The sequence below is a fragment of the Sabethes cyaneus genome, chromosome 3, assembly GCF_943734655.1.
Source record: "Sabethes cyaneus chromosome 3, idSabCyanKW18_F2, whole genome shotgun sequence".
NCBI classification, from domain to species: Eukaryota; Metazoa; Arthropoda; class Insecta; order Diptera; family Culicidae; genus Sabethes; species Sabethes cyaneus.
Genome location: NC_071355.1, coordinates 11,687,774 through 11,759,862, shown reverse-complemented (window position 1 = coordinate 11,759,862; position 72,089 = coordinate 11,687,774).

The window sequence follows — 72,089 nt, the reverse complement described above, 5'->3', positions numbered from 1 at the left end:
TTGAGTAAATTTTTTTTCACCTTTTTGGTTTCAAAATATTAAAGATAAACCAATTTTAAGTATTTTTTCTGAAGATATCAAACTTCTACTTTCTACTCATTTTCAGCAATAGACCTTTGTTTATAAACGACCCCTCAAATCACATGTCTTCTTGTAACATGTTTATTTCAACAGACAGCTCAATGTGATGTTCCAGAAAATATTTTGCACATGAAAGAGGAATATTTTTGCTGAAGACTGTTTTGCTTTTTCTGCATTAATTAATAGGATATAGCTGATTTTAGGTTAAAATCCGTCTGATGAAAAATGTGTATTTTTTCAAGGGTGGTGTCTTCGGAGAAGTAAAATAATAAATAATAGCGCATCTTCCTGCACCATTAGGGTGACCATGAATTCACCTATTAGGGCGATACAAACTTTTGTTTTCTTAAATAAGGCCATTACAAATATTTTATAAAGTTCCGGTGTTCGGCCACTGGAGGGGGGGGGGGGCGAAAAAAAAACAAAGTAAATTTTTTAATCGAGCAAAACAAAAAACTTGGTGTTTAAGCATTTTTATTTAAAGTTTAAACGTGAAAACCGAATCTATTCTTGCTTTTAATATATACGTTATTGTTTTATATGCAAAAATCTACGAAAAAAGACAAAAAAGAAGGAAAATTTTTTTGGACGATTTTCGGAAATTCCATTGAATTTCCATTTCTGTTTCGTGCTAGAAGCGTTAACTCAACTTGTACACATCAAATTGATGTCTTATCTCTCTCGTAGTAATATATTAACAATGCTAACTATTGAATTTCAGCAGTAAACGGGTTTTGAAGATGGGGTAGGGTATAATTGGTTAAGGCGGCTTGAGATTTAGTCAGAAACAGACGAAGCTGGTCCAAACTGATCCAATGAAACTGACGAGGGCCCAACTCAAGCATTAGAATAGCGGATGAGATTTAAGTTGATCTCGTGACGACGGATATGTCAAAGCGAAAGGATTGCCGCATTATTATTGCAGTAGAAGGACAGCAGTCCGTAGCTATCCACACTAAAGAAGATTACAAATACCTTTTTTTTTGGAAATGACGTTTGACTACATACACCATTTCCAAAAAAACAAACAAGTACTAGTAGTTATTAAAACGCATGTTTTTTGTAAAAATTGATATATTTATTGTTTTAGTATAGTGATTATGATTTATGGTTACTGAGTTGAAATTGACTATCTTAAACTTAAACCTTTGATACATCGACATATTTCTTATATTAGAGCTATCGAACATTCTATTGCGATGCGAGTTGCGTAGATTGAAATTTTCGTTTAGAAGTTATTTTTACTGTTAGTTGCTTTTAATTTATTCAAAAGTTTTTAAATTGGTAGAAATATTTTGCCTTATAACAAAGGCTGGGCACAATAACTAACATTACTTATTTCAGTTTTCTTCTCTTGTTCTGTGTCGGCCCTGAATTTGTTAAACGGCAATACTCCAACTTGTTTCGAAAATTGTTAATAATATTGTTACGAAAACGTTGAGCTGTCCAAAATGATCTGAATTCTGACGCTGGAGAGTTTACGTACTGATCGATCAGCAATTGCTTTAGCCGCGGACAACACTTTCTAAACATAGCCGATAACGCTTGTGGAATTTCACGCGACGAATTGCGGAGTGAAATCCGTTCAAGCTTAGCCAGCCAGGAAGGATTACCGATATCATGTGGTGTGGGATTTTTTTCCGGTGGTGCATCGTCCAACACCAATGTTCGGATGTTGTTGGGTTCGACAAAGGTCAAAGTACGCAAAGCAGGGTACGACACTTCTAGAGATTGTAACTGAGGGACGCACAGTTTCAAATCAGATGACAATTGAAGTTCTGTCAATACAGTGAGATGCTTTAATTTTGGCAGATGTAACATCTCTCCATCATTTGTGTCATCTTCACTATCATCATACAGTTCGTCTATTAAAAGAACTTCTAGTTCTGGAAAGTTCAGAATGTTCTGCAGAGGTGCGAGGTAATTAAAGTTTAAAAGATGCAACATGTTGAGCTTTCGACAGTGTTTCTGCGCCGATCGGACAACGTCTTCGTTACCGTTCCATATCGTAAGCGTGATTAGGTTCGGGAAAAATTTAATGATTTTTTGCCAACAGTCCTCGCAACTCGGTTGCGAGTCGTCAATGTTTACCTCCAAATACTGCAGGTGCGACAGGTAGCGCCCGATCCACATATTAGAAAAGCTGAACTGTCTTATCACGGCTGACTGAAAGTGAAATTGATCGTCAAGCTTCCTGATTGTGCTGCGTAACTGCTTTGAATCCAGGTTCTCCCGATTCGGATGTCTAAGAAAATAAATACCCTGATAACGTCGTTTACTGTTCCCTATTGTTTTGCTGTCCACCATACGCACATGGTCGTGCTCATCGAAGTGATACGCTAGTACGAATACATCAGCGAGAAGCATTCGTGATTGGGATATGGCCGCTCCCCAACTTTTGCACACCAATGAAGCATCCAATAGATCTTGCTTATTGAGATGCTTGAAAATATTTTCGCAGATGTGCAGGGGTATATTCTGCTCGTTCCACAATGACACCATGATGGATAGATTTACTTTACTTTCGATAACCACTCACTTGAAATGACTACAATTCAGCAGAACGCTCTCCGTTTTATAGGCTTTACAGAGTGATACCTCCAGTGATTACCTAATACGACGAAGTCGGTAGCGAATGCAGGTAAATTTGGATTGTACGCACTTTAGTTAGTAGGTAATGACCGATAACACTTCACATGGGAACATCTTTCGTCTTCTCATTCGGTTCCATGCAGTTACTATTCGAAAAAAAGCCGACTTATTATATTTCGACAACGTTCATTGGCTTCATTTGAAGCTAGGGATTTTTAGCCCGGGAGAAAATATACCAGAAAAGCTATTGCTCCACGCGAACATTCATTTAAAGTAGCAAGCACATTTTTATTCAATGCCTTCGCGTGTGGCCAAATGAAATGGAAGTTGGAACGTTATTTTTACTCACGTAAAAACCAATCTGTTTTTGTACACAAGTTTCACAAAGTTTCGAAGTTTAGAATTTAGTTTAGAACCACGTTTCTCAATAACAGTTAACAAGTTGTTTTTTATTTTGTATGGAAAGTAACTTAAAAAGTCCGTACAGGACTGGTGGCTGTTGGCACGCAAAACGCATATTTTTAGTCTGTGCAGCACAATACTTTTTCTGTTTTTTTGCGACCAATTTAAACACTTCTATGGTTCGAAAACCAGTATTCACGGAAGTTGACTTTTAGTAAAATCTCAACATTTAAAACCAGGAAATTTTGTATCTAGATAATTCCAAACTTCCAAAATCGGAACCGAAATCGGACTTTAACCGAAACGAGAACGAAGCAAACTGAACCAAAATCAGCCTTTGCGAATTCGCTACGACATTTAACCAATTTGTGTCCGAACTTAAATTTTTATTCTGATGTCGATCACTAGTGAAAATCTACGGTTAATTCGTTTTCAGAGGATAGACCATTTCAGTCTCAAAACCTTGATTTAGTCAAACAAATCAGTCATGTGTATGGAACTCGACTGGAAGCACAGAGGCGATAGAATCGCAAACCCGAAGTTGTCCTGAATATTGAAAGGTAGCTGCAAGTGAACTGTTCCGAATTATAGTGGTCTATTGACCATTTAGTAATTTTACAAGAGACGTAATTGTCTAAAAAACTCTATACTAAATTCTATACAATTATTTTATCCAAACCAAGTTCTAATGTGTAGTGTATTAAGTGATTCAACATCAGAATACATAAAAATCCCAACTTGTGTCAAAATATACGATTTATTCACACCAATGTACATAGACCACTATGATTTCATATATATTTTTACTGTAATCTCCAAAACGTTCCGCAGCATGATTTTAATACTAAATACGGCAAAATCACATCACTTGACTGTGACATGCTGAAAGCTGTGTATTTAGATGTTTGTTAAATTAACGTAGAAGCCAGAAATGTTAAAGAAAAATAAAATACAACAGTGTAGTTTCTTTTAAAGCACATCCTAGAAATGTGATCGAAGGGAGTTCTGGCAGCAAAAATGTACAGTTAAGAATTGTTGTTTTTATTTTATCGCTCCGTTGCTTTCGAAATTTTCAGTGTTAAAACTCAGTATTTATTTCCGCAGTTTGCGCGAGCGTGTTGTTTAGTGCTGATGGATTCCTAATCCCGCTGATTTACAACGGATTAGCACGGATAAGTACATTTTCAAACGTTAAGTAGTTTCCGATGACATGTCAAAGAAACCCCATAAAAAATAATTCGAGATGCCAATTGTTTTCGATGTTTATTGACGAATATGGGTTTCGTTTGACATGTAGTTGGCGCTACGGTACAGATGATGCTGTGATGCATCAAAATTAAAATAGTTAAGCAGAGTTTTGAAATGTGTAGCTGAGCAACTGAAATGTTCTCTTCGGCTGTATTTTAATTAAAATTATAAAAGCGGATAATTTGAATGAATGAAATTTCGTGTTTAATGCAATATCTCCAAAATAGAACTTAGACGGTATATATATGGAAGAGAACTATTTCAAATCAGCTTCGCATGCCGCTTGTTTCAAATTACAGCTATGATTTTGTCAAATTAAACACGCGCCAGAATAATGAAAATTATTCTGGAAGTGTGGATATGTAAAAGTATCCATGCGGGGCTTATTGTTTATGAAGGCGACTTCGGAATGTGCATGTATATTCAGGCATTCTAGAAATGGGTCGTTGGAGGAACAATAGAGCTATCACCTTCCATCTCCAGGACTAAAATTATTTGCATTTAGAAAGACAAACTCTCTAACTAAAAGATGCAAGTATTTTTTTTACATAAAGGCGCTGTCGGTCAGCGGGCGATGGATTGTATCACACACACACACAATCCCCAAGACGTTCCGCAACATAGTGGTCTATATCCATGGGATTTGTAAATGGCTGTATCTTGCACTGCTGACTGTCTAGAAAGTTGCGGTTTTCGAGAAGGTTATTCAAATGACTACCAGCTATAAGATAATATATCAAAATAGTACAGAATTGTCTCACTACTAGAAGGCTATGAGAAATAGTTAACTTTAACACTCAAATTTTTTTTCTGGCTACGTTAACTGCCTGTAAAAAATCAAACTATCATCTATTAATGCTAATTAATATTAATGATATTTCTTGAAAGGCCAGCAAAATCCCACCAACTCACTTAATCTATTGGTCTCAGTCACGTGAACACATTCCCAGTTACTTTCTAAACATTTTGCACGATTCATGAAAAATTGTATAATCAAAGAAAATTCGGTACCAACTTTTCAAAAGGGCCAATCTGCAAAATGTAGGGATTGTCCTCTTTTGTGAAACGGCTCCGGTTGTGAAAAACCCACCGTTTTTGACGTGTTTATTAAACTAGCACTACTAAATTACTACCAACGGCCGGTCTCATTGTACTCTACCTTTTGAGCAAACAACAATCAAAATACAGCTTGTAGAATGTTTTGTAGCAAATGTGTTCGAAAAACATGCCCCAAATAGTTTTTTAGAATATTTTGGGATTGATTTTTTTTGTCTATCAAATAAAATAGAAAAAGGCCGTAAAATGCACATAACCTTAGTTTTGGACCTCTATTTCATTACACAGACAAATTTTAAGTGAAATTATTTACTCAAAAAATATTACATAAATTTGTACAAACTCGTCGTTCGCCCCGGTTGTGAAACAGTGAAGTTCTCCGATTATGAAAAATCCAGAAAAACGATTATTCAATACTTTAATGATCACAAACATTTTCAACACACTTTTCAGGCACATGAGAGCCAAATCCGCATATTTGAGATCTCGGAACTTCCTGTTTTTACATACATTGATAACAATTTAGATTTAGACGACTAAATTGAGAAACTGATAAATTACTTTGCATTTAAGGTGTTTTCCGTTAATAAATGAATGTAATAGTTTTGTTTTCATTTCATATTTCTTTATTTTAATTTTCTTTTATGGATTTTTCAAAGTGTTTCACAACCAGGGACACTTTGTTTTTGGTTAAAAAATTCTATGTCTCCCAATTTCGCTATAACTTTTTTGTTTCAAGCAAAAAAATATATGCTGTCTTTAGCAAAAACATATGTAAGACTTCAATCTTTCAAATGCTTCAAAAAGATTTGGAATTAAATAATCCGTTCAAAAGCTATGACCAAAAAACAAAACCTGTTTCATAACCGGGGACATTCTCCTAAACAAACCGAGAGAGGGTTTTCCCAAATACCGGTGTTAGTTTTATTGCACTCTTATTATAATAATAAAATTATTATGTTGTAACCCGAGGGGGTACCGAGTCTGGGAAATCTACCAAGAGTTCCGAATGAACTCTTGAAAACAGAAGATTGACCGACCGTCTCCGATTTACCAACGATTGGCTTATGCGCCACCTCAATTGAGGACCAATCGTCACGTTTGATTGCCCAGCTTGAGACTAACGGAGTTAGGTCAAAATTGTGTCCCTTTAAAAAGGTTCAAAGAACGGTTGGCCTTCTTCTCGATTCTCCCGGGCAAGTCTTATTTGCGAAACCTACCAACGACCATCATCACCAACTTCACCCTAGATCAGCTAGTCAACATCACAACCGCCTACATCAAAAAGCTTATCATCACGGGCGAGTTTCCGCCACTCGACACCAGAGGACCTGACCGCATGGGAAGATTCAAACTTATCAGCTTGCTTCACTGAATTTTTCTAACCATCGAAACGCGACAACATACTCGTGCGACACATAAGAACCTCAGAAACATTTCAGGAATAGGGCGATCAAACCGGGCATTGAACAATTCACTAAATTTGATTTTACATTCGCTACATTTATTTCTCACTGCGCGCTACAGTTTTCCTACGGTTCAATTGTCTAACTCTGCCCTAATTGTGTGCGTGTTCTTCTAATCTACCGGTATCGATACGGCCTCTACCTACTTCGTTCAATTCATATTCTATGGCTCCATTGAGCCAGCTCGTCACATGTGCACGGGGTAACAAAAGGATCGGTCGGTACTTACAGCCTGCTGCTGCTACGGGGACTTACGGCGATATCTCTGCGATCGTCTGCGATGTGGGTGCTGTTCGATTCTACAGCGGACGACTGCGGGCTCTGCTGGCGACGGCCGCAGCGTCTATCCACCCAGCAGGGCGAACTCTCCGTCGACTTCTGCTCGATGTCCAACGGAAATAACGTTCGGTAAAAACGGATGATTTGGTCGCGATGTTGACGGCGCGACTCCTCCTGGCCACGTTCCTAGCTGAACAGGCAATATGACCCTCGGAAACGTAGATAGCGTCGGTGTAGTGATTCCTGCCCCTATTTAAATTAAAATGATTTTCAAAGAAAGAAACACGCACTCGCACACAATACCCTTACCTTATCCTACGCTTTTTTGAATTTATAAATTTGTTTTCGTAGGGCGGTAATCACTTAAGCACTATTTTATCTTAGCACTGAAATATTTACTTGGACTTAGTATCGACACGTGTATATTTAAATGAGATCACACCTCTTTGCGACGCGGGAAAACTAAACCTTCCTATTCGTTCGACGGATCCGGGTCAAATGAACGGTAAACTTCGAATGCCCTCAGATCAGAGTTCAAGGCAGGTCAGTGACATTGAACACTACGGCCGAACTAACCGGATACCCATAATTCTAGTAGTTCTAGCCGAAGTTAACTCAGATGGTCATTGGTCGAACTCGTCTTGCTTTCCCGATCCTTTCTTGAATCTAGCTTTCCCGTTCTGATCCCCGATTCGCAGTTCGCAATTTCAACCGAACCCAGTACTGTCTAGCAAACGAGATTATTTCAATCTCACTTCTAGCGAGATGCTCTCAAAATTTGAATCGGTGCTGGGTAAGCCAGATTGTATACCCGTCGGGCGTTCTATCTCACGTTTTTGATTTCTTAAATTCTAACCCATCGTTCTATAATGAAAGTTCTATACAAGCGATATCGAACTTTACTAATTAATATATTATGACAAACTAGGCAACCGTTACAATGTATTTAAGTTTTGTTTTCTCAAAACCTTGCTTGGTATAGTCCAAAAAGGATAAAAATATGTTAAAAATAGGGGAAAATGACCGTAATGGGGCATTTTCCGATGACATACAGGAAAGGGGTTGGCTCCACGCGGTTCACCGGAAAATTTTACATAAGATCATTTATATTTTATAGGACTGTGAATGTATTCAAATTGATCACGATCGGTGAAATATCAAAACTCATTTGATTACGTTTCGGCCTACTGTCTTTTATTCAGCCATCATCAGATACTATTGTCAACAGAAATAAAACAAATTTTAATTTACCTATTTTAACAAACAAAATGACAAAACTTACAAGGAAATAATCTTATCGCTAACTAAAACAAAACTTTTGTCGTCCACTGTAGTTTCATCTACGACGCTAAGTCGTAGGAGTTGTTTGATCTGCCACCAGTTGCCACCTTGGGAAATATTTAAGCTCAAAAAGGTACCATTTTTCTCCAAAAAAGCTCAAAATCTCCGAAACTTTTTGAAAATAACACATATTAATGTTCTACAGAAACATTGATTTTAGCAAGATAAACAACTTTCTAGAACACTATGAACACGTAAAAATTGTGCAGAATAAGTCAGGGTTTAAAAACTGTTTTAAAGGGTTTGTCCACGAATAACGCTTCATAGATAATTTCCATGGAGAGATACAAGTATGGTGTCTTTGACAAAGTTGTTTGTATTAATATTTCCTACAACTTTTCCGAAAGTACCAAACCTGTCTCTCGAATATACGAGAAAATAAATTTCGTATCCCACTTTTAAGGGAATTAATCACCCAAAGATTTCTCTCACAAGAAGGGGCTTGTTATACCAAGAAATATTCCTAAAGACACATCAATATCACACGATCACGTATTTCGCAGGTTGGACCACTGTGATGTGCTGTGAACAGTGCTGCAATTTTTCGACTGAAAATTCAAACGCCGAAAATTTTTTAATCTCAATGTAAAGGATTACGTTTGACAGAAAGCTTTTTCGCACTCAATTCTATTTTTTCCCTCTCGTCTGCTTGCATCTGTTTCACTTACACACAAAGCCGTATGAGCATAGCTATCATTCCTATATATTGAGCAGCGATTGACATACAATATCAATATCACTAAGATCCTGTTGATGTTGAAATAGCAATATCATTGAGATGCTGTAAATATCATGAATGTTTAATATTAAGTGCTGAAAAATTATTGTATGATTCAATTGAGTTAGATAATATCAATGAAAATGATAATATTTGACTTTTTAATTTTAGGCATTCAATATCATCAGCGATATTGATATTGACAGCACCATTCAATACGTGATAGAAGCTAGTGAATGAACTCGTCACTACCAAAATAATTTTGACGGATTGAACTGAAATACACCCTCCCTCGGGTTCAGCGCGTTGTTTTCTTTTTCGATTAGTGTGCTATGATGCTGATTTTGACTAATAGTTGCATTCATTTTCATCGGAATTTTGATATTGAAATTGAAAATTCGCAGCCCTGGCTGTGAAAAGGTGACAAATATCCACAGAGAGGTAGAAGGAAGTGCGAAATGTCCTAAAAGTGATCAGAATGAAATATTCGTTCGTACACGGGTACAAATTTAATCTCCATAATGCGAAAAATGACTCATGATTTCCAGAATTTAGTGTATTTTCATGTTATGAATATACACCATGAATAATGTTCATGATTTCATACCTTTCTTTATCGTAACGCAGCCTAAGCGTTACTATTTTGTAGGCGAAATACTGAAACCATGAATCTTTCAACTTAGAACCATGAATTAGATTCCTGATTTTTCGACTAAAATCATGAAATCATGATCTGTAAACCATTATATGGGAGCTCCTAACCTCACTCTTTTGACAGCAATTGGTAGTTTGTTTACATGGTGTTAGATTTTGAATTGAAATTTCTCCCGACAGATAAAGATCAAATTGTTTGTTTTAATTGAGGGAAAAGTGATTTACGTACGTTTTAAAGTAATTGATACAGTCATCTTCCACGAAAATTTATAACGAAACCGCGAGATTTGACAAACTGTTGGTGGTGCGAGTTGCAGTAGCAGCAGTGGAACTCCAGTGGTAACAACATCACCACTAGCAGGAGCAGCAATAGCATGACCGGGGGTGCTTGGTACGCGCGGAGTAGGATTAGGTGACGCTGGCAGTAGAAATGCTCACAGTTCCGGGCGAGAAAATGCTACAGAAGCTAGCTAAACTTTTTACTTAGGTAAGTAAGTGATATTTGCTACCAGTTCCAATACATCACTGCAAATTCCACTTTTCAGATGCTGATTGTAGGCAATTTGTCCCATCCAAGTGCATCAGCACGTGACCAATGTTATCCAGTGTTCAGGAGGGTTGGTAGTAATGTAAAACATTTTGATAGTTAATGTAAGATTTACTGCTTTTATTTCTCTTTTAGAAAATCAAACTAAGGTATACCGATGGACACCATCAATATACGTGGAAGGTGGAGACGAACAAATGTTCAATATCTACTATTCAGTAAACGAAGGCATGTCCGAGTGTGTAGGTGGAATTTATCCCTCTTTGAACGAGTCACTGGAGACATTCAACTCTTGGGATGGTTCTGTGGTTGCCGCCGATGATTTACGAAAAACCATTTACAACTTTAAACGGGGTGAATGCAACGACAAAATTAATCACGCGTTGAACGGCTGCGTCGACATTCCGGTGGTCCTGCAGATAATACATATCCGGCTAATTATACAATATACAAAAAACTGGCCATTTTATCTTTTCTTACTTTGAAAACACGAAATTGCTACGAAATATAGCTGTCAAGATCAGGGATGGGAAATAAGCGATTTTGATCAAAGCTGTGAGTTATCGCTACACGCACAGATCACGATCCGTATAGTACAGGATAAACAGCAAATCTGTAGCATTGATCATAAAATTTTGTTCTCTAAACAAACTCATCTTACCTAGCTGCGGGAAAAAAGGTTACTCAAGTTGTTTTTATTGCGAATCATACGCTGCACAAAGTTGGCCTCGGGGTATTATGCTGGCCTAATAAGCCAGTCGTCGTAGGTTCGAATCTCGGCTGGGGGAGGCTGTTGGAATGAATAGGATCGTAGCAACTGGCCCTGCAATTGTCCTGTGGCTGCGAAGTCTGTCGTATAAAACAGAAGGTCAAGTTTCGATAACGAAATGTAGTACCAGGCTTTGCTTTGCTTTTACGCTGCACACAACCAATCATCGGTATCTGTTATAGGTATTTCGCAACGCAATCATGCAATGAGCATAAATTAACATGAGGTTTATCAATAGTTAGTACAGATCGCGACAAAGTTTTTGTCGTTTACAAGTAGTGATGAAGTAGTCAATGAGTTTGAATCTGAAAGAAGCGATTTTTTTCCATTCCTGGTCAAGAATTGCATGACCCAGCCCAGCCCAAATATCGTCAATCGCAGCTCTGTGATTTTAGCTCAACAGCAACGGAAACAATGAGTCCAACAGCTTCAGCAATTGCATACCCAGGTAATTTAATAAAATGTCAGCTGAATTTTATTATTTTAGTTTTTTCAATTAATAAAACTACTACTGTCAAGAAAATAATTCAACCATTTCATTAAATTATAGCTAGTATGGTATTGTAATGATTGGACGTTACGAATAAAATTAAAATAATGGAACCTAACATAGTTATAATGGCATGATAATATTCAAACAGTACGCGGATCAACCATCGCCATTATATTGAACATATCCTACGCTTCAAAAATATGTATGGAAAATCACTTGTTTTTGCATGGTGAACGTTTTTAACGACTCATTGATTTTATCATTGCTTGACGAAAAATCATGACTGATATAGTTGATATTATTGGCCCTATTTTGTAAATCCCGCCGGGCAGCTCGACTCGACTGTAGAGTGTCGAGTGTGGCAAGAACGGCCGGCATAGCAGTTGAATGCACCGCCAAAATAGAACAAACTCTGTCGTCATTTGCTCACGGTCACTAACTTTTTAGCGGTCGACTCAGTCGAGTTACGCGACAAAATCGTGTCGCATGTTACTTAGAGGGATGTCCTGTATGACCGGACAGCCTCTATGCCCGAACACTAGCCATTTCTCAAGAACAAAAAGTAGTAAAAATATTTGGTGCTTTAATGGTACTATTGTTCTAATCTTTCCAAATAATTTTATCATTCTTAGTTTCGCTAATGTCCGTGTATGAAGGCTGGGCCCCTCCTAATACCATAAGTAGACCAGTCGAGCAAAGTGACACTCGATGTGACTTATAAAATAGGGCCCTATATCAGGAAACAGTTTGGATACGGTAACCAGAACCATTTCAAAAGTGGTTCTAGATAAGAGGACAGGTGATAATATTTACAGTTAGAGTATGGTTCAAATTAATGCGGAATGTTACCAGAGTTGCCTGAATCGATCGACGGATGGATTGGCAATTGCTTGAAAGGTGCTCGGAGTCGGATCAATCCTCGTAGGCTCGGTAGGAGTCGGAATACTATCTACTGCACAGATGTGGTCATTTCGCCATTTCGCCTATTGCTACGCCAATGAAGGCGTATCGGTTTCTGCCTTCTCGGCTGCGTCGGTGATGTATGACGCAGGTTCTTCTTTCGGCACAATACTTGTTGGGTCGAGTAAAACGGCTATCATTGTTGCCTCAACGGAACTGCCGTCATTAAAACGGATCGATGGTTTGATTTCTATATCCAGAATATAGGATATCATAACTTTTCGACTTTTATCGTCTTCCCCCACTTTCACGGTAGCGGATTTTTCTATTTCGCTATTTTTCATTATAATAACACTTTTAACACACAACTCACGTCAACGAAACTGAAAATTACTAATCTAACTACTTTTTTGCTTATCAGCGACGGAAACCATCACAAAAACTGTACTTCTTCATTTAATAGAATCATCACATGCTACTAAATCACTAACATTGATTTCAAAGACGCGATTTGACAGTTCGTGTAACGCTTGAAGCAATTATGAAGAATATTCACAAAAATGCTTGTTATAGTTCATGATATTGGTCGGTACAGTCATGAAATCATGGGTCATGGTAATGATTTCATGAAATTTCAAGCTTTTTGTTTTCATGATTTTTTATTCATGGAAACAGAAACAGATTTCTTTCCGTGTAGTTCGTTCTAAGTTAGGCCATTACAAATATTTTATTATAATATAATATTTATAATATTATAATATTTTAAGTTTTTGTCCTACCGGTGTTCGGTCACGGAAGGGGGGGGGGGGGGAGGGGGTGGGGAAACAAAGTGAATTTTATTACGTTATTATTTTCTATGTAAAAATCTACGAAAAAAAGACAAATACGAAGGAAAATTTTTTTGGACGATTTTCGGAAATTCCATTATTTAAATTTCCATTTCTGTTTCGTGCTAGAAGCGTTAACTCAACTTGTACACTCATTTTTTGAGTTTTTCAGACTGTAGAGCCCACAGACAATTGATTTTATAAAAAAATCAGAGGGGTTGTGTACAAGACACGACCGCATAAATAGGTGACGCAGGACTACATAAGTCTCTTTGTAGTGATAGGAGCATGTATTCATGCTTGTAATCATTCGATTCTTCATATATACGTGCTAAATGCAACATATATACATGCTACATGCGTTGTATGTAACATTTATCAAAGTAGTAACATTGCATACGTTCAATTCTCAAAAGATTGTGCATTTGAAAACAATTTAACAACATGAAGAACACAAACTATTGCTTTCCTGCTACCTTACTGAAATTAAAGACTGTTTTTATTACCCATGGTTCCCCACGTTGAAGGGATTTCACCAATTCAATCCTATTTTATTAACAGCACAGCTTTTCACTACACTTCTAATGAAACGGCAAGCATGCGTATTCATACAGAGTCGTATTATAACCGAACACTACAGTTGTAGCACATTTTTCCAACACAGATATCAAATTCGCCGAGGTTTATTCGTCTCGCAGTAAAGAATTTACGATCTGTTGGGGCAACGAACTTCTGTCATTTTTTCTGGCACACTTCCCTAACACAGACATCAAATTGGACTAGGTTTAATCGCGTTCGTAATAAATCTGTTGGCACGAGGGGGCTTTTTCACTCTTTCTGGCGTACTTCCCAAGCAAGGACATCAAAATGGTCTAGGCTTAATCGCGGTGTTAAGAAATCTTGTTAAAATGAGGAAACTTTGTTACTTGTTTTGGCTTACTTCCCAAGCACAGATATCAAATTGGTATAGGTTTAGACATCGTAAAGAATCTTCCAACCAATCACGAAGCGAGAATTCTGGTAAAACATAGATTCATTATTTTCAATTTTTCAATAGTTCAACATCAAGAATCCATACTTTTCTTTATTTGGGTCAATTCTTAGAAGATTTTCCGATCGGTTGGTGTAAGAATATTGAATATCGATCGGAAAACCGCTGAGCTATTAGCGCTCAAAACCTTTCATTTTTCGTGACGCTCGCATTTTTCGATTTTTTGGAATGGCACCCTATCTCAAAACTTGCCGTAAGACGTAGTCCTACGTCAAAATTGACTCATATCCTTCAAATTATTTTTTTCCCTCCGATTTTTCAAGCCAATTTTCAAGGGGGGGGGTGACAAAAACTTCAAAAATCATTTGCAATGGCCTTATCACAACTTTGCACTGTTGAAAATACAGATGAAATTACAAAAACTGACAGATAATCACACACACACACACACACACACACACACACACACACACACACACACACACACACACACACACACACACACACACACACACACACACACACACACACACACACACACACACACACACACACACACACACACACACACACACACACACACACACACACACACACACACACACACACACACACACACACACACACACACACACACACACACACACACACACACACACACACACACACACACACACACACACACACACACACACACACACACACACACACACACACACACACACACACACACACACACACACACACACACACACACACACACACACACACACACACACACACACACACACACACACACACACACACACACACACACACACACACACACACACACACACACACACACACACACACACACACACACACACACACACACACACACACACACACACACACACACACACACACACACACACACACACACACACACACACACACACACACACACACACACACACACACACACACACACACACACACACACACACACACACACACACACACACACACACACACACACACACACACACACACACACACACACACACACACACACACACACACACACACACACACACACACACACACACACACACACACACACACACACACACACACACACACACACACACACACACACACACACACACACACACACACACACACACACACACACACACACACACACACACACACACACACACACACACACACACACACACACACACACACACACACACACACACACACACACACACACACACACACACACACACACACACTGCACTTATGCTGTAACTTCACTGTACCGTTCTAGGAAATTTTTTCATATAATTCGGCAACAATGCAAATTGTTTCGAAGCAGGAAATAATCTATCTAAGGTCCAATCCTTGGCAGGTTGAGTTATTTGTACACACAAATTGTGTCTCTTCCTCCGTCTACTGTAGAAACCGACGAGCCAGAAGTTTTATCTAATTCGTTTTACTGACGGGACGACGACACTATGCAGGCGCTTGCGACTTACTTGTTCGTCTGTCAACATATTAGCCGCGATTCTTAACGCGGGTGTTCGGGGAAAGACTCCGTTCCTGTGGAATAGACCAACCTCGTTGTGTACGTCTTGACATCGAATGAGGTGTCAGGCATATAATTAAGTTTTTATAACGGTAGATGTTCACCTTTATTCTTGTTTACAGCCGGATCCTGCATTCGTACGAATAGTTTGCTTCGAACGAATCGGGAAGCACTATTCTCATATTCGTATGAGCAAAAGGAAGGGGGCGTTCGAACGTTCGAATTGATTCGAACGAAAACAAGAGTACGAATCGGTTTAACTTTCGAATGAATGTTCGAACGAAAAAAAGAATAAGGGTGTTTACAATTGACAGAGGGAACGATAGAAGACAGTAATGAAATAAAGAGTCGATAGGATCTAACAGATAGAGATAAGGCGTAAATTGGAAAAAGTGGAATTTGTTTAAGTAGGTGTACTGACCTCTAATACTTTCCTAATATGAGCGATGAATGCGAATCGAAAATCATAATAGTTCGAAGCCTATCAAATTCATTATATCTTCAAAAACATGAAATACCGTAATTAATCAGCCGGTTTTATTTTGTCCTAATAATCCGAAAGCCTACAATTTTTTTTGCAGAACTCACTCAGGGTGGCCACTCAGTCGGGAAAATCGGGAAAACCGGGAAAAAGTCGGGAATCACTAACAGTCGGGAAAAAGCCGGGAATTTCACAAATAAACCGGGAAATACCCGCCTGAGAAGTTTTTTTTTTCAATAGCTGCATTTTTTCAATCAAAATCTCCAAGGAGCCTTTCGGGTTTTTTTCATCTCGCCACTTCAGTTTGACTTCAGCTCAGTTCATTCGCAACTTCTACGGGATTGTGATTTGAACCCGAACCTCCCTCCACTATCCTCTTGGTCCGATTAACAGTGTCCAATTGACCAAAGTGCGTTAGTTCGGCTGGTCAATACTTACTTAGTTTACTCACGAGTTAGATCGACACCAAACTAGCAAATGGCACCTTCACTAGTCATTCACCGAGCGGAAAACAAAATACTGTACTGGTCACTTAAGGATTTTGACATAAAGTCAACACTTTGCATAACTTCAGTTTTTTTTTCACTAGAAGAGTGATATAGAAAACTATTTTCCAATAAAAATAGGTTACACGTACTTGAATGAACATTTCAATGATGAATGAATCATTACTTAAAAATTGTTTCTCCCAGTACCAGATACTTAACAGAAATCATAAAATAAACCAATTAAGGACTTTTTTTTAATATTTTTGTCAAAATAATATTTCAATGTCAATTAATATTTTGTCAAAATGTTTAAAATCTCTTATTGCTTGCATACTTGTTGACTAAAGATTGCCTTGAATAAAAATCAACAGTTTGTTATACTCTATATTGATGCTCTTCTGTTTTCTATGAGAAATTGATCATCAACAGGTTTCCTTATTTTCTCATATTTAAGATAACCGGTTCGGGATAACTAATGTTTTCTTTCTTCTCATTCTTTGTTTTTGCAAAATCTTGATCAAGATTTTCAAGAATCTTCAAGAATTTGACTCAACCAAGTATAACATTTTGCTGTTCGGTATTGGGGGACGGCTCGGTTTCTGGTACTAGGTGACGGAAATCGCGGAGTACAATCTGCATTTTTTAAGGAATTAAACATCTTTGGGGAAAAATGAACAATGGAGCTTAGAAAATATTTAATGAAAGATATTTTATGGATGAAAAACGAAATTTTGTCTGACCGAATAATGCAGTAATGCTGATCCGAAAATTAGCCGAAACAAAATAATTCGATCGGCGGTAGATAAAAACAAACAAATTTCTGTGTTCATGGAGGAATCTGATATATAAAAACACATATGCTAATCTTTTCCAAATTTATGCTCAAGATTTCAAACATCTAGTTATTGCAATTTTGATTCAAGAATTATTCTAGACAGTAGAACTTGTGAATGTTATGGTTTGAACATTCTTTTTACTATCTTAAGATAAAATATAATCCTTAAAGCATGAGTTTCTAATACGCATTTTGTTAACCTTCCGTTACTCGCGCTGTTGTATTTTGTACAACACTTGTAGATTTTTGGATGCCATTTTGTTTCAAAGTAACAGATCGATATCAAACCAATGTGTATTCTTCAATAAACTTATTATTATCAAAATGACATATTTATGTAATACATTAATGCTTTAAACATTCAGAAAAATAGATCAGCATAAACCGAAATCGCAGAAACGATGCAAGCGACGTGTGAGGAGTACCGGAAATGGTCTACTGGAATTTTCTCTCGTTTCTTCTTAACGGAAAATAGTTTCTGTATGCAGCAAAATTATTCAGTAGTTAATGATCATTCCGAAGGTGTACAAAAGTTCGCAATTTCGTTACTGCACGGCGCTAGTGTATGGGTCAGCTTTCTGAATGTGTTGTATCTACGGAATCTATTTATTCGCAAGGTCTTGCTTTCAGAAAATGTTTTAGTGTACCAAAAACGCTAGGCAGATGAACGGAAGTTTTAAATTTTCACTTTTAAATAATCACTATGTATTATTACTGTGCAAAAAACTTTCTTTTGGGCAGGAATGTCCCAAGCGAATCAAAACACCCCATCAGCCCTACTTTTTAAGCTGCCAACAGCAGAAATTATTTCATCCTATGTTTTATGTGTAAAATATTTAAGATAATATGATAACTACTAGAAAAAAATCTATTTAATAGAATATTACATCGTTTAGGAATGATAAAATGATCTTTCCTAATGCAACAACCTGTATATGGCTGCAATTGTAGGATGTACAATTTACAGCGTATTTGAGCGCCGTCTGGGGTCAAACTTATAAAATATTATCCCCCAAAGGAAAGGTATTGACCTACTGATTAACTTTGCTGAAGACAGTAGTTTTCTATATAGCCAGGATTCCGAGATATTCCGAGATAAAAAGTGTTGTACAAAATACAATGTGCGAGTATCCGTGTTACAAAAGTTGGCGCGAGTAACGGAAGGTTAAGATTCCATCTGTTTTATATGATGCATCTTGCCATTTAAAACGGGCAATAACAAGGGGAAAATATATTCGAACATTGGATTGCGAGAAGCAAACTAACAGTGATAAAAAATTGTGCTATAGACTCCTAATTAAATTAATCCTATTGAGGGTACAATCTAGTTCCATCCTGTCCGACGTAATAAACATTTGATGATTTGTTATAAACCATTCGGACTTAAATTGGAGTTAATAGGCCGTATGAATAAAACAGTTTGCTTTGTTTTTCCCGTGTAAATCGTATGGGAGAGTTTGCTCTAACTCTTTTATGCATACGGCCTAATGGTACGTGCCCCACCCCAGTGTGGGATGGAATCTGGACAGGCCAGTAATTAACCTTCTAACGGGCAACATAGAAAAAACAATGTGATCAAGCTAATGATATTTTTTCATGAAATTTAACTCAAAGTTTGATTTTCATGAAAAAATATTTATCCAGAGCAGTGCCAGAAAACGAATAGTCTAACTTCTTTTTTCATTTTTCGTATCTAACGCTCAACCCAGATATTTGTTCAATTCAGATATATTACAAAATTGAAATAAATCATTAATGAGTGATTTATCATAGAAAAAAATTAAGGTCAATCAATTTTGCTCTAGATGACCTTTTTCTTCAAACGTAAGAAAGGGAAAATTCGCGGAACATTTTTTTGCAATTTAACTGAATTCTTGGTTTTCAAAAACATCAACATATTAATTTCAAAACAAATTTCATGTGTAGCTCATGATATTACACGTCACAAAATTTAGGTTTTCTTGCCCCAGGAACTGATCCCTAGCCAAATCATACATTTTCTCACAAACTTATCCGCTAAAATAAACTTGCATCCCCTAGGAACCATCCCGCGAGTAGGAACTTTGAAGAACTTGACCGCCGATCATTGGTTGAAAACGACTTTCGTCAGCACCCAGTCGTACAACTTACATGCCCGAATTCTGGCCATTTGCTCGGTACTACCTGTAGCCTTCCATATTCGCCGCACAGTGTAGTAGTTATCTTCAGTTTTTTCTCCAAATCAATCTGAGATATTGGGATTAGCCTCAACTTTACCCGATGACGATCAAGGGTTTCACTCCGACGTTTGGTTTGCACTTTGCGGGCAGTCGTGAGAATTTTCTAACATATTTTGTTAAAAAGTTTTTAATTACTCACGCCACTATACCTTTGGGATAATCCAGCAGTTTTGCCTGCTCCCGAGTTGACGCCGACGGATTTTGGAGTTGACTGTGTCAATTATTTTTATTGTCTCCTCTTGCATGATAAATATTTCGGAACCACATTAGTTTTAGACTACAAAAAATATAAACCAAGCAGAACTGTTTACAAGCAACATAACGCAGTCAAAAACTTGCATATCCGTCTGAGAGCACCGCTATCGCCAAAATGAATTGCCCCATTTCTAAACGATCTAAGCTTAATTTATTTAAATTAAACAATTATCTTTATCAAGAAATCAAAACGGTTTCTCAAACGGTCAAACAATTTTAAAATAATCCGACCAGTTGAAAAAAATTTCGGTCGGGAAAATCATACATAAACCGGGAAAAAGTCGGGAAAAAACCGGGAATTTGAAATTTGAAATTGAGTGGCCACCCTGGACTCACCTTAAATTTCATTGTAACTTCGTTGTAAAACAATGTAAAACTTATAGTGAATGTACCACAAATTTTACTGTTTTTGGTTTTTATTTGTATGGGAAAAAGTCGAAAAATTTAGTGTTACATCACTTAATCACCCCCTTATTCGCTGTAAAATTGGCGGTTTCCATTAAAATTTACTGTGAAAACAGCGATATTCGTGGTGACTTCAGTGTAACTTTTACAAAGATTTTCACTGTTTCAATGTGGTTTTTCGAAGTTTTTCAATGTTTGTAACAGTGAAATTTAATGTTTTTTCGCTATACATTTTTATTCGGGTATCCACACTACCCGGGTAGAAATGCATAACGAATATGATGGTAAAAACATTACGATTACAATGAATTTTACTGTTTACAACACTTTATGCTGTAACTTCACTGTACCGTTCTTGGAAAATTTTTCATATAATGTATTCATATTAATGTAAAAACATTATGATTACTATGAATTTCACTGTTTACAACACTTTATGCTGTAACTTCACTGTATACCGTTCTTGGAAAAAATTTCATTTAATTTGGCAATAATGCAAATTGTTTCGAAGCAAATGGCCGCCGGAAATCATCTCTATCTAAGGTCTAATCCTTGGTAGATTGAGTTATTTTTCGACACAACTTGTGCCTCTTCCTCCGTCTACTGTAGAAACCACCGATCAAGAAGTTTACGCTGATTCGTTTTACTGACGGGACGACGATACTATGCAGGCGCTTGCGACTTACGCTGTTCGTCTGTCAGCGTGTCAGCCACGATTCTGAACGCGGGTGTTCGGGGAAGGAAAAGCTCCGTTCCTATGGAATACGCCAACCTCGTTGTTTTTATTACCCTTATTCTGCGAGGCGAGTGACGTGACTATGTTGCAGTCACCGCGAATCAGGTGACAATTGTCACCTAGGTGACTCGCCTTGTCACTTAGGTGACAAGGGTTTCTTACCTAGGTCACACGATTGTCACTTAGGTGACTCGACTCGCCGTGGCGAGTCACGGCGAGTGACAATTGTCGTATTGAGTCATGTGACTCGCAGAATAAGGGTATATGTCTTAATATGTCTTAAATATGTATACATACACCATTTCCAAAAAAACAAACAAGTACAAGTCGAGACCATACTGTACGACTACAAGTAGTTATTAAAACGCATGTTTTTGTAAAAATTGATATATTTATTGTTTTAGTATAGTGATTATGATTTATGGTTACTGTTTTAAAATTGACTATCTTAAATCTAACTTAAACCTTTGATACATCGACGTATTTCTTATATTAGAGCTATCGAACATTCTATTGCGATGCGAGTTGCATAGATTGAAATTTTCGTTTAGAAGTTATTTTTACTGTTAGTTGCTTTTAATTTATTCAAAAGTTTTTAAATTGGTAGAAATATTTTGCCTTATAACAAAGACTACATAACGCAAGGCTGGGCACAATAACTAACATTACTTATTTCAGTTTTCTTCTCTTGTTCTGTGTCGGCCCTGAATTTGTTAAACGGCAATACTCCAACTTGTTTCGAAAATTGTTAATAATATTGTTACGAAAACGTTGAGCTGTCCAAAATGATCTGAATTCTGACGCTGGAGAGTTTACGTACTGATCGATCAGCAATTGCTTTAGCCGCGGACAACACTTTCTAAACATAGCCGATAACGCTTGTGGAATTTCACGCGACGAATTGCGGAGTGAAATCCGTTCAAGCTTAACCAGCCAGGAAGGATTACCGATATCATGTGGTGTGGGATTTTTTTCCGGTGGTGCATCGTCCAACACCAATGTTCGGATGTTGTTGGGTTCGACAATGGTCAAAGTACGCAAAGCAGGGTACGACACTTCTAGAGATTGTAACTGAGGGACGCACAGTTTCAAATCAGATGACAATTGAAGTTCTGTCAATACAGTTAGATGCTTTAATTTAGGCAAATGTAACATCTCTCCATCATTTGTGTCATCTTCACTATCATCATACAGTTCGTCTATTAAAAGAACTTCTAGTTCTGGAAAGTTCAGAATGTTCTGCAGAGGTGCGAGGTAATTAAAGTTTAAAAGATGTAACATGTTGAGCTTTCGACAGTGTTTCTGCGCCGATCGGACAACGTCTTCGTTACCGTTCCATATCGTAAGCGTGATTAGGTTCGGGAAAAATTTAAGGATTTTTTGCCAACAGTCCTCGCAACTCGGTTGCGAGTCGTCAATGTTTACCTCCAAATACTGCAGGTGCGACAGGTAGCGCCCGATCCACATATTAGAAAAGCTGAACTGTCTTATCACGGCTGACTGAAAGTGAAATTGATCGTCAAGCTTCCTGATTGTGCTGCGTAACTGCTTTGAATCCAGGTTCTTCCGATTCGGATGTCGAAGAAAATAAATACCCTGATAACGTCGTTTACTGTTCTCTATTGTTTTGCTGTCCACCATACGCACATGGTCGTGCTCATCGAAGTGATACGCTAGTACGAATACATCAGCGAGAAGCATTCGTGATTGGGATATGGCCGCTCCCCAACTTTTGCACACCAATGAAGCATCCAATAGATCTTGCTTATTGAGATGCTTGAAAATATTTTCGCAGATGTGCAGGGGTATATTCTGCTCGTTCCACAATGACACCATGATGGATAGATTTACTTTACTTTCGATAACCACTCACTTGAAATGACTACAATCCAGCAGAACGCTCTCCGTTTTATAGGCTTTACAGAGTGATTACCTCCAGTGATTACCTAATACGACGAAGTCGGTAGCGAATGCAGGTAAATTTGGATTGTACGCACTTTAGTTAGTAGGTAATGACCGATGACACTTCACATGGGAACATCTTCCGTCTTCTCATTTGGTTCCATGCAGTTACTATTCGATAAAAAAGCCGACTTATTATATTTCGACAACGTTCATTGGCTTCATTTGAAGTTAGGGATTTTTAGCCCGGTAGAAAATATACCAGAAAAGCTATTGCTCCACGCGAACATTCATTTAAAGTAGCAAGCACATTTTTATTCAATGCCTTCGCGTGTTTCGAAATTTAGAATTTCACTTCCCCCTATACCCAACCACGTTTCTCAATAACGGTTAACAGTTGTTTTTTTATTTTGAATGGAAAGTAACTTAAAAAGTCCGTACAGGACTGGTGGCACGCGAAACGCATATTTTTAGTCTGTGCAGTCTGTGTTAGTCTATGTTTTTTTGCGGCCAATTTGAACACTTCGAAAACCAGTACTCACGGAAGTTGACTTTTAGTAAAATCTCAACATTTAAAACCAGGAAATTTTGTATCTAGATAATTCCAAACTTCCAGAATCCGAACCGAAATCGAACTTTAACCGAAACGAGAACGAAGCAAACTGAACCAAAATCAGCCTATGCGAATTCGCTACGACATTTAACCAATTTGTGTCGGGACCCGGACTTTAATTTTTATTCTGATGTCGGTCACTAGTGAAAATCTACGGTTAATTCGTTTTCAGAGGATAGACCATTTCAGTCTCAAAACCTTGATTTAGTCAAACAAATCAGTCATGTGTATGAAACTCGACTGGAAGCACAGAGGCGATAGAATCGCAAACCTGAATGTTGAAAGCTAGCTGCAAGTATATCGAATAAAAACAGAAGGTCTGGATCCTAACAGTAGAACGAAGTTGCGTTGCTGAATTCATCGTCGCATAAAAAGATGAATTTGAATTGAAATGGAATAATGAATTCATTAAGAAATAATAATTGAAGAGTTATCAACCATTTTACTCTAATAAAGACTATGAAAAGAGAAATTAACGAGATATTTTACATCTGGATTTTTTCGAAATACACCTGGAAAAATCTGGAAAAGTCAGGGAATTTTATTTTCGCTGGATAATCGACACCAATTGACAGTATAAAGTGATGTGAAAAAAAAAACGAAAACGAAACTGACAGGCTGTGAAGAAACTGAAAGTTTTATGCCATGAGATGTAGTTTTGGGCAGTGTTGCAGAAAATTGAGATTACTATGCAGTAAAAAACAAGGATGAAAAAATGATTTTTTTTAACACTGATTACTAGAGTGTCCCAAAATAGCACTATGTCAGAAAACCCGGGGGCTCACCCCTCAAATGATAGCTTAGGGTGTCACAACAAAACTCTTAGATGACGTCAACAATGGTTGCCTCGATTTAGAGGTCGCACATTTGAGTTTTATGAAAAAAATGGCATTTTTCAGGAGTAAATTCAAAAAAATATTTTTAGAAATGTGAAACAAGGTACTTAACTATTTTTTTTCACAATCATTGAGATCTGATACATTCATAAAAAACTTATGGTGGCATGTCTGGAGTCATATTTGGTTACAAAAATTTACTCGGCAAAAATTTAAAATTTTCGCAATTTAATTTGAATAAACGTCAAAACAGGGTATCGAACAGTATCTCAGAGCAACGCAGCTATACTGTATAGATTGGAAATTTTATGACGAACAACTTTGCCGAAGAAAGTATGGACGTATGTTCAAATTTCGCTGAGGTATTCACGTTTTTCTGAAGACGGAACATGACATATTTTCGCAGTTTTAAAATTTTAGCAGTCCCACGTGAAAAAGGTAAATGATAAAACTTGAACTATTTATTCTGAACATTACCTACGTGTTTGATAGGAGGAAATATGCACCTTCCATAGAATTTAGCACCATGTAGGCTCAAGAATCACCTTTAAAAAGGGCGTATTTATTTTAATAGGTACTAAGTTTGATAAATCATATCTCCCGAAGCTAGGGTTGCTCCAAAATGATGCCTAAGCGTGAGTTGTAGAAAATTAATTTTAAACCAGAAAAAATACATAATGAATTTTTTTTAACCCTTTTTGTACTATCAGTAGATGGTAGAATCAGCAAGATTTATTCGGACAAATTGAAAGGTAATATTTATTCTAGTTGCTAACAATTTCATAGCTTGGTAATATAACACGGATAACCTATGAAAGGGCACTGTTAAAATAAAAAAAAATAAAATATATTAAACTTTTTGTTTTTCAAATATCTTAAATACGGCTGCATTTAGAAGCTAATTATTATTTCGAACACTGTTTTGTCAAGCACATAAGAAGTTAATAAGTTAATAGTTAATAATAATCTTAGGTTACAAAATATCCATAAAAGTCGTTATTCTACAAAATCCTTTGATAAATATTGCACCATTTCAGAAAATGCATCAAATCACCACTATTTTTCCAAAAAAAATTCGAAGTTACCATTTCCTGCATATTTTAATTTTAGATTTTTTCCTGACTTTAGAATATGGTGGAATTATTTTTCAGTGTTTATTTTTTCATTTTTAAAACTCAATTTTCAACAACTCACGCTGAGGCATCATTTTGGAGCAAACCTAGTATCAGAAGATACAAATTCTCAAACATAGTACCTAATAAAATAAATACGCCCTTTTTAAAAGCAATTCTTGAGCCTAAATAATGCTAAATTCTTTGGAAGCTGCATATTTCCTCTTATCAAAAACGTAAGTGACGTTTAGAGTAAATAGTTCAAGTTTTCTCATTTACCTCTTTCACATGAAACTGCTAAAATTTGAAAATTACAGAAATGTGTTTTGATCCGCCTTCAGAAAAGGGTAAATATCTCAGCGAGATTTAAAGACACGTCCCTACTTTTTTCGGCAAAGTTGTTCGTCATAAAATTATAATCCCATCTATACGGTATAGCTACGGTACTCTGAGACACTGTTCGATACCCTGTTTTGACGTTTATTTAAATGAAATTTCGAAAATTTTAAATTTTTCCCGAATTCAATAAATTTTTGTAACCAAATATGACTCCAGACATGCCACCATAACTTTTTTATGAATGTATCAGATCCCAATGATTGTGGAAAAAATAGTTAAGAACCTTGTTTCACCTACTTTAGCATTTCTAAAAATATTTTTTTGAATTTATTTCTAAAAAATGCAATTTTTTCATAAAACTCAAATGTGCGACCCCTAAATCGCGGCAACCAATGTTGACGTCATATCATTTGAGGGGTGAGCCCCCGGGCTTTCTGACATAGTGCTATTTTGGGACACTCTATTGTACATATATGAGCACCATTAGCATTATATTAAATTTGTTACAAAGGTATTGTTTATATCTTAATTTTCGTAATTACTGGCTTTACAACAAAATTTTCGAATATCCAGGTTAGTTTCATATAATTGGTGCTTACATACTTACCTTATCCATCTAGTTCCCCCCATCTACTAACAACAATTCCTTTCCCGAAATACTTGTGAAGATGCAGAGGATTCCCTGGTCTTTAGTAGCAACAAGTATTGGACTAACATTCCTTCCCATCCCACCAGGACCCGCATTCAGACGTGGCCGGCGTCGGCATTGATCAGCATGCAGGGACCTGATAAGGTTGCACAATGAAAAATAGCGTGCTGTCCCAAGTATGCTTTTTCCAGCCATCATTTTGCAATTTTCATCGGTCCTGGTCAATAACGGAGTAGCAGCACACGAGCGGTATCCTATGCTTATGCTTATGCTTATGCTTAATTTATTTCACTTAAAATTTCACATTATGGCAAACATACATTATGACATTCGTCTATATGGCATTCGTGCGTATGGCAACTGTCCGTATGGCTATTGTATTTAGGGCTCTCGTCCGGTTACCGCACTATGGGCCAGAAATTAAAATTTCGGGACAAAAATATTTGCGGTTATACGGCATTTCTCAGCTCAATGTGGTCTTCGGCAACTTTTTGAATAAAAAATTGATGCATATTTTGAAGGGGTCGTCCAATATTTAAGCGTTACTTGAACAACAATTTAAGTAATAACTTTTTGAGTAAACTTTTTTTCGCCTTTTTGGTTTCTAAATATTAAAGATAAACCAATTTCAAGTAATTTTTCTGAAGATATAAAACTTCTACCTTTTACCCATTTTCAGCAATAGACCTTCTTGTAACATGTTTATTTCAACAGACAGCTCAATGTGATGTTCTAGAAAATATTTTGCACATGAAAGAGGAATATTTTTGCTGAAGACTGTTTTGCTTTATATGCATTAATTAATCAGATATAACTGATTTTAGGTTAAAAACCGTCTGATGAAAAATCCGAATATCTTAGCCATCTGCAAGTATCTGCAATTAGTTTCCATACCAATTTGAAGTGAATTGTTAAAGCTATCTGCCCAAATGTGTATTTCAGAGAATACCTGGGAATACCATGGCTGGGAATACCTGGGAATAGTGCGGATTTTTTTCAAAATGCAGTGCAAAATTTTTTATCACCCTAATAGGTGAATTCATGGTCACCCTAATAGTGCAGAAAGATGCGCTATATTTTATTGTTTTACTTCTTCGAAGACACCACCCTTTAAAAAATACACATTTTTCTTCAGACGGTTTTTAACCTAAAATCAGTTATATCTTATTAATTGCAGAAAAAGCAAAACAGTCTTCAGCAAAAATATTCCTCTTTTATGTAAAAAATGTTGTTTGGAACATCACATTGAGATGTCTGTTGAAATAAACATGTTACAAGAAGAAATGAGATTTGAGGCGTCGTTCATAAACAAAAGTCTATTGCTGAAAATGAGTAAAAGGTAGTAGTTTGATATCTTCAGAAAAAATACTTGAAATTAGTTTGTCTTTAATATTTTGAAACCGAAAAGGTGAAAAAAAGTTTTCTCAAAAAGTTATTACTTAAATTGTTGTTTAAGTAACGCTTAAATATTGGGCGACCGCTTCAAAATATGCATCAATTTTTTATTCAAAAAGTTGCCGAAGACCACGTTGAGCTGAGACATGCCGTTAAACTGCAAATATATGTGTCCCGAAATTTTAGTTTTTGGCCCATAGTGCACCGGGACAATCCCCTACTTTTTAATTAAATCATTCTATCTCGCAACTAGCAAAAGATAGAAAGTTACAATATTCAGCAAAGTTGCTCATTTTAGTGTGTTTTTTGGACGTATTCAAAAAAACAAAAGTTTAAATCACCCTGATAGAGGAATATAAGATCGCCTTGATAGTTTGAAAAGGTGCGCTGTATTTTATTGATAAACTTCTTCAAAGATACCATCGTAGAAAAATTACGATTTGTTTACGCAATAGCAAATGAACGTGTTTTTGTAGATCTACGAGAGAATCAGGCAAAACGAACCGATTGTGAATTCATAACTGTCCTAAATCGATGACAATCAACTCTCCTGATATCTTTCGAGTAAATTGGTACTATTCAAGTTTATTCCCCTGTCTTTAAATTAGTTTTAATCGCAATTGGGCAAAATGGACTATACCTGCATTTCGCCCAGTATGGAATGGATGGAACTTGATTCTTCTGATGTTTTGACAACATTTGTAAGTTGAACGAAAATGAAAAGAAAAGGACGAAAAACTAGAGGAAAACCATTTTTTTTTTTGTATGCCAGAAGGGCATTGGGTTAAAAGGCCACTGCGACAGTCTTAATGATCGTCTTTTGTGGCAGGAGAGGAAAACCATAACTAAACAGGGAGAAACACGGAACAGTAAAAGAAGAGGAAACAACGGGTAGAAAAAGCAAAAACGAGAGAGAAAATGCGGCAAGGAAAGCGTCACAGAAAAAGAAAAAAAGTGAGAGAAAGGGTGGGAAAATGGGAAAGAAAAAGATAAAAAACAAGGTAAGAAAGGAAAAACGAAACAGAAAAGAAGAGAAACCAAAAAGGAAAAAGGAATGAATAGCGAGAAAGTGAAAAACAAAAAGAGAAAACGAGAAATAAAGGAAAACCAGGTCAAACGGGATTTAAAAGATGAGAAAATGGTACAAAAAACAAGGAAGGAAAACAGAGAAAATCGAACCTAAAACAAGTAAAAAAGAAAAAAGACGAAAACATGAGAAAGGAAACAGCATAAAGATGCGTGGCAGAAAGGAAGTAAACCCAAAAGAAGAAAACAATAGATTACAATAGATCAAAATAATGGTCGCAGTGGTCAAATCTTCCGACAAAAAAAAGAAGAAAAACGGAATAGACGAAAACGAAATACGAGAAGGAAAGAAAATTAACACACGTTATAGACTGCAGTTATAGTTTGGAGCGTCTTAGTAGAATACGAAACCTGGAATTAAATAAAAAGAAAACTTACATATTTTATTCTTGACCGATACGTCTGTCGCCTACGACTGACCTGTCACAGACACTGAGGAAGCCTGCAAGTATGCGAAATACGTATCTGTCAATAATGAATATACATAGTAGTATTAAATTGTATAAGTTTTCTTTTTATTTAATTACAGGAAAAGGAAGACAAGCGAAAAGACGGAAAAGGGGGAAGAAAATTTAAAAAAAAAAGTAAAAAGCAAGAGAAAACCCGATTTAATCTACCTAGTGGCGAAAGAAACCTTTGTTATACGGTCTTACTTGCTATTTGAGATAGAAATCCACACGTTTTCGGAAAATCATTCACCTATTGGTTAACATTGCGTAATGCGTTGGTTTACATAAAATTTTTGAAAATTGAATAAGTTTACAAAATTTGAACAAAATAGGAACACTTTTAAATTTTGATAGATCCTTTTTTCATGAAATTGCTGAGTAAGGATATATAAGTTGTTATTAATGTGAGTAAGTGCAAATAAAAGTAAGTTGTAAGAGGAAATCTTATTCTTTAACATATACATTGCCTAGTAAAGGTCTAGTTTATAGCTTTTTGAAATATGCATAAATTCCTGTAATGCCATTCTATTTGATTCACATCAATAGAGTTTTCTTGAATAATTTTCATCAATTTTTATTAACCTTCGGTTACTCACGCTGTTGTATTTTGTACAACACGTGTAGGTTTTTCAACGCCATATTGTTATAAAGTTACAAATCGTTGTTTAACGAACGTATATTCTTCAATAAACTTATTCTGAGCAAAATATCATAATTATTCAATGCATTAATAATTTAAATTGTTGGGAAAATAGATCAGCATAAACCGCCATCACAGAATCGAAGCAATCAGCATGCGGGGTGTACCGCAATTGACCCCAACTGGAATTTTTTCTCGTTTCTTCTTACAGAAAAATGGTGTCTGTATGCAGCAAAACTAGCCAATGTAAAATGTTTTAAATTAATCCGGCTGCTGGTAGTCGAGTAATTCGTAGTCAAAATTAAGGTATTTTTTATAATCAAAGTTCATAATCAGTTCACAAACAAGCAAACATAGAGGTATACTACATTCAGCAAAGTTGTGTATTTTTATCATTTGTACAACTTTGTAATACGTGAAAAAGTCATACAACAATTACAAACAGTGCAAAAATATAAAAACTGATTTTACAAATTCATATACAATAAATAAGATTTTTCTATCTTAGCTGTAGAGATAGAAGGTTACGGTCTTTAGCAAAATTTCTTGTAATAATATGCTCTATAACTTTGCAGAACACATCAATGTGTTATATTGACACTGAAGAAAAATATTTTTTTTATTTCACTTTTAGGGGGATTAATCAAAATTTAAATTCCACCAGACGATAGAGCTTTCAATTTCAAGAAACTCTTCCAAAGGTTGGATAAACCTAAAACCAAGTTTTCCCAGTCAAAACTCTAGTGCACACGTTTTCTTTGGTTTGGAGCTATTGTGCGCGCGAGTAACTGCGTTACAAAAGTTAGTGCGAGTGTTCGAGGGTTAATATCTTTTGACCGGTAAAACCAATTCTTATGAAATTTTGCATACATATTCGTAGTATCAAAACCACTCGTTTGATATTAAAATAATTGAAATTAGGTAAATTATCTTGGTTAAAATCATTATAAATTATTGTTAATTTTGGTGTGGTGTATACGGTTGCTCATAACTTTCAAATTAAACGTCCAATAAAAAAACCATTCAATAGTGATCTATTAGGATATATTATCTTTCAAATCAGACTAATAGCGCATAAATCGGTTTGGCCATCTCTAAGAAACAGGCGATAATTATTACCTTGTCAAAACAGGTTTTTTAAGCATAACTTTTAAACTACTTGTTTGTTTTCAATTAAAAATTCCTGAACAATTTAGCTTTAATAAGGGCTTTCATTTGATACTAAGATCGTTGAAATCGGTCATGTAGTTCCAAAGAAACCCGTGTCACGTATTTTTCACATTTTTGCTTATAACTTTTAAACGAAACGTCGTATCACGAAACAACTCAAGAGTGATCTACTAGACAATAACACCTTTGAAACAAAAGTAATAGCGAACCATTCGGTTCAGCCATCTCTGAGAAACAGGCAATAAAAAAAATCATTGCATACATACACACACACACACACACACACACACACACACACACACACACAGACATTGCTCAAATCGTCGAACCCTATCGATTGGTAAACCTTTGTTATAGTATAACAAAGGTAAAAACATGATTTGCGGTACCATGGATTGGCGCTGGGGGTCTTATCCGAATTGATAAATTCCAAAACGACATGAAAGTATATTAAATTATCTCGTGTTTGACCCATCCTTTTTTTAAAATTCGAACGCATAACAAAATAGCGGACATTCAAACATAAAAGTAAGGTTTTTAGTCGAAAAAATTGACTTTAAACATTTCTAAAAAATACAAAAATAGTAATATCAAAAAAAGGATGGGTCAAACACTAGATAATTTTGTTGGCTTTAAAACAAAAAAAGAATCATGAGAATTGCTTGAGCCGTTCTTGAGATATTTATGGTACCGACTTTCAAAACCTGGTTTCGAGAAAAACGACGTTGAACTTTTTATTCGTCGTGTAATCGCTCTAGACATGCGCGGTACAAATAGCTGTAACTTTGTCAATTTTTGGAATTCATTGAAATGACTTGAAACACATATGGTCAAAATGTGAATCTTTCGAAATAATCAATAAAAATTTCGATTTTTTGTTGAAAAAGTACTATGCCCCCTTAAGCAGTTTTTGGACGATTTTTGGAAATTCCATTGAATTTCCATTTTTGTTTCGTGCTAGAAGCGTTAACTCAACTTGTACACTCATTTTTTGAGATTTTCAGACTGTAGACCCCACAGACAATTGTTTTTATAAAAAAAATTGACTCATATCCTTCAAATTATTTTTTTCCCTCTGATTTTTCAAGCCATTTTCCAAAGGGGGGATGACAAAAACTTCAAAAATCATTTGCAATGGCCTTATCACAACTTTGCACTGTTGAAAATACAGATGAAATTACAAAAACTGACAGATCACACACACACAACACACACACACACACACAACACACACACACACACACAACACACACACACACACAACACACACACACACACACACACACACACACACACACACACACACACACACACACACACACACACACACACACACACACACACACACACACACACACACACATCAGATTGATGTCTTATCTCTCTTATAGTGATATATTAACAATGCTAACTATTGAATTTCAGCAGTAAACAGGTTTTGAAGATGGGGTAGGGTATAATTGGTTAAGGCGGCTTGAGATTTAGTCAGAAACTGACGAAGCTGGACGAGTCCAAACTGTTCCAATAAAACTGACGAGGGCCCAACTCAAGCATTAGAACAGTGGATGAGATTTAAGTTGATCTTGTGACGACGGATATGTCAAAGCGAAAGGATTGCCGCATCATTATTGCAGTAGAAGGACAGCAGTCCGTAGCTATCCACACTAAAGAAGATTACAAATAACTTTTTTTTTGGAAATGGCGTTTGACTACATACGCCGTTTCCAAAAAAAACAAACAAGTACTAGTAGTTATTAAAACGCATGTTTTTGTAAAAATTGATATATTTATTGTTTTAGTATAGTGATTATGATTTATGGTTACTGAGTTGAAATTGACTATCTTAAACTTAAACCTTTGATACATCGACATATTTCTTATATTAGAGCTATCGAACATTCTATTGCGATGCGAGTTGCATAGATTGAAATTTTCGTTTAGAAGTTATTTTTACTGTTAGTTGCTTTTAATTTATTCAAAAGTTTTTAAATTGGTAGAAATATTTTGCCTTATAACAAAGACTACATAACGCAAGGCTGGGCACAATAACTAACATTACTTATTTCAGTTTTCTTCTCTTGTTCTGTGTCGGCCCTGAATTTGTTAAACGGCAATACTCCAACTTGTTTCGAAAATTGTTAATAATATTGTTACGAAAACGTTGAGCTGTCCAAAATGATCTGAATTCTGACGCTGGAGAGTTTACGTACTGATCGATCAGCAATTGCTTTAGCCGCGGACAACACTTTCTAAACATAGCCGACAACGCTTGTGGAATTTCACGCGACGAATTGCGGAGTGAAATCCGTTCAAGCTTAACCAGCCAGGAAGGATTACCGATATCATGTGGTGTGGGATTTTTTTCCGGTGGTGCATCGTCCAACACCAATGTTCGGATGTTGTTGGGTTCGACAATGGTCAAAGTACGCAAAGCATGGTACGACACTTCTAGAGATTGTAACTGAGGGACGCACAGTTTCAAATCAGATGACAATTGAAGTTCTGTCAATACAGTAAGATGCTTTAATTTCGGCAGAAGTAACATCTCTCCATCATTTGTGTCATCTTCACTATCATCATACAGTTCATCTATTAAAAGAACTTCTAGTTCTGGAAAGTTCAGAATGTTCTGCAGAGGTGCGAGGTAATTAAAGTTTAAAAGATGCAACATGTTGAGCTTTCGACAGTGTTTCTGCGCCGATCGGACAACGTCTTCGTTACCGTTCCATATCGTAAGCGTGATTAGGTTCGGGAAAAATTCAAGGATTTTTTGCCAACAGTCCTCGCAACTCGATTGCGAGTCGTCAATGTTTACCTCCAAATACTGCAGGTGCGACAGGTAGCGCCCGATCCACATATTAGAAAAGCTGAACTGTCTTATCACGGCTGACTGAAAGTGAAATTGATCGCCAAGCTTCTTGATTGTGCTGCGTAACTGCTTTGAATCCAGTTTCTCCCGATTCGGATGTCCAAGAAAATAAATACCCTGATAACGTCGTTCACTGTTCCCTATTGTTTTGCTGTCCACCATACGCATATGGTCGTGCTCATCGAAGTGATACGCTAGTACGAATACATCAGCGAGAAGCATTCGTGATTGGGATATGGCCGCTCCCCAACTTTTGCACACCAACGAAGCATCCAATAGATCTTGCTTATTGAGATGCTTGAAAATGTTTTCGAAGATGTGCAGGGGTATATTCTGCTCGTTCCACAATGACACCATGATGGATAGATTTACTGTACTTTCGATAACCACTCACTTCAAATGACTACAATTCAGCAGAACGCTCTACGTTTTATAGGCTTTACAGAGTGATACCTCCAGTGATTACCTAATACGACGAAGTCGGTAGCGAATGCAGGTAAATTTCGATAGTACGCACTTTAGTTAGTAGGTAATGACCGATAACACTTCACATGGGAACATCTTTCGTCTTCTCATTCGGTTCCATGCAGTTACTATTCGAAAAAAAGCCGACTTATTATATTTCGACAACGTTCATTGGCTTCATTTGAAGCTAGGGATTTTTAGCCCGGGAGAAAATATACCAGAAAAGCTATTGCTCCACGCGAACATTCATTTAAAGTAGCAAGCACATTTTTATTCAATGCCTTCGCGTGTTTCGAAATTTAGAATTTCACTTCCCCCTATACCCAACCACGTTTCTCAATAACGGTTAACAGTTGTTTTTTTTATTTTATATGGAAAGTAACTTAAAAAGTCCGTACAGGACTGGTGGATGTTGGCACGCAAAACGCATATTTTTAGTCTGTGCAGCACAATACTTTTTCTGTTTTTTTTTGCGACCAATTTAAACACTTCTATGGTTCGAAAACCAGTGTTCACGAAAGTTGACTTTTAGAAAAATCCCAACATTTAAAACAAGGAAATTTTGTATCTAGATAATTCCAAACTTCCAGAATCCGAACCGAAATCGAACTTTAACCGAAACGAGAACGAAGCAAACTGAACCAAAATCAGCCTTTGCGAATTCGCTACGACATTTAACCAATTTGTGTCGGAACCGGGACTTTAATTTTTATTCTGATGTCGATCACTAGTGAAAATCTACGGTTAATTCGTTTTCAGGGGATAGACCATTTCAGTCTCAAAATCTTGATTTAGTTAAACAAATCAGTCATGTGTATGAAACTCGACTGGAAGCACAGAGGCGATAGAATCGCAAACCCGAAGTTGTCCTGAATATTAAAAGCTAGCTGCAAGTAGGGTATGTTGCTACATCGTCGTAATTGCCTATTCCCGTCCTATCCAACACAAATTATTAAAAATATCAGCATTTTTATGACACACAATGCAACACTAGTTATTCCCTAATATTTTAGTTTGTTGTCTATCATAAGCGATCAATCAAACTGAGCTGATATCTATTTAAATGCTTTTTAGCATTAAAGAAGTCCTACCAGCCAAATTTCCTACGTTTTTTCGTGCGACAAAGAAAAAAATGTCGACTAATCGTTTTAATTTCCGTCATTCATAAATGAAAATAACTCCCGCAAGGCATTGTCGTTATTCTACAGCCAGGAAAACTTGCCTAGCCTGCAGAAATTTTGCAGAATAACATTTGTCATGCAGTCCTAAACAAATACATGCGCGTTAGCTTCGTAAACATTGTTGTGATTTTTAGTTCGGATGATGAAAAATTTTGATGAACGGATTTTAAAAGGGTACGACGAATTTAAGAAATAAAGTCAGTTGCGTAATTTCAATAATATGCTTTAATAGTCGCTTTTCAGTGATTTCAAAGTTCACGGATCGGAAAGTAAGTGTGTTTTAGTCAAATCAGCACAAGAACTTTTGGAGTATTCATTAAATCCATCCAACAAATGATGAAAATCAGAATGGTTTTACTTACTACGACGGGAATTAGAAATAAACCCTATATTGCGCGAGGCATGATCTGATGCTGGCATAAGCGATATTCTGTACCAGGGGCATTCAACCCTCACGTTTATCAAAAGCTCTTATCGGTGGTTGACATCGAAGCGAATTTCTTTGAGTTACCAGTTTGATAGGGTAAACCTTTTTATTTCCCTTTTCAAACGACAGTGCATGTACTGGACTTGCAGTACAGTAACTTTACGGATTGAACTTTTCGGATCGTCAAAACTGCCGATCCCATTATCCAAGAAGTCTTTATCCGTCAAACCCGCTTGGATGGCTCACTCTGTCACGCAATCAGTTCGTGGTTTTTCAAAAAATAGTTTATAATTAGATAATTAAACGATATACATACTTAGATTGCCAAAATTCGGTTTGAAATGGAAGTTTTAGGCCAATCGCAAAAAGTGATTAATGGAAATCGATTACAGTAATGTTCCGATTTTGTCAGCCCCATGTTGAGTTTTGGGCTGACAAAATTGAGAATTTTTTTCGAATTTGTTTTCAAAATTCAAGACTTAAGACCTTGCAATATCGAAGACTTCTACTAAAAATTAAATTTTCACCCTTAATTGGTCAACCGAAGGCTCAATGAACCAGACATAGCACTCTGGTCCAGAACCTTTTTTTGGTGCGAATTAGCTTTGAGCGGGAAAACTTGGTTCTAGGCTTATGAAACCTCTGGAAGACTTTCTTAAAATTAAAAGTTCTATCGTCCAGTGGAATTCAAATTTTGATTAATCTCCCTAAAAGTGCAATAAAAAAAATATTTTTCTTCAGTTTCAATATAACACATTGATGTGTTCTGCAAAGTTTTACAGCATATTATTACAAGAAATTTTGCTGAAGACAGTAACCTTTTATCTCTTCACCAAAAATAGAAAAATCCTATTTCTCATAAAGGAAAAATCGTTAAAATCAGTTTTTATATTTTAGAAGTTGTTGTATGACTTTTTCCTGTTTTACAAAGTTGTACAAATAGTAAAAATACACAGCATCACTGAATATAGTATGTCTCTATCTTTGCTTGTTTAGGAACTATAAACCTTTTACCTACTATAAAAATACCCGAATTTTGACCCCAAATTATTTGCAAGAAGGCATCGTTTTATTCAAAAGCTCTCTCCAGAGAATCAGAATAGTTTCAAGAAGGCTGAAAAGTTTTATAAATCATGTTTAAAAGCACAAAGGTTAAACAAAATTCATAGGCTGACAAAATCGGGATAAAAAGCGTGATAAAATCGGAGGTAAACAAAATCGGGAGCTGACAAAATCTGGGTAATGCGCAGAGAGCGCTCTGGTTGTACCGCGCAGTGTAAACTGGGAGTGCGCCGTAAATACTTAAAATAGAGCAATCCTAGTTCAGCAATCTTATGAATAATAACCGACTCTATTAATGCCCCATACATAACCTTTTCGAATTTTGTTTGGCTGAGGTGTTACAGGTAAAAAAGCAAAATAAGTGCACTGAATGTAGGACACCACTGCATGTAATAATACGATTCTTCATGTATATATGCTACATGCAGCATATATAGCGTTGGTTGAGACTGCAGGTTGAGAATATTCAATTATTTTCAAATGAATGTTAATGAAATGGCTACACGGTTTTGCAGTATTATATCTCAGTGGTTGAGCTCGAATCTACCGTTTGTGAAACGGCAAACCGGCCCAGCTTGGTGCACAGCAAGTCTTAGAAAATTAAAGCGTAAACGTAGTAGCGTTCAACGTGCTCATCGCCGTTGGAGAACACCTTCGACTCGATGAAAATGTAAGCATGCTAGTGATAATTTCCGCCGCCTGAATGCTCTGCTGTACAAATCGCTTGTACTGCGTGTGCAATGTGATCTTCGGAAGCAACCGAAAAGATTCTGGAATTTCGTTAATTCCAAAAGAAAAAACTCGTCTGTCCCTAAAAATGGGTGCTATGACGGTATAGAATCATATTCATTCTCTGATTCTTGTGAGATGTTCGCTAAATTTTTTGCATCAGTTTTCGCTGACGATACTGCCTCTGATAATGCTGCTGAAATTGCTGCTGCGCATGTTCCGGCCGACTTGGTGGATTTGAGCTTATTTACTATTACTGCCGATATGGTGATAGTTGCTAGCAAAAAGTTAAAATGTTCCTTCTCTGCTGGGCCGGATGGTATTCCAGTATTGAGTCGTTGTGTTGAAGTATTAGCTAACCCGTTAAGCTTAATATTCAACAAATCTTTCAAGCAAGTAAAATTCTCTGACATTTGGAAGCAATCGTTAATGTTTCCAGTTTATAAATCTGGCGACTGTCATGATGTTAGGAATTATCGCGGGATCACCAGTCTTTCTGCGGCATCTAAATTGTTTGAAATAATTGTAAGTGGTGTAATACTATCCCGCACTAAGAATTGCATTTCAACTGTTCAACACGGTTTCATGCCTGGTCGGTCCGTTTGTACTAATTTACTGGTGTTTACTACGACGTTACGCAAATGGAAGGCAAAGAACAAGTAGATGTCATCTATACTGATCTGAAAGCGGCTTTTGATAGAATTGACCACGGGATACTTTTACGGAAACCTTCTCGTCTCGGTGCTTCCCAACAAATGATTGAATGGCTGAATTCATACTTCAGCGGTAGAGTATTACGTGTGAAACTCGGACGCAGTATTTCCTCGATGTTTTCCAATAAATCTGGAGTGCCTCAAGGCAGCATAATGGGGCCTTTGCTTTTTCTACTGTTCTTCAACGATGTGGCGTTACTACTGGAATCAGGCAGCAAGTTAGTATACGCCGATGATTTGAAACTATACAAGGTTTACTGAATGTATTTGCCGATTGATGTAGACAGAACTGGCTCATTGTGAGCATACCAAAATGTGAAGTTATTAGTTTCCACCGCATCAAAAACCCTATCTGCTTTAATTACACTATTGACCATACTGAATTACGCAGAGTGGATCGGGTTAGTGACCTGGGTGTCTTGCTAGACGCTAAATTAACATTTAATTTACACCGTGAATTGATTATTTCAAAAGCATCTCGACAGCTTGGGTTCATTTCTAAGATTCGACGAGACTTTAAGGATGTCTATTGTTTAAAATCCTTGTATTGCGCGCTAGTACGACCATTGCTGGAGTACTGTAATTTAGTTTGGTCTCCCAAGCAGATCACTTGGAACCTACGCATCGAACGTGTGCAAAGGAGATTTGTTCGAATGGCTTTGCGACATCTCCTTTGGCGTCATCCCGATAACTTGCCACCGTATGCAAACCGGTGCCGTTTAATGGACCTAGACACACTCGACCACAGACGCAAAATGCATCAGGCGATATTTGTGGCTAAACTAATCAATGGTGAAATTGATTCTCCGATACTGTTGTCCGAATTTCCGGGTATTACAACGACCATAACGATCGACGGGCCTACTACAAACTCCTCCTCTTTCTATTCATCAAGACAATTTTTATGTCAGATGAAATATCCCAATAAATGTAAATGTAAATGTAAATAGCGCCTCAAATCTTACTTCATCATCAAGCACTATGTCTAAATAGAAATATGTTTCAAAATGTCAAAAAAAGAAATTAATTTAAATGTAATGCTTGACTATAGAAACTATGCACAAAATTGCCAGCAACTAAATGATGCAAAGCAGCAACTGAAACGTTCAAAACTATTCTCGGATAAGGTGTCGCTGATATTCCTCGCTTTGAGAATTGCTGCGTCACGTCACATGCACAAATGCAAGACAACAGTTTCGAACAAATTCTTGCAGTACCTATATGGATACAATCTGGCAAAAGGAAACGAAGACCGCTCACTTTTTGATAACTTTTCACCTTCAGGACATCCATTTGGACTGATTTCAATCTTAAAAATGTTAAAGGCGATTGAAGCAAACGGGGGGGAAGGGGTTACACTTTATACTTTACTAGCTGACCCGACAAACTTCGTATTGCCACAAATTAAACTGTGTTGTACATAGATCGTGAATCTCGGATGACCTTTGTCACAATCTTGAATATTGCAAGTTTCTGGGGAGTTCATGGGTGTTTTAATATACAAATTTTTCTCACAGTAAAGTAGAAAACAACTCCCCCCATTGCTTAGCCTGATAAAATAAAGCGGATAGCTTTTAAATATTCGCCATCATGCCAATGCCAAAACCAATTCTCGGTTGACCATAACGCGGAATATAGAGTTTCGCAGAATACCATTTCGCGAAAAATCTTACGCGGGATGTACCATTTCACGGAAAATCGTTTCGTAGAAAGTACCATTTCGCAGGGGTGACCCTACTGAAGGAAAGTAATAGAGGTCAGTAGATCTAGGAAAATAAATAAACCTAGATAGAAGTGATCTCTACGGGGGCGGCGGCCGGCGCTTCCGACGCCAGGTCGCCGGCAACACTCGCGGCCTGTGACCGTCTCGCGCTGAATTATCTATGTTACTATTGATAGTTTTTGGTGGTCTTGTTATTCATTAATGTTTTATGAAAAAATCTAAAATTTCTCGAGTTCGATTAGTTTTTGAGTTACGCAAAAATTTCTGTTTTATTTGTATGAGAGTCCTTATCCCCCTAGCACAGGGGTTAGGGGTTTCAAACCGTCATAAAAAAAATTCCTGCCTCCAAAACCCCTCACATGCCAAATTTGGTTCCATTTGTTTGATTACTTCTCGAGTTACGGGGAAATTTGTATTTCATTTGTATAGGAGCCCCCCTCCTAAAGTAGGGAGAGGTCTCAATTCACCATAGAAAAAATTCTTATCTACAAAAACACCCACATGCTAAATTTGGTTCCATTTGCTTGATTAGTTCTCGAGTTCTGAGGAAATTTGTATTTCATTTGTATGGGAGCCCCCTCTCTTGGTGGGGGGAGGGGTCTCTAACCATCATAACAACCTTCCCTGGCCCCAAAAAGCCCTACATGCAAATTTTCACGCCGATCGGTTCAATAGTTTTCGATTCTATAAGAAACATAGGGACAGACAGTAGACAGAAATCCATTTTTATAGGTATAGATTATACTTTAAGAAAATTGTTTATTACCAGGACATCACATTGGACTAGGTTTAATGCTGAAACGTTAACATCGGTTGAAGAAGAGGAGGGCTATTAGCGTTCAAAACCTGCCCCCTTCGAGAAAGATTTTTTGGAATGACACCCTACCTTGCCAAACCTTGCCGTCCTACGTCAAAAACGATAGAGAAAACGAGGAATAAGGGAAAACGAAGTCAAACGGAATGTAAAAGGAAAAAGATGGGGTAAATGAGATGAGAAAATGGTATAAAAAAGAAGAAAGGAAAACAGAGAAAAACGAACCTAAAACGAGACGTAAGAAAGGAAAAAAGGCGAAAGCGTGAGAAAGGAAACAGTATAAACCCGAATTAATCCACCTAGCGGCGTGACCTAGCCTTTCTACTGCCACAATAATCATTATTTAATTTCTCAGGAACATCTATAATTAACTTGACTATATTTTTAAATATCCGTTCCGTATTCCTCAAAATCCTTATTTGCCAGTAAAATTCACAACGTATTGCGTAGAATAATTATATTTTCTTTCCTTGGGTGCGTAAATACTTGTAAGCGTCATTTATGTTATTTGATGAACACCTTATTTAGTTTTATAATCGGTCGGCCTTAACTTTTGGGTTTCAGAGACACATACGACGACACATACGTAACTTGTTTTGAACTGACAATATGAAATATGCGTTCATAGCATATTTTTTGATATTTCTTTTTAAGTGGTTTTAGCCCAAAGGGTAGATTTTTTTTGATATTTTGATATTAATACCATGCGTTCAAAAGTTAGCATCTTTGAAAAACAAGAGTTCAGAAAAATTACTATTATACTTCGTTTTTGAAGAAAAAGGATATATACAACAAAATGATTAATCTCAAAATTTTACTATTAGTTTGCTTGGCTTCAATTTTGCAATATATCTGAATTAGAAAAAATAACTGAATAGAGCATTAGATATGAAAAAGAGAAATTGAACTTTTTCTTAGCTGGCGCTCCTTCAGATAATTATTTTTGCATGAAAATCAAAACTTGAGCTTCTTTTGAATGTACTTTCATGAAAAGATAGTCATTAGCTTGATCGCATCGTTTTTACAATGTTAGAGGTTTAGGAAAACAAGATGAGGTCGAAAAATAGTGCAAAAACTGCACCATAAACATGCTCGATATGATTTGCAGTGCTGGTCATTTTTGATTTATTTATTAAAACATGATACATGACATAAGACATCTGTCCTTTAAAATGTCACTAACGAAAACAAATCGTACAAAGTTACTAGCGTGCAACGTTTACTTCCTATTTTTCATATAACATTTCTAAGCTCTAGTATCTATGGATTGAAAAGAGCATATATTGATGCGCAAAATTTGTATGAAATTTGTATAAATTTATTTGGAAAAATCAACTCACTAGTATTTTGATCCTATACAACACTATACTTATATACTTAAACTAGAGGACCCGGCAAACTTCGTACTGCCACAAATTAGACTGAATATTTCAGATTGTAAAATTCTGACGAATTGCGAGAGCTAATGGTTTTTAGAAAAAGGAGTGTACCAACAGAATAAAAAGAATTTTGTAATTTTGTGAGGATTCCACCGTTTGATGCAGTCGATTAAACACCGGATTTTCAGAGTGTATATCTGACAACCGTATAAAGCTATTAGCAAGAAATGAAAATTTGACAAAATCTCAAATTTAATATCAGCTACACATTGGAAACATGTCGGTTTAAAAGTTGGTTTGTCAATTCACAATACCTAACGGCCTTATCTTAAAAACCCTACTGATTGTTAACTTAGTTTTTGTATAGGTGAACTCGATGTCTTAAACAGCACCTAATTGGTTCTGCTGCAGTTGATCGTCTAATTATAGGCATTAACGTAAAACCTTTCTGAGAACATAATCATTACACCTCCAACTATATTTTAATTGATGCTAAAATATATTCTTCTATTTAATGCCCTCAAAAATTTTTTTTGCTTCAGTACTTTAGTACAATCGTCCTATTATCATCTTGCTATTCTATATGTTGGTTCTTAAGTTAGCCAACAATTATTTGACAATCAAGCATATTTCCTTGATAACAAACAATGGTTCATTTGGGATTCTTTGATAATTTAAAATTCAAATTCAAAATTCAATTCGATAGGCATGCGATTTTTGTTTTTATTTGATTCATAAATTGAATGATAAAATTTAGCCGGAATAATAGCATTACTTAACCTTGATAGCTGTAATTTGCAAACTGTTTTAGTAATAAATTTGGGGCGAACCAATCACCGGTTGGAAGTTCGATTAAAAAAAGTTAATGAATAAATAAATAGTAATAAATTAGTGATCCAGATAACTTCATAATTCCACAAAATGAATTGAACTGTTTATTTCATTTCTAACCGCCTTGTCAAATATGTGAAAATGCTAATAAAAGTACACATTTGCTTTAAATTCATTTTTGAAGAAGCATAATTGTGTGAGCTTTTTTACACTTTTAAGGGATGTAAAATTTTATAGGTATAAGTACTTTTACAATAGATTTGTTACTGAATTGCTGGAAACTCTGTTTATCTATCATATGCGACATGTATTCTTCATTTGACGATTGGAAAGTGGCAATTTAGTGCTTAAACCATTTCTAAACCTGTATTGGATCTTCTGGATGAGCAGAGGATGTAAAAAGGCATAAGTCTGTTTTGTGTTTTTTTCATAAATTCGATAAATGAATAAAGGTATTATTGAGATGAGCGAATTTTCTTATTGACATTTTAGACTTGTGCTTAGGTTTGTCAATAAGTTGTACTTTAGTAATTGAATATATTCTGAACTTGCAAGGGCACAAAAATTGTTAATAGCAGTGTTACATGTGGCGATTTCAATGAAGGCAACCACGTGTTTATTTACCAGACGACGAACACGGTAACGGCGCCGCTAGAAATCAAACGATGATCGCAGCAAACACTGTCATGGCGTTTGCAATGCTCTGTGGTTTTTATATGGAAAACTAATTTTTCGAGTTTTCCCATCTCTACATTAAATTTTCCAATTTTTCTCGCCGTAAAGACATAGCGGTGGTGAATACGAACAAAATAAAAAAAAGATGGCGCAAATCGGACGCTCCGTTCTCAAGTGATGCGTGGTCGAACTTTTTCACTTCCATTTTTATATATAAGATTAACCGCTTTTCTCCGCTTTTTGCTTTGCGTGCAATTGTGAGTAACAGCAAGTGAAGAAAATGACAATTGAAATCTAAAATCAAAGAAAAGAAAAAGCTTTGCAATTGAATCCCGCTATTTAATATTTATTTGCGACAGATACGTAGTTCGCCTACAACATGCAGGCTTCATCAGTGTCTTTTTTTCAAAGCGAATACGTATCTGTCGCGAATAAATATTAAATAGTGGAATTTAGTCGGTAAAAGTTTTTTTCTTTTCTTTTATTTCAGAGTTCGTATTCCACTAAGAGGCTTCAAAAACTTCTGACTTTTGACATGTTTCTCACTTTTCTTGAATTTCATTGCAAATTGTCATCATATACACATACATACATACATACATACATCGCACACATTGAATACAATCAACATTTGATTGATACGTTTTGATTTCACACGTTTTAACGGTTTAATATACGGTGCTTAAGTGTTAAAGTTTGAATAACTTTTGAATGAACCGTCCGATTTTAAATAACTCGGTTTCGTTTGATAGATCTCAGCAGTAATTTTCAAATAATAATAAAATGTGTGATGTTTTTCATTGAATTAATTCTTAAATGTTACAAAAATGTGTTTTAAATACTATTTTTAACTATTTATGTAACTTTCAAACTACAAGTCCAATCATCATGAAATTTGAAAGTTAAGGGTTTGTAAGGCTCCTCTTTCATATGCAATCAATTTTGTTCAAATCGGTTAAGGGATCTATGAGATAATGAAGTCCCATATTTTTCGTATTTTTATACATAACTTTTGAACTAAAAGTCCGATCAAAATGAAATTCAATAGCGACCAATGGGACACCTAGACCTTTCATTTGACACTACGAACATTAAAACCGGTCCAGCCATCTCCGAGAAAAGTGAGTGAGGTTAAAAGCGTTACACACACACACACACACACACACACACACACACACACACGCACACACACACACACACACACACACACACACACACACACACACACACACACACACACACACACACACACACACACACACACACACACACACACACACACACACACACACACACACACACACACACACACAGAGAAAATGCTCAGTTTTCGAAACTGAGTCGAATGGTATATAACATTCGGCCCGCAGGACCTTCTTTCCATTTCCGGTTTTCCAAGTGATTTCTATACCTTTATACTATATATTTATATAGTAGAAAGGCAAAACGTGACAGAAAGGAAGAAAACCTAAAAAAAAACAAACACGGAATAGACGAAAACGAAACACGAGAAGGACAGCAAATTAACAAAAGTTATAGACTGAAGTTTGTGGAGCGTCTTAGTAGAATACGAAAGCTGGAATTAAACAAAAAGAAATCTTAATCAATTTAATTCTACTATGCATATTTATATAGGGGTCATTCCACGGGAAATTTACAATCAAATTTTTTTTTCTCTTCGGAATATTTTTTTTACGTTCTTTGTTAAAAAAAATCGACACGTATTTTTCTATTTCGATGTTACTGTTGGAATTCGCAAGATATGACGCTGAGATATGTCTCAGCGCGTGTGTTCATGTGAAGCGAGCGGTGATGGTCAATCGATGTTCTAACCCACGGGCAGCTTCATAACGTGGCCGCCTATGATGCTATTAAGTGTAACGTGTCGTTGAAGCGCGCGCCCTCGTCCGCTCGTTTGCATTAACGTGCGCGCTTCGATATAAAAATTCATAACTTCTAAAGTTTTTATTTCTCCATTTCCAAATTTTGCATGCTTCTTCGAGAAAGATTAACAAATATTTTAAAGTAAAAAAAATCGAGAAAAAAAAGTTCCAACTTTGTAAAAATTGCAATTGTTTATAAAAATGCACTATTTAACTATTGAAAAACAATCGAGAGGAGGTATGGTTTACCAATTTTGAAAGCTTGTGTAATAGTGAACACATCTGGTAGAAAGTAATTTTTTGATATTACAAACTACGTTTACAATCAGCGTTTAAAAAATAGTGATTTTTTCGGATTACAATACTTTAAAAAGTCATATCTTGCGAATTCCAACAGTAACATCGAAATAGAAAAATACGTGTCGATTTTTTTTAACAAAGAACGTAAAAAAAATATTCCGAAGAGAAAAAAAAATTGATTGTAAATTTCCCGTGGAATGACCCATAGTCTGTTTTCGTGAGACACTGAAGAAGCATGCGAGTCGTAGGCGAAATACGTATCTGTCAAGAATAAATATACATAGCAGAAATAAATTGGATAAGTTTTCTTTTTATTTATTTCCAGGAAAAGTTATAGAAAAAAAACGAAAACTGGAAACGCAAAAAGGAAGGCAAGCGAAAAGACGGAAAAGGGGGAAGAAAATCTAAAAAAAGTTAAAAGCAATAGAAATAGAGGACTGAAAATGGGAAACAAGGAAAACAAAGAAAAGCGGAACAATGAAATAGAAAACACGTGACAGAATAAGAAAAACGAGAGAAAGAGTTGGAAAATGGAAGGAAAAAAATAGAGCAAAAACGAAGAATACTGCACAGAAAAGAATGGAACAGGAAGGGGGCGTGCAAGTTCAAGTAAAACTTTGTGTCTAATTTCGGAGTAAACGAAAAGGAGAAAACACGACTGCAGGAAAACGGAGAAATGAGAACAGCAAAAATAGAAAACCGGAACAGAAAATGGAATTATTTTTACGGCTATTTCATCGCAAAAATGGTTACAGATTGGATCATAAACTGAATGGATTACGGAAATTATTTTTGTTTACTTTCAATTTAAAAAATAAAGCGGGGCACGAACCCCAGTGTGTTCCAGTCTGGGCACGCCAGTGCCGGGAAGCCATTTCGTGGCTAACTATGAAATACAGTAATGTTCCGATTTTGTCAGCTCCCGATTTTATCAGCTTTTTTCCCGATTTTGTCAGTTTTAAATTTTGTTTAACCTCTGTGCTTTTAAACATGATTTATAAAACTTTTCAGCCTTCTTGAAACTATTCAGATACTCTGGGGATAGTTTTTGAATAAAACGATGCCTTCAAAATTCGGGTATTTTTATAGCAAAAGTTCTATAGTTCCTAAACAAACAAAGATAGAGTTATACTATATTCAGCAATGTTGTGTATTTTTACTCTTTGTACAACTTTGTAAAACAGGAAAAAGTCATACAACAACTACAAAAACCACTAAAATAGAATAACTGATTTTACCGATTTTTCTTTTATGAGAAGTAGGATTTTTCTATCTTTGGTGAAGAGATAAAAGGTTCTGTCTTCCGCAAAATTTCTTATAATAATATGCTGTAAAACTTTGCAGAACAAAAAAAATATAAAAAATATAAACTTTTTATTGCACTTTCAGGGAGATTAATCAAAATTTGAATTCCGCTGGACGATAGAACATTTGATTTTAAAAAAAGTCTTCCAAAGGTTTTATCAACCTAGAACCAAGTTTTCCCGCTCAAAGCTAATTCGCACCAAAAAAAGTTCTAGTTCTGGACCTGAGTGCTGTGCTTGGTGCATTGAGCCTTCGGTTGACCAAAAAAGACGAAAATCGGGACCGACAAAAAAAAACAAAAAAGTCGAAACGGGACAGAAAATTACAAAAGAAAACCGAGACGGTAAAAGGGGAAAAATCAACCCACAAACGGGGAAAAACTGAGTGAAGAAACAGAACAGGAGGGAAAAGGGTTGAAAATAAGAAACAAAACGGGTCAGAAAACAAAGATCAATGAAACAATGAAACAGGAACCACGGGAAAGCAAAAAGGAAAACGAGAGAAATTAAAGACTGAAACGAACAAAAACCTACAAAATCAAATCTAAGTTACGATACGCGGTGGATTAAAAATGCGTTCCTCATGCTGCTTAAAATAACATTTCTAACTATTATTTCGGATAATTTTGATGCAGCTGATAAATCGATAATGCCATGAGGTCGACGGAGACTGTTATATTGAAAAGAGAGACCCATAAAATTACTACTGTGCAGCCGTTGCGCTCGAACGGTATGAACAGTTCAGTGCGCCATCGTGTCGGCAATTCTAGTGTATGTTCGTACCGAATCATATACAGCATTCAATATTGACCGTACCGAATCATTTAGCTCTTCTATGGTCGTACCGAACCAAATTACATCATACAACAATGATTGTACTGAGTAACTTAACCCTCAATTGATCAACCGGATACACCTGTACCCATATCGAGACTTTCTGGTTCCAGTTTCGGACTGTTCGTTTTGAAATATCGTCAGAGCGCTTCAGATACTTAATTATTCACATAATTTTACCTAAATTGAAACGATTCAATAATAATTTTTGTCAGTCAATCTAGAGTCAATGCATCTATGGTTGTACCGAACCATATACTTCATCATAAATCATCGTACCAAATCATTTAATCTATGGTCGTACCGAACCATAAACTTCACGAATAATGATCGTACCGAATCATTGCAGCTTATGACTACACAGGAATATTTTAGTTAAAAAGGGTCGTACCGTACCATTTTTTTATTTAACTATGACTGCATCGAACCGTTCAATTTATATTCGGAGTATGAACCAACTCCTTCATCAGAAGGGAAAAGAATGAAATGAAGCAAGGTAATAAGCAAGCGTTATAAAAACGTGCTCTATAAGTTAAGTTATTCAAATATTCATGCTGTGATAATAAAACATGGATAAAATAATTTTCCTATAATGTACCCATGCATTCAATAATCCATGAAGCAACAAGTACAGTGAACTCTCAGAAAAGTTATTTGATCGGAAAAGTTAAGCGAATGCTAACTCTCTCCGAGCAGACGCGAAAGGAAAAATAATATCAAAATGTGGTTTGGAAATCAAATAACTCATATCAAACTTTATCTTGAAAAACATCCCTCGAGATATCAATCAGCACCTTGGTGACAACAGAATGCACAGCTTTGTTTTAATGGTCTTTATTGTTCTCATGTTTATCATTACGGTTAAGATTTACTTTTGAAACTTAAATGTTTGATACATCAATGTGAAAATACCTTCCAGATGAAGGTTTTAATCTTGGAAATTTACTGTTACGTTACGTTGTTTTTTTTATTGGATTTTTCGTTACATGTTATTTGTACATATGAAGTTTCTCTGTCGGCCATCTTGTCATTGATGCGCTTGACGACAACAAAAGAAAAAGTCGAACTTTCCGGAGTCTCCTTACCACCGTTTGTACCCAATTCGTATCGTCTAGATCCATACAACTCGTAACTCCAGCGGAACTCCTCTTCCAATGAGAACGGCCAGCTCTCATCCTGCACCAACCGCTTTAGCCGCGGACAATGCTCCCTAAACATAACCAGCAACTGTGGCATGTGAGACGACGAATTGTGGAGTGTAATCCGTTCAAGCTTAGCTAGCCAGGAAGGTTTGACGAAATCAAGCGGCGTGGGAAATTTATCCGGTGGACCTGCGTGCAACACTAGTGATCGGATGCGATTTTTGGCGATAGTAATAGTACTCAGAGCGAGGTACGTCATTTCTACAGTTTGTAACTGAGGGGCGCACAGTCTCAAAGTAAATGGAGATTCCTGCCTAACTTCATCTGTCAACATAGTGAGATGTTTTAATTTTGGCAGATGTAGCACCTCAGCTAATCTAACATTTTCAACATAACACATTTGGTTTATTATAAGAACTTCTAGTTGTGGAAACTTGAGAAGGTCCGCTATAGGTGTCCATTCCGCGTATTCTATTAGATGCAACATGGTAAGCTTCCGACAGTACTTTTGCGCCGAAAGAAGAACGTAATCAAAACCCCACCGGATAGTAAGTGCGGTTAGGTTCGGGAAATATCTAAATGCTTCAGGCCAGCCGCGATTGAAGGCATCCGATTCCCAGTTCCCAAATTGAACGGCCAAATGCTGCAGGTGTAACAGGTAGCGCCCGAACCTGATTCGGGGCAATCCAAACCCGAGTATCAATGCTGACTGAAAGCGAAATTGCTCATCAAGTTGTTTGATCGTATTCTGGCATTGCTCAAGTGTCTGTTCCTCCTGTTCCTCCTCGTCGATGCAGTCCGGAATCAATAAACATCGATAACGTCGTTTACTGTTCCTTATTATTTCGTTATCTATTACACTCAGATTGTCCTCGTCATCAAAACGACACGCTACTAAGTATAGATCAGTGAGGGGCACACGCGATTGGGATATAGCCGATTCCCAATTTTTGCACACCAAAGAAGCATTCAATCGTTCCGGAACGCTTAGCTTTTGGAAAATACTCTCGTAGATATGAAAGGGTAAACTACTAAAGCGCACGTTCCTCGATGACTCCATGTTGGATAGATTTAATATGCTTTCAGTAAACACTGACAACAACAACAATGACTGGAATTCTGCAGAACGCTCTCCACTGTTATGGCTTTCTAGGGTAACGTCTCAGTTTGTTACCTAATAAGACGTCATGAAGAAGTAGGCATTTTGGTGAAACGAAGTAGGTAGCTAATAAGCATTACAAATACCTACCGGTTTGCCTCTCAACTGTGCGTACCTGTGTGCTTTGAGAGGATTGCTGGGAAAATTTCCATAGGGGAATGTCCCCCGTGGTAGAATAGGTTTTGTTTTTTGGTCACAACTATTGATCGTGGATTATTTAAATTCGAATCTTTTTAAAGCATTTGGATGATTGAAGACTTACGTATCTTTTTGCTAACGGTAGCATATATTTTTCACTTGAAAGCAAAAAGTTATATCGTAATTGGGAGACATAGTATTTTTTGACCAAAAAATGTCCCTGATTGTGAAACACTTCGAAAAATCCATAAAAGAAAAGAGTAATTCTCGCAGAAACGGGGCCACTACTGACACGAGGTCATCAAATATTGGAATTTTTGCGCTTAAATGATTGAAAAAGGTTAAAAAATAAGAATTACACTTTTGATACCTCGAAATAGTGGACCCCTCGTTCGCCAAGGGGTCTAACAGTCTCAAAAAAAGTTGAATTTTGAGCAAACCTTGAGATCTATATCATGTAATATTTCATAAATTTGCCATGAAACAACTAACATGGGATACAGGATTAAAGATTTGCGAAATAGTCTAGTAATATGATGGGCGATCAATGGTCAATTTAAACAAAATTATAAATAACACTCACAATCAGGGTTTACACCACACACAACACACATAAAATGGGCCGGAAAATGGGAATAATGAAAATAGGAATAAGGGTCATGCAAGAAGGAAAAAGGGAAATTGGTTTAAGATAAGGGGCCATGCTGGTTGAGCTAAGATAGGATCGGTCACCACGCATTCACCACCGTACATCATTCCCATCGGCAGATTCCGCAGCCGGCCGGTACTCCTACACACACAGATTTTGTAAGTCAGTAAATAAATGAATTAACCGTACTGTGAGATCTTTTCCACAGGCCGACTTGTGTCCCTGATCGTGCCATGGAGCCGACCTCGAGAAGGAGAGTTTTTTCCTTTTCCTTCCTAGTTTTCTAGCCGTAAAAAGAGACCGTGAGTGTTCACCCCGGAAGTCCCTAGTGGTTTGACCAGGGACTTGGAGTCGTAGCGAGAGACCCCTTCGGTCTCCCGACCAACACAAGGGACTGAGAAAACTGTGAAAAATGTATGCGGCGGGAAAAAATGCGAAAATTTATTGTATTTATTTCAAATCTCATTTACAACTACTTTAAGCAATAATATCAACGTTTTCGAGTTTGGCTAACTGTTTTAGGTCCTTTCAAACGAATTTACTCATCCATTGTGTCATCCATTTTTTATTAATGGCATCCTCAAGAGAATGCCGGAAGCTAGAATATAATCCTCCAACATCGACTGTCATGTGCGCGGTATGACAGACTTCAGGTCTTTTCAGTAGGCAGAGATCAAATGTGAAGCGAGGAATTTATTTTATCCATGTTTTATTAACTACAAGGTATACAGCCCTAAAGGTTGTACGAAAGGGTGATGTAGAACAATATCAGATCATTAGATCAAAGACTAATGTAAACTGCATTTCTGGCATATGTATGTTTATAAGAATCTGTGAGTGTCATTGTTTAAGTGAATGCTTGAAAGAGAAGCGCGAAATATTCAGATTGAATTCTTTATCGAATGAAATGCACAGTAGTCCAAAAGAGCGAAAAGTTGAACTTTTTCCCTAGTGTCTCTTGTTTTCATTTTATCTTTTATGGTCTTCAGCACTTTTGTTCGTATGAATATCCCCCTTAATCTAAAACTGTCAAAAGTTAGTCATCGCTTACTATAATGAAAATAAAAAAATTAAGGAGACTGGTGGTATAATGCCCACGTTAAGAAGAATATCATATTATTCATCAATGCGGAATGCATTTCCAGAAACTAGACTATAAACCCTAAAGTAGAATAGTTTTCTACCTAACATGCTCGTCCTGAAGCATAAAAATCAATAAAACACGTTTAAATCGTGAAATTATATAAGGCATTTGAAAATTTGTTTTCAGATTCGTTAGGGGTAAAATGCGCATAGGTGTGTACAAAACGAACCAAAACAAAGGGTCAAAATGCACCACAACAAATGCGCTGTCTGTTTTATTTTAATGCAAACCCGGCACGACTCAGAACAGCGTGAGGACCTACCTACTTGTTAAATCTGTTATTCCGGATCGCGGTTTTGCAATCGCCAGGTCCATCTTCGCGGGAGCGGTCGATGCTAACATATCACACAAGAGGTTTTCTTGGTACTTTGCCGGCAACGCGTCTTTCACTGTTTTTCACTGGTTTTTACTACCGCCGCAAGTGGCACGCTCTGGCCAAGACCGACGGTGGGTTTTTCTTATGTAGCTTCGCGACATCTTAACCGGGTTTTTCGGAGCGAATCAGAATTAAAACAACACTTTGCCTTTTGCTTTTACCAACGTTTTGACGTTTGCCTAAAAGTGTATGGGCTACTAGATCGATTAACGTTTGGTTGCACTGCAAGTAAATTCATGCTTCTCACGGCGCATTTTGTCCCGATAGAACTTGTTTAAAAAGAATCGTTTTAATCACATAAATAATAATTCAATTAAGCAATTTTACATTGGCTGCTGGATACCGAGACCATTGTTCAAAACAACAGCCATTTACAGATACATAATAACTCCCTACATTTGCTCTCTTACCACCCCATAAAATTGCTAGTAATTTTATCTGTCCAACGACATATAATTTTTTCAGTTTCGTTTAGTAGTTTAGCAGTTAGGCTTAATCAAATTTGAAAAAAAGTTTATGTCACCCCCATTCAAAAATTTTTGAAATTTGAAGGGGCAAAAAAATAAAGTGCAATAATGTTGTATTCTTTAATGGTAAGCAGGTTTTTACAATTCAACGAGTTTACATCTCTAAATTATCCAATTCGTACAAAGTTGAAGTAATATCCTACACCATCTAAGCTTTCTGATTCCTGCTACAGGTCACGGGTGACTATTGTGCTTAACCTTTAAGTTCCGACGCCGAAAATTGGGGTGCTTGGAATTAGACTTTTGACTCCACTTAATTTAAATTGTGTTCCATTTTAATTCAACTTGCTTCAAAAGAATTAGATTGACGCATCAATCAACTAAACAATGTATTAGTGAAATTTGCTACCACTTTTGACGGAGATATTCCGATTTGCTGTGGGATTTGTATTTTGCTGTCATAGGCAGTAGATAAGATTAAGGTGAAATTAGTCGTCATCGATTCTGCCAATTTCAAAAACAGTTTTTTTGTTTGAAACAAAAATTCTGTTCATGAAAATATATCTGAAGTGCTCAGATTCCCAAGAAGAATGCAGTATTTACAATTTTATGAACAAAACTCCGCTTTTGGGCCCAAAAACTGCTTCCAAAATTGGGCTCTCCGACGAAAAGTTGATGACTGCTAATTTCCCGTTAAAATAGAAATACAACAAATTATACACTCCGGAACATCAGCTTTCGGTGCTTTCGGGGCCCCAAATTGATCGTTTTATTCCGTAGTGTCCATGTACCTACCCTAATTTTGGATGTAAGGGACGAAAAACTTAAAGATACAATTTTTACCATGCATTGGTCGCATGCAGAAAGGATGTCACTGAACTGTTCGAAACTTTTCTGGCTATTGTCATGTTGTGATTATCATTGGGATCCACGGTGGCCCCAACCATTACATCAAATCAAGTCATGTTAAGTTATATTGCTTATTTATTGAGCTTTAGTATGGAAATCTACGAAAGTGGAATTAAATTGGAATAACACTTTCATTGCTAGGCAGTCAAAACAGTTTATCTCTCCAAACATTTCAATGGTTCGCAAAATCCTAGAGATTTCGAAGAAAGATCTAAACATTTATACTGATCTTATAACAGGACATTGTCCAAACCGCTATCATCTGAAGCTTATGGGGAAACTTATAAAGAAACGATATGTCGATTCTGTGGCACAGAAAAAAGACTCGGAACACCTGTTATGCCGATGTCCGGCATTTTTCAATTAAAGATCAAGGTTCTTCGACAGAGGGCCGTTAGAAGCCCTGATATTTGGAAAACAACTGCCAGCGGACTGGACAAATGCTATTAGTCAAACAATGACAATCGCTTCTGATAGTGATGCGTTTGCATCCTTAATATATCAAAGTTAACGTTATTGCTGAGAACCAGCATCAGCTGAGGATTGGGCTGATATTTATATGACTAAAAGGTTGAACAAGTGGTTTCAAACGTGAATGGTGTCAGAGATTTTTTAAGGAAATGTCGGTAGCAAGGCTAGGCTAGGCGGTGCTTGCTTGATAGAGTCAGTAGGATCGTTACACTCGCCCCGTAATTTTCTGGTACTCTAAACAGCCGGCTGCGAAGTCTGTCGATAAAGAAGGGTAATATCTAATGACGGTTTAAGCCCACGACTTTGCTTTTCGGTAGCAAAGCACATGCGTTCCTAGTAAAAAAGTTGTAGGCACTTAAATTGCCATTTTGACGAGAAGATTAGATTCCGATACTATTTTGTGGTTACTGAACTAGTAAGTGACACAGATTTGGATTATTCTAAAATATAAGGTAACTAACAGAGTGACATGAAGTAAAAAGCAAAATTCAAATGAAGGTCAAGTTACACGTTTATGTCTTTCTAAAATGATCTTGTAGCACTCCACTATTTTCAAGTTGATTCATCTTTGCCAGAATACTAACTTTATGTGCTTGGATCAAAAAACTTTGAAAGTTGTTTTGATTTGAACTAAAATTTAAGTACTGTACAACTTTTTTGTATAAACTTTTATTAATCTGGAAAAATAAACACTGGTTTCTTCTCTTTTGTTTAGTTATTGAAGGTTAGATGGTATTATTTTTTTCTTGCCCCCGCCTTGAACAATATTTCGAGACCAGGACATAAACTTTTTTTCCAAATTTGTATAAGCCTTATTAGCATTTGAAATCCTTCATTCAAACGTTACACTTCTATTTTCGTTTTCACAAAGTGCTACCCAGTCCCACAGTAGTAAACAAAAACGTAGTCCAACGTCAAAAATGTTTTCATAATGCTTGTATATTATTTTGTTACCTTTCATTCTATTCGCCGTGGCCCACATGATCAACGCAGTTGATAAAGGGAGGCTTTGATACTCCGAACGCCGAATATAGGCTGAGCGGTTCGATGTGACCATGGTTAGATGAAAAATGGTACGGTACGACCGTTGGTAAGTGGAATAGTTCTGTATGGTTTGGAATTGAGGTTTTTGGTGCGACCCAGCTAGCGTGCTTAAACGTATATAACAGCTAAAAATCAGCATTACGTACAGATATGCAGGCTGATAAATCGTATTATTTGATGCACAAAACTGGTATATCCGTACTATTTTGGAGGCGATACGTGATGAGAAATAATTATAGGGGAGTGTTGTCGTGGTTGGGCCTCATTTTGGAATTCGCTAATAACTTTCGTTTCAAAAGGAATTTTGGAAATCTAAATACATCGTTGAAAAGGTCTAAGAATAAGGTATATTTCCGGAAAGTTTTGAACCGATTGCCTGAAAAATAAAAAAGTTATAGGCATTTACGAGAAGACAAAAAATGTTGTGATAGTCGGGCCAAGTTGTACAGGTTGGGCCACCGCAGTTAATCTAGGACATACGTATTGAAATTCTATATAGAGACATGAAAAGAATGTATTCCGTGAACAACGGCTCATATAGGTACAAATACCCTATTTTCAACTGCATTTTTGCGAAATTTTGGCGATCTTGTAAAATAAATATTGCTACAATCACCTTTTCCGAAGTGTACAACTACAATTAAAAGAACAACAAAGATCTAGGTTTTTATCGTATTAATTTTGCTTTATTTCATCACATTTTACGTGACTGACATTCTCTAGCAATTATTGCGCTTTTGCGCTTAAAATTATGGTGGCCCATCCATGACTACTCAAGTGGCCCGACCTTTACAAATAGTGCTTTTCTAGTATTTCATCTTAGCCTTCCCAAACACCTTACTGGAGGGGATTTTTCTACAGTCTTCGTGTGCAGCACAACACACTTCATACATTTTCAAAATTTATCTCGATAATTGCATTTCATGAATCATTTCCCGAAGAAAAGTTCATTGCGCCTGGAAAACTTTTTTTGTAAGATTTAGTAACTGAATTCATTACGGGTGTTTTGAATACACTATTGAAACCCACAATATTGTGAAAAGTTAGCTACCACAGTAAGATATCATAGATATCATAGATATCTATGATATCTATGTATCATAGATAATCTTGTATCATAGATATCATGAGTTACGAAAACTGTAAAATCGTGATGGCCCGACCATAAAAACGGTCCGACGATAACGACAATACCCTACGCATTTCATCTACATTAGTATTTATATACGATAATATCTGATTATGCGCGACGCGTTCCGTACTGCTATACAATTTTGTACTGAAATTCGTATGTGTGTCAGTAATTATTATCATATACGATAGAAAATCAACTTGGGCGCACTTTATTAAGCTTTAGTAACGATTCCGAATTCTAGAATAATTTTCGTTCATTGATGTACGATTTATTGGTAGCTGGGGACCATGGATCGAGTGAAATGATCTGGTGCGATCATTGCTGGATGATGTATGTGGCTCGGTGCGACCACAGCTAGGTGAAAGACTTCGTGATCATTAGTAATGAAAGTGCTTTGATACGACCACAAATAGACGAAATGATTCGGGATTACCATTGGTGAATAAAATTATTCTGTATGGCATTCAATCAAAGTGGTTCGGTACGCTCATTGGAATTAAAATAGCTCTGTATTGAATGGTTCGGTACGACCATAGACAAATGAAATGATTCGGTATGATCACTGCCCGTTAAAGTATATAGCTAGGAACGACCATAGTTAAATGAAAAGAAAAGGTGTCTGACATGATGATCATTAGTAAATTAAGTGATTCGGTACGACCATTGGTAAATAAAATAGTTATGTAAGCAAAGCCTTGGGTTTATACCGTCTTTAGACAGTGCCCTTCTTTATCGACAGACTTCGCAGCCGGCTGTTAGAGTATAAGATAATTACGGGGCCACTTGCGTGCATAAATAATAATAATGGTTTTAAACTATTGATTTAAAATTAGAGCTTTGTTTTTGGAAAGCCGCAATATACTATTTATGGTAAATAGCATGGGAATATTTTTCTTCTTTCCTCATCTGGCATTATAGCATTCTGATTGATTTTGAAAAGAGAGACATCAGAAAAAGAATCTATTGTGTCAAGTGAGAGTAAAGAAGAGTTAGGCAAATCTCGAGGCGAAAACACAGCAACATTCACCGCCATTCTATATTTCGAACGAAACTTTTTTCGAACGAAATTTTCGCCAGCAAAATCAAATGGGCAAAACATCTCGTTCGAAACAAGTCGAGCGAAATAAAGATTCGTTCGAAATACAGAATAGGGGTGATTATCTCGGCGAAATGCTCAGGTAGAGTATTGGATGGGTCGGGAAAACAAAAGGAAGTGTGTGAACGAAAAATTACTCAAGAGATTAGACCGCCTAGAAAGGGCAATTTTTGCATTACCGGAAAGGCAAGAACAGTTACGCGAAGCCACAGTTCTTCCGCGGCTTAGCTCCCGAAACGACCCATCTCCAATGTCAAAAAGACTCGGAATCCCGTGTTCCCTCGCAGACAAATGCCAGTAATACTGGTGGAATGCGCTGGGACATCCGTTCGATTTCCACAGGGTGTACCTACCGGTAAGTTATGGTTTGTATGGTGCCGATTTAACTTCGAAACCTCGAAATAGCTTCGGACTTGAACAATGTGAACACTGATACCCGCGCAAAGCTGTTGCATCTTTTCATGGGCGATCAGTTACAACGATCGTTCTCCGCTCAGCTTCAATGACCCACAATGCTACACAACTTTGACACAGAATATTTGTACATAGCTGCGTTTCATGCTCGATACAACAGCTGAACACGAATAATTCACTCGTCTCAGAAGTGAGGAGTCTAATGAGTCTGTTGTAGCATTCAATGCGGGGGGTGCAGAAAAAGTCAGTATGTGCGGATGTGGACATGACGAGAATAGGTTTGTCCGCTCTCAAATACTGCAAGGAATGATTAACCGAGATTTTACCAATACCAATACCAACAGTCGGGAAAAATCAGATTGCGACAATAATGCAGTCAACTCAAGGCATCACAAAACAAAGCTTAGTCGGGTCAGTCTCAGCGTAGTCGTTACCATTCACGCCTCTCACGCCGAGGACCCGGGTTCCAATCCCAACCCCGCAGAAGTCACGAATGATCCAAGCTGGTTAAAGTGAGTATAATTAAAAAAAAACAAAGTTTAATCCCTGTCAAAACACTACGCTAACCCACTGTCTGTGCAACTGGTTAGTTTACTCCTTAGGTCCCATACAGTAAAAAGTGGTTGGGTTGGGTGGCCTCCTAATCCGCAGAGTCGAGACCGATGTAGGTTACAGACCGTGAATTGACAACTGCTTCGGCTTCAAGGACAATGGTTTCAAAAGTCTCTTCTTTAGGCAGTCGTAATCCTTTCTCGATTGCAAAAATTTCCGTTTTTTACGGAACGCACCATCCTCTTCCATAGCCCACCCATACGCGGCACTGCAGGAGAAATGAATATCCATTTTTACGTGCATTAGTGAATGTTACTGCACAACTTTCGTTGATATTTGTGATCATCCCACACAGTTTCCTTATACAGTGTGGGCTCGCTCCGACGAAACAAGTCCTGTTATCACTAAATATTTCGAGGGGAGCCCCTCGTCGTGCGATAAACCGGCGAAAGGCCAGTATAGATGGTTTTCGGATTTTCGGATTCAGCGGCCAATTTAACATGATTTTTGTTATATTTGGTTAACTAGTGTAATTTTTATATGTTCTTTGAAGATTAAACAGCTTTTATTATTGAACTCAGAAATAGAAAAACCGTTTTTTTTTTCAAACACTTATACATATAGGTAGATTATGTTAGTCATACAACTCAAATTCATTTTGTTCGATTGAAATTGATACAAATTACTTCCCCATTTTTTCGAGAAGTAAATTGCTATAAAAGTATAATTACAAACAGATTGTTTTACGGATTCCACACCGCTGCTGCAGCCGCTGCCGCGCGGCGCACTGCCAGCACGAACAGCAAACCTATGTAAACCCATAAATCTTCATATTGGATAAATAATTCCACTCGACATAGTTTCGTTGCAGAACACAAACACTCCGGCAGCAAGCGAGCGAGCCGAGTGTTCATTATCCGTTCCGTAGTCCGTCTTCTGTCCGGGCTGCCCGAGCAACGCAACGGTGGAGCCCATTTCCATCCATCTTCCGGCTGCGAGAGTACCGGCTGAGATTTGCGCAATTAATTGCTCACATTTACCGGCCAAGCCATTAGTGGCCATTCCTTCTCCGCCGGCGATGCTACTAGCCGTACTAGTAACTACGGATAAGCGCAGGCAGAGGATTCTCCGTTCGTTATTATTGCTAGTAATAATTATCATTACACACAGCAGGAATTAATTGATATCTATATGCACCAGTAACGGGCAGCAAAACTTCTTCCAAGAACTTGCAACAAGCGCACCTGATGCTCGTCTGTGCCGGCGGATTCTCGAATCCGTCCGAAACGATTTATGTCAGTTGCTGACGCCTGCCAGGACACAAGCGCGGTCTGTGGGTGGAGAGGCAAATACGACGCTGCCGCTAGCAGAGAAATTGTAATGAAATGACCATTTCACTCGCTCGTACCACCCGACGGGAAAAACAATATGATGGAAACAATTGCAACCAACAATGGCAGTTCAGTTTTCCGTTTGCAGTTTACATACACACACACACACACGCTCACACACAGTGGGGGTTTTAATAGTGATGATTTATTCACGCATGTACCCACACACGCACAGATATACAGCACGAGTCAGTTGAGATGGCTTCAGAATTATGGGGTGCGAATGACAGTTGCAACAAGAGATACATCTGAGAGCCGGCTTCGGGTCTCTAATTGTCAGGCCGTCATGAGGTTCTGTCCAATTGCATATCATCGTATGTGTATAGGTGGCAACTGGCGTCATGTGGTCATGCGGCTCCCGATGAAATGAGCTTCATACACGTACGAGGAATAATTCGATGGGAGAACGTAACCCGGTGAGGGTGAAGGTAAAAGTGCAAAGAGGAGTGTTCTTTGGGAAATTTAATTTTGTGCCACACATCAGTTTGATTTACGAACGGACGAAATTAATACTGAATATTTGCATTTTAACAGCTCAGAATCGTCGGCAATATTTGTCACTATATGACTGTCACTGGTATTGTGAGTACGTTACTGTTTTATTTGCAAAAGTGATGATTTATGGTTTTGGTAAATTGGAATATTATCACTTTCACTTGCGACCATCCGTTTGCATTCTTGAAGTTTGCACTACCGTGCGTCTCCATAGGCTCTGAATCATCTGATAGTATAGTAACAATATGAACGATATTAGGTTATGATTGTTATGAAGTGCCTTGATTCTACTGCCTTAATTAGGACATTGTAAAATATTTTCAAAGTTTTTGCTACCCTTCCCCCCACTCTTTCAAAATTGAAGATTGTTGAATTTTAGAAATTGTTTTGTATAAATTCAATTGTTTGTGGGATTTATAACCTAAACAACTCAAACTCCAGCACGAAACAGAAATGGAAGTTCAAACAATGTAATTTCTGTAAATCTGTCAAAAAATTTCCTTCGATTTTTTCTCGCATTTGGTAGGTTTTTGCATAGAAAATAATAACGTATATAACGAAAGACGTTGCACCGGACTTCGAACCCGCGAACACCGGCGCTTAGCTAGCCCCAAAAAATCACTCCAGCTGGAATCTGCCAACAGACAAAACAGGAAAACCGATCACTCAAATTCCTTTTTCTAAACGGAGCCTTCATCGCACACACAAGGTCAGTGTCATCGACCGAACAAGAGAGAAAACGAGCGACGTAGATTTGCTATCGATAAGGTGTAAGGATAAGATAAGCCTTCAAGGCTTTTCTGATTGAATTCCACTATTAATATTAATTCGCGACAGATACCACTTAGTTTTACTTGAATTTTATTTGGGTTTTATTGCGGTATTAATCATTACCTCTGGTTTTATTATGGTATTGCGCAATCCCTAGAGGATACGAGTCAAAATACACTTGTAGCTAGCTATAAAACCGTAATAAAACAGTTAATAAAACTTATTGTGATTGCTTATAAAACCACGATAAAACTAATTGGTTGAATCACGTCTCTTATAGCTGTATGCTTTATAGCTTTGTAGCGAAAAGCTTTATTAAATTATGGCGGTTGCTGTCCAGCAGCGAAAAGCATAATCGACGCATTAAAGCGTTACGGGACATAATTAGCATCCATTGTTAGCCTGTGAATCGCTCTCTGTTTCTTGGCAATTTTTTGGCAAATACCTTGTAAAATAGTTGTTTTAGGAGTACTTCATTTTCCACTAGAATACCAGTGATTTGATGAAACAGGAACCGATCTGCATAGTAGGGATAGTGTCCCGTAACGCTGGAGTGTGTGAATCGGTTTTATTGCTGCTTTCAGCAAAGCGCGATAAGACTACTTCAGTTTATGACCTGATTCTTATAGAGGTTATGAAAACCTTCTGAAGAGTGGGCCACTTGGTCGGAAGGCAGTTTTATAGCGGTCATCAGAAGGTTCTAGTGGAGCTCATTGTTTTATCAGCGGTTTTATGGAATTGGTCATGAAAATCACCAGTGGAACGTAATGAAGCTTAAAATTGTCACTTGGGATATAACTCAGACCTACCTGTAAAGGAAAGAATGGCAAAATTATTTTCTTTTTTTATTGATAAAAGATATTTTAAATTCTAATTTCATCCATCTCTAGTGAAATTATTTTCTGATTCTGTTGCTGTTGTTGTTGTTATTCTTCTAACGGAAACTTTGTTGTTTTTCATACGTGTCAGACCGTGTCCGTCGCATGCGGTGGTCTACTGTGCTATGCGTGATGTATGAATTCGGGTAGTTTTCAGATACTAATTCAACAATCAACACTCAACACTGAAGAAGAAAAGAAAAAGTAATGCAAAAGTTATATCCAAGTGCGCCACTAGCCTCACGGGTAGCGGATTGCTCAGGAGTTATTTAATTCGCGATTAAGCTATGCAGGAAGACGATGTGAGGTAGTGCGCACGCGAGTGTGTGAGTAGCAGAATGTCTGCACACAGCAACGATCCCAAGTAACAAATTCAATTTTAAGGTGCACTTGAAGAGGTTTGTAGCATTTGCTCCTTAAAACCGATCATAAAACTTGTAACTTTGCGAAACTACGATAAAACAGCCATAAAACCCTTTTAAAACTAGGGAGGCCCACACTAAAGAAGGTTCTCTAGAATATTTTCGAAGGTCCTTTTAAAACTTGTAATTTTTATCGATCCTATTTATAATGACTTCCAAGAGTCACTTGAAACTAAAAGAAAACCACCACAAGTGTTCATGATTTTATGGTTGTCTTCTCAAAGAACGTTTGCAAGACATGATGCACTTTTCACAGCATTAAATTTTTTAATTGACTGAGAGCTATGAGAGAAAAAAGCATTCGCAGATATTGCTTTTGCAAAATGGATATAAATGAAAATTGAAAATAAAAATGGTAACAAAAACAGTTGCTTTGTTGCCCATAAATGACAAATTTTTCAAGCCACGCTCAGTTTGTCGATGTTTTGTGACATGAAAGTTAGAAAATTTTAACTCGCCGGTTATTTTTGCTAGACTATTGAAAAATTTAATTAATAAAAAAAATTCAATAATTTCATTAAGAAGTTGATAGCTACCAAATTTTTAACAAATTACGGCAAAACGCCTTTTATATGTAAAAACATTTATTTAAAAAGATAAAATCACTTATGGTGTTGCATAACACCATATTTATAAACGTGCATATGCAATTGGCTACAATTTCAAAAGTAATTAAAATAGCCCTGTTCGCCATTTTTGCAATGGTTTTATCTAAATCAACCAGAAAGCGATTCTTAGACTAACATTTCTTGCACAAGACAGAGAAAAATTTTCCAAGAGGGCGATAAGCTCATTTATACTTATTGCATTCTTAAAGAAAACAAGTTGCGCTTGAATAAGAATTGTTAGAATTACTTCAGGGCACCGAGCATTTTTTGCAACCTTTCTAGTATAAACAAACAAAACGTCAACGAAGTGTCGATGTTTGTACTGGACATATACTTCCCTCTAGCTCGATATTTTGATAGTACAGCAGTCATGTTGATTGTCAATATAAATTGATTTTAAAAATTAAAAGAGGACTGCACGATAGTTCCATGCGGGAAATTTTATCTACAGAATTTTTAATACACTTTATCGTTACCACCGCTTTTAAAAAATATGCTTCAACTGCTTCAATCCCTCCAAACATTTTCCTAACAAAGAAACCGACTAGTGATATAGAGGTCATTCAGTTTAAAAAATACGAACTAGAGGAAACCCGCACCGCCACCGGCAAAACACAATCGAACTAAATTTAAATAATTACATACAAGTCTACCATTGATGCATCATCACCGGCACCGTCATTGCCTAGCTCAGTTGCTCCTGATATTCATTGTTTTGGACTTCGCTGATTGTTCATATGAAAAAGTTTTCAAAATATTGGACAGATTTTTGCTTAATTTTCGTTTAAAAAATATTTTTTCAATTTTCTCCAGGTTTACACACCCATTTTGATAGATCAGTTGTTTACGCTAGAATGTTCTTTCTTAAGAGTATGATTTCTCTGTCAAGAATACACAGTTTTAAGAGAGTTTTATGGCAGTATTCTTAAGGTAATCCAATCTTGCAGAAGAATGTCATAGATTTTTGTCAACACTCTTGTTAAGTGGTAAGGGGCATCGTTTTTAAGCATAAATCAAGTATCCCTTAAAACCGCGTATGAGGTGAATTACACTTATTGATAATACAGTTTTATGAGTGTTTCTTCAAGTCTCCTTCAGTTATACTTCAGAAATGTTAATCAAATAAGATAAAATTTACTTGAGGAAAAACATTATAAAACCTGATACACTTGGCAATACTCTGATAAAACTACTATAAGAAATGAATAAGACCAATTTGCTATTGGAATGTTACTTGGGATAGCTGTTTCTTTACACCGCTCGCGCTGTTGAATGCTATGCTTTTCATATTCACTCGCATGTGAGCAGGCAACGTTGACTTCTTGCTCGATTCGAAACATTGAGAACGACACCAGAGTTTCAAAACTTCTATATAAGAGCCTTGTCTGTAGCCAAAACGAAGGGCGCAATATATTTTCGTGGTAACAATCGCCCTCATTAAGCAAAGATTCAAACCAATCATACCAGATTTCATTCAAGGAGAGTAAAAGTATCGTGGTTGCACCCCATTGAGTTACATAGCGTTAACGTTACGTAGCGTACTTTCGGTTTGCTCTCAATTAGACGCGTGGCGACGCACGCAGGGCTAGGGCTAGGGCTAGGGCTAGGGCTAGGGCTAGGGCTAGGGCTAGGGCTAGGGCTAGGGCTAGGGCTAGGGCTAGGGCTAGGGCTAGGGCTAGGGCTAGGGCTAGGGCTAGGGCTAGGGCTAGGGCTAGGGCTAGGGCTAGGGCTAGGGCTAGGGCTAGGGCTAGGGCTAGGGCTAGGGCTAGGGCTAGGGCTAGGGCTAGGGCTAGGGCTAGGGCTAGGGCTAGGGCTAGGGCTAGGGCTAGGGCTAGGGCTAGGGCTAGGGCTAGGGCTAGGGCTAGGGCTAGGGCTAGGGCTAGGGCTAGGGCTAGGGCTAGGGCTAGGGCTAGGGCTAGGGCTAGGGCTAGGGCTAGGGCTAGGGCTAGGGCTAGGGATAGGGATAGGGCAGCTCTCTGGGACAGAAAACTCCACCAAATGCTGAGATTTGAGCTCAATTAAGATTCATACGCCTATTTTTTTTATTTTTCATCGTCGATTGTTTAAATATTTTATTGCAACGCCGCCGCTCATCGTGGCAAAGTCTCGAAAATCTAACTTAACCCTCTAACGAGTAAGACCGTCTGTAGACGGCCTTCGCTCCAGCTCCAGAGCCACATATGAAATTTGTCGTGAATTGACAATATGAGAAATATGTTTAGAACAGATTTCCTGACATGTTGATATTAATATCACAACATTCTGACCATGCGTTCATAAGTTATCTTTCAAAAGCAAGAATTTCGAAAAATACGGAAAAAATTTATGGTCCGAATATTCCCTTTTTTACGTTTGAAGAAAAAGGACACCTAGAACAGAATGTTCTATCTCAATTTATTCCTATGAGTAATTTACATGCTTTTTTTCAATTTTGTGATATATTTGAACTGAAAAAATATTTGGGTAGAGCGTTAGGCATGAAAAACTAAAAAGAGAAATTGGATTATTTCATACCTAGCGGTCCTCCAGTTAAATATTTTCCCCTGAAAATCAACACTCGAGCTTCTTTTGAGTGTACTTTCATGATAGAGTAATCATTTGCTCGATCGCATCGTTTTTACGATGTTGCTTGTTAGAGGGTTAACTTCCAAGTTGTTTTTAGTAACGAATATGTAATAATGATTTTTTACACGGTGAATTATAAACTACGACTTATACCGAGTGTATAACTGCAATTTCACGGACATTACTTGTTTGTTTACTCGTAGTCATGGCAACGCTCATGAATGTGAAATAAGGGGAGCCTGAATAATAGTGTTTATATAGATTAAACATGATTATTGATGTTAAATGGACATGGATCGTGAAAAATTTGCTAGTAACATTTACTTTTACTGTAAGCTCTTTTTATGTAATTGGGAACTAATTCAACAGCACAATAAATGCCGAAAATCGTCAAAAAAAAAATTTCTTTCGTTTTTGTCTTTTTTTCGTAGATTTTTGCATGGAAAATAATAACGTATATATTAAAAGCAAGAATAGATTTGGTTTCCACGTTTAAACTACAAATGAAAATGCTTAAAACCCATTTTTTTGCTCGATTAAAAATTTCACTTTGTTTTTTTTTAAGGTGGCCCAACACCGGAAGGACAAAAACTTTATAAAATATTTGTAATGGCCTAAACAAAAAATTCATTGATAGGATCTCAGAAATTCGTCTAGCATTGTACATGTTTTCAACGTTTGTGACATCCGTCATGATACAACGTTGAAAATCAATTTCATTGAACGATTCAATGACTAAAAAACAACTCAATAGTAACCACGATTGAATGTAAAATAACGCTACATTTTTTGTATGAAAAGCTTTACGATTATAAATCACGTTCAATTAACCAACGGACATAACAATTGAATTAATTTGTTATTATGTTGAGATTCTCTTTTTCTTTTTCAAACAAACAAAACATGCAATGTCGATTTTCCGGAACCGCAAAACATTTCCAAACACACAATACATACGCACACACACATATACAAACAAACACATTTCACGCGCGCATTCAGCTACTGTTCAGCGTGTGAATCTGTTTCACCTTAAGCGCATTCAACGCCGACATTATCCTGTCGGAAAGTCGAAAAAAAAGAAAGAATGGTTAGCCTGTCCCCTTTCGGCGCATTCAACAGCAATTCAGTCCATTTGGTGCTATATTTACGTCGTTTTTTCGGTGATTATTTTCAGAGGGCATTAGGAAAGTTTTTTTTTCTCTCTTCATTGCTCCACTCTTTTCTATCTCCCACGTCCCACCACTACCGCTGCATTTGGGGCTTGCTTACCCCGACTTGGCGAGAGCTGAGTCGCAGCGGAAAAGTCTAGCCAACCAACCGACCAACGCGCAAACGAGCGAGCGCATAAAAGCGAATGGTTGGGAAATGTGTGGTGGCGAAAAAAAGTTACCTCAAAACGAATTGCTTTAATATCCCCGCACATAATGCCAATGGCTTTGTCTGTGTGTTTGTGTGTATGTGGAGAGTGCAATGCGGGCTGTAAAATTTGCGATTTATACAAAAGATAGTAGGTGTTTTATAACAAATTTATGTCTAGTTTTATTTGCACGTAATGGTTGTTTGGAAAGGTGGTTGCGGTTGAGGGTTTCCCTGACCGGAAGCTCCGGGGTTGGTCGATCCGAATATAGTTGGTTCACTTTGTGCCGTGCTACCGGCCGGCAGGTGCTAGGATTCTGTACAAAGTCAGCGCAGTGAGGGAAATCGGAAGCGCTGGCTGGCTGTAGTTGGAGGATTTATAATCAGCAGGAAACAATCTTAACTCGTTAGACGAAAAATATAACTTAATAGTAGACACTTAGTGACTTGCGGGCTAACTTTCAGAGCGTGACGTTATAATCGATAGAAGAGAACGCTAATGGACTACGGATTTTAATTGGATACGATGTCGCTGCCTGTGGGGTTATTTGTACCATACATGTTGACCCTGGGTTCGAACCGAACATGACCTTGTCATCACAAACTTTCCATCGTACTGCCATCCATTACTCAATCCCAACAGGCCGAACATCGAAGTTGAAAAGTTATCAATCAGCACAAATATACCATATCGGAAAACCCAATCTGGCTAAAGGGCAAATGGATTCGGATACAGGTCAAAAGGGATGAAAAATCAACAGCATCCCAGCACCGAACTTCACCATCCATCGATGGTGAAATGTTGAAAAAACGAGACCCGGTCTGCACAGGTCTGCAACTGAAGAGAGATTAATTACTCCCAGCTCGACGCCACCTTCATTATGTTTAGTGTTCTTCGCCGGAGGGGCCAACACCGGCCGGCAGTGCCGAAAGTACGTCGCACGACCGGTCCGGTTTTGCAGCTGGCCGTGGATCGCACACCAGCTTCCGTGCCGTGCCGCACCGGTCGAAGCCAAAGGAAGCATTTTTCATGAACTAGGCTGCCGTCAATCAAAACAAGGACTTTTTTCTTCATCGCGTGAACCGAACAGCCAGCTCTCTCTCTTATGTCGTTCAGCTTTAGTAGGTAGGTCAGGTCAGAAGTTAGGCCCCCCGAACCTCCCCCCTTCGGGGTGACCTTCGAGGAAGAACGGACGAGGACAAACGTGCGGTTTCGTCGGTACGTTTTTGGTTTGTTTAGCAGCAAACTGGCGTTGGACAGCCGGTTTTTGCCGGTTTTGGCACTTTATTTTCGGTTTCTTAGGTCTAAGTAGTAAATTTGATATGGTAATGAAACTTGAGGGTGGGCAGTTCTAGATAAAGCAGATGACATTCCTTCTTTATTTTACAAAATAAAAAACAAATATGTAACGACTCAACAGCGACTGAAATGACTATTTGTCTTTAGACAAATTCATTATTGATTTATATTTATTATTTATGTCTTTAGATAAATTTAAAGGATATAAATGTATTCAATCTTTAGTTTTACATGTTTTATTTTTCGTGTTTCGTCTTTCGTTCATCGTTTTACGATTTTTGTTCAACGGTTTCCATTTTTTCTCTTTGGCTTTCGGTTATTATCTTTTGGTTTAACTATTCGGCTTTTAGTTTTCGCCCTTCGGTTTTCGGTTTTCGGCTTTCGTCTTTTTGGTTTTCCTTTTGGTTTTTGACTTTAAGCGTTCGGTCTTCGGCTTCCAGCTTTTGTCTTTTGTCTTTCGACTTTCAACTTTTGGGTTTTGACTTTCGCTTTTCGGTGTTCATCCTTTGTTCTATCTTCTTTCGACATTCGATTTGTAGATTTCGATTTCCGGCTCCCGGCTTTTCGGCTTTCGGTTTTTGTCTTTTCAGCTTTTGGCCTTCGGTCTTTGACTTTCGATGTTCGAATTTCAGTTTTTGATTTCCTAATTTCGGTTTTCGGGTTTTGAGTTTTGTCTTTTGGTCTACGGCTTTCACTTTTCGGCTTTCGTCTTTTGGCTTTCGATTTAAAATATTCATCATTCAATTTTCGTCTTTGGTCTTTTGGTTTCGCTTTCGGTTTTTATCTCTCAGCTTTCGGCCTTCGGCTTTTGATATTCTACATTTCTGGTTTTTGACTTTCGCTTTTCGGCGTTCGTCTTGGTTGATCTCTTGGTTTTTGACCTTTAGACTTCGATTTCCGGCTCCCAGCTTTTTGGCTTTCGGTTTTTGTCTTTTCAGCTTTCAGCTTTTGGCCTTCGGTCTTTGACTTTCGATGTTCGAATTTCAGTTTTCGATTTCCTAATTTCGGCTTTCGGGTTTTGAGTTTTGTCTTTTGGCTTTCCCTTCTCGGCTATTGGTTTTTTGTCTTTGGGTTTCTTTTGGGCCTTCCGGCATCCGATTTTCGGCTTCCGGCTTCCATCGTTCGCCTTTCGGATTTCGTCTTTTAGCTTACGACTTGTAATTTTCATCATTCGATTTTCGTCGTTGGTCTCTTTTAGCTTTCGGCTTTCGGTTTTTGTCTTCTAACTTTCAGTTTTTGGCCTTTGGCTTTTGACTTTCGGTGTTCTACTTTCAGTTTTCGATTTCCTAATATCGGCTTTCGGGTTTTGAGTTTTGTCTTTTGGCTTGCGGCTTTCAACTTTTACCTTTGGTTTTCGGCCTTCAGGTTTCGGCTTCTAGTTTCAGGCTTTCGGCTTTCGGGTATTGAGTTTCATTTTACGGCTCCCGACTTTCGCCTTTCGCCTTCCGGCTTTCGACTTTTTTCTTTTGACTTTCGGCTCTCAAATTTTAGAATTTTAGCTTTCGATTTTCGACTTTTGAAATTTTTATTTCAGCTCTCGGTAATCTTTTGGCTTCTTTCTTTTGACTTTAGGCTGACGAATTTCAGTTTTCGACTTTCGTGTTTTGGATTTCGGATGTCAGCTTTCGGCTTTCGACTTTCGGCTTTGGACTTTGTGCATTCGATTTTGGGCTTTCGACTTTCGGCTCCTGACCATAGCTTTTTGGCTCCCGGCTTTCGAGTTTCGGCTCTTGAACTTCGCTTTTCGGCTTTCAGCTTTTGTTCTGGGATTGCGCCTTTCGGCTTTTAGGTTTCGGATTTTGACTTTCGGGTTTCGGCTTTCAGCTTGCAGCATTCATCGTTCGGCTCCTTGCCTTCGTTATTCGACTTTTGGTTTTTGTCTTTTGCTTTCGCCATTTGGCTACCATTTTTCGGATTTCGGCTTTCGTCTTTCGGATTTCGAATTATTATCTTTGCCTTTTGACATCCGGCTTTTCTCTTTCGATTTTCGTCTTCTGTCTTTGTCTTTCGACATTCGGCGTTCAACTTTTAGCTTTCGCTTTTTGACTTTCGGCTGTGGGATTTCGGATTACACCTTTCAGCTATCGACCTTCGAATATTGCCTTTCGACCTTCTGCTTTGGACCTTTAGCATTCGATTTTCGGCTTTCGGCTTCCAGTTTCCGTCTTTGGGCTCCCGGCTTTCAATTTTCGGTTAACAGCCTTTGCTTTTCGGCTTTTGTTCTGCGGTTCCCCCTATCGGATTTTGACTTTCGGATTTCGACTCTCGGATTTCGGCTTTCATTTTTCAGCTTCCGTCTTTCGGCTACCGGCCTTCTCCTTTGTCTTTCGGTTTCGCCTTTTGGCTATTAGTTTTCGCATTCCGGCTTTCGGGTTTCGGGTTTCGAGTTTCAGATTTCTTTTTTCATTTTTCATTTTTCATTTTTCATTTTTCATTTTTCATTTTTCATTTTTTATTTTTCATTTTTCATTTTTCATTTTTCATTTTTCATTTTTCATTTTTCATTTTTCATTTTTCATTTTTCATTTTTCATTTTTCATTTTTCATTTTTCATTTTTCATTTTTCATTTTTCATTTTTCATTTTTCATTTTTCATTTTTCATTTTTCATTTTTCATTTTTCATTTTTCATTTTTCATTTTTCATTTTTCATTTTTCATTTTTCATTTTTCATTTTTCATTTTTCATTTTTCATTTTTCATTTTTCATTTTTCATTTTTCATTTTTTATTTTTCTTCTTGTTTTTCGTTTGAGATTTTCGAACTCTGGCTCTATTCTCGGTCTTCGAAGCTTGATTCTCGCATTACCAGTTTAGATTTTAGAGATGCTATTCGGGGTTTGCATTAAAAAGGAATTTCTAGTTTTA